Genomic DNA, 72,089 nt, shown 5'->3' with positions numbered 1-72,089 from the left:
AACTACGTCAACAGTATTATTGTATTCAAAACAAAAAGCAAAAGCCCCCCCCCCCCCCCCCCACTTCCCAGCGGAACACCAGCTATTCTAAGCAGCGGTTTCAGATATGAAACCACGGGTGCCGACGAGGATAGCGAACTGAATAATTTTTTTTTTCTCCTGTGACATATTTGTATCAGCAGCCGTTTCGATAACAGCTAAAAATACGGAACAGCTAAAAGAGCGGCACTTTTAACCGCCGCCCGTATTAATAAAGGCTAGCATACAATGAAAATGTCAGATGAATGCTACAAAAGAGGTAGTGAAATAAAAGTCATCTTTGATAAGACGGGTGAACTAACCCCCGAATGCAGAAATGTAACTTGGCTCGCGCTTCGACTCAACTTCGGCAAGTCGAGTCGAAGCACCAAGGCGGCTTCAGAACGGCCAAGTTGGGTTTCGTGTTTCATAGATGCTCTACCGGACTTGCTTCGTCAAGTTAGCGCGTGCTTGAAAGCGAGGGCGCATTGCTCGTCTGGGGATGAGAGTATTGAACAATCTATTATAATAATGCCCATTTTGCTCCTATAAAACAACGCATCTCGTTTAGCAGTCATAAACAGGCACTAGGTGTGAGTGACCTGCATAAAATTGCTAACAATAAAAACTACATTTCAGTGCTACCCGCTGCTTCCACTTGATTGACATTTTTGGCTGGCAACGTGCTCCACATTGAGCCAATCCTAATTGAGCCATAGCCAGTTTTTCCCATGCTTTTTCTTTCTTGTGCACGTGTAGCTACTGACAAGTCTTTCCCGCACGCGCTCTGTTCGCCTTAGTTCGATTCGCGGCAGGAAAATGTCTGAGCAATCATCCCAAGAAGACTCCTGCTCCCAGCGGAGACCAGCGCCTCGGTTCACTTTCGAGGAAAAGGAATTGTTATTGGGTTTGGTTAACGCACGTCGGCATATATTAGAGTGCAAAAAAACCGATGTGTCGTCGCTGGCAAAAAAAAAAACGCCACTTGGAAGGAAATTGCCGGGATGTTTAACAGCAATCACTGGGTGACCCGACGGGACCCCAATCAGCTCAAGAAATGCTGGGCCAACCTAAACAAAAGTTGAAGGAAGACGACGCGAGGAAAAAGAGAGATCGCCACAAGACAGGTGAGCGCGGCTTGCAGGCCGTTTACAAATGTTTGTTCCTGCATGCTTTGTATGCCATGGATAAGGGCATGATTATTCTACTTCGGTCGGCGTAAGCAACGTGTACTGGAATGCATAGTTTTTTAGGAACAGTGTGATAACACGTAAATGGGCACGTAATAACGTTTCGGTGCAGAGTACTCTGCTTTATTTACAAACGCAGATAAATGCAACCTGCGTTAATAGTGTAAATAATGCCCAAGCAGCCTCCTGTACAGCCTCCGTAATTTTTAAAAACTACAGATAATGTTTGCTACATTCAAGTCAGTACGAAGACATGCGATTTCTGCTGCATAGAAGACTATGATGAGCGGGCAGTGCAGTGGGACGGAGGGCTCGCGCCAGGCCAGCAGCGAACTGACAATGGACGATTTTGCTCGGAGTTGGTACCATTCGCACACTATCGCGCCGCGAAGCCAAATTGGGTGCACCGTAGACCAGACGGTGTCTACACTGGCGACCTTCATGTTCATGAGGAAACTTGCCGCGCTATTGACAGTTGCTTGGCACTATTGAAAATCCGGAAGGCTGTACATACAGCTACCTACCTTTACTCATTCCTGGCACTGCTGGGACGGGTGGTACAAAAACGTAGCGAAAACAACACACAGTTGCATGCATTTGTGTGCCTTTGGTTGCTTTTGTGTGGCACTTCATGAACAAAATATTTTAATGGCGCATAGTCTATAAATTAAGAGTAGCTTCACTGTGTGCGGTGTCTTTTTTCTTTTCAGGAGGAGGGTCAGCTCAATGCACTGTGAGCGCTCAAAGTGAGAAAGTCATTGCTGTTGCCAGCCACATAATGACCAGGGTAGGCAACCAGACTGACTCTGATGGAGGCATCGACCTGCCACCAGTGGCAAGTTTGCCTGTTATAAGGTTGTTGCAGCCAATGGTGGATGGAGCAGGCAATGAAGAATCCATTATGCAGGTAAAGAAAGCACTTTGCATGTTGTAGAAAAACAACACTCCTCTCTTTATATTCCTTTGATGACAACGGCAGCGTGGACTGTCAATTGACGCTGTTTCAATGTTTTTTATTGCCTTGAACCTGCTATGAGGACTGTACAGTTCATGTAAACAAATTATAAAAATCTCATTTAATACAACACTGTGGAAACTGCTCTACATGTGGTTGGCTGAATGTTTGTGCAGATAAAGGCTGCATTGGTTGACAGTGCGAAAGGATGACCTGCTCCAAGCTGCATGTTGTTGGACAGCACTCTGAAGGCATTTTGTCTTGACGGCTTACATTCATGTGAGTGGTATCCTGTGTTCCTTTAGCTGAAAGCGAGGAGTTGGTTAACCGTCGGACACCGAGGGAGCAAGCATTCAGTGCTGCAACCTGAACTGCATTCATTATGACATTCTCTCCTGATGATGTTTTTGAGTCTTGTTTGCCATCCCTGCCTCACTTTAAACGAATGCCAACTTTAATGCAGTTTCATTATGCATGCACTCCATCACATAAATTTTCATATTTCTGTGTACTTGTACATGATGGTGCTCCAGGGATAAGGTAACAACATTCTTGTTGTGAATAATGGTGCAGCTTGCCTATGTGTAATGCTCAAAGCCTTTTCGAATTTGGCTGCTAGTTTCAAGGAAATTGTTAGTTTTGCAATGCAGAGGTTTCACTCGAAGCGCATGTTTTCTGTAGCCCTCAGGCTCAGGCTGCAGTATTTGTCACCTTTCTTGTATGCCTCACCTTGGCATTGGTGTCGCATATATGCGGCGAAGCAAGCAGGCAGGCATTACAAGGAAACCTTTGCAAAGAAAATGAAAGTGGATTAGCTCAGCTACTCCAGGATATACAAAGTGAAAGCTGTCGGCGTTCATTGGCATTGACAAAGTTCTAGACGCTGATTATTTTGAGGAAAGGAAGGGCGTATATCTGGCTCCCTGGGCCAGAGGACACGCATGAGTACAAACTAGCAAATATACTAAAATTAAAAAGAAACCCATTGAAAGAGCAAAAAAGCTGCAGGTGCAGAGTTGGAGGATAACCACATGTGTAAAACTCGGGGCCTGCGTGACTATCACTACTGTATCGGCAGAAAAAAATAAAGTGAGGTCATCAGGCAAAATTCAGAGTGAAAGGTGAGGAATATGGCAGAACAAAACAGAATGGCTAAACTGGGGCCCCCAGAAACAACGGCAGCTATTTGGCGCCGAGAAGGGCAAATGGTGCCTTATATAAGAACATTATAAAGCTTTCGTTATAATGTCTCTTCACCAATTGACGCAACAATCTGAGCTATTGAGGCAGACAGCTAATGTGTTGTAAGCTTAGATTTGTCCAACTAATTTTTACCTTTTCTTTTTTACAGAAGACGACTGGGAACCTCCGCTCGTGGATGAGGCGCAGTCACCAGCGGCTGCTGTTGGTAAGAGTGGGGCAACTCCAGAAGCAATTGAGCAGCAGAGCAATCTCTTTTTGCCTGCTGTGCAACCTGCTGATGCTTCCAGCACAGCTGCAGCAGGCAGCAGCAGTGCTACAGCTGCTTCTGGAGCTGCCGCTGGTCCTACTACTGCTGAAGCAGTGGCCACCGGTGATGCTGGCAGGGCTCAAAGAGGGCGGATGGCCCTTTTAGAAAGGTCTCTGGCAGATGAGAACGACTATAGAGCGGCCTTACTGTGCGAAGAGCATGGACTGCGTCTGCAGCTGATGCGAGAGGACCACAACAGTATTCTGCAAGAGCGGCAGGAGAAAAAACTCCTTGATATCCAGAAAAAAAAATTGGAATTGGAAATCTTAGAAATTGAAAAACAAATCAAACTTGAACAGCTGTGTAGGCTGCGAGAGGCACCAGAATAAACGGTGCCTATGACTGAATGAAACTGGAATGCTGTGTGAATGCTTGCACAAATATTATGTGGAAAATCCACATAACTACACTTCATTTGCACATGTACGTTTTAAGCACATGACTCGGTGGGAACAGACATACAGCCCCGTCACCATCTTGCATGCAAGTCTGACAAGCTATCGCATAGCAGGAGGCAGGTAGGATGGTTGCGTGGTACTTCTGCTGCTATGGCTATATTGATCTTTGGATGCAAACAGCAATTTATTCATAGAAATACGTATTGCTGTATGCTACAAATATGGCTGCTCTAGGAAGGAAAAACCTCCCCTGGCATTGCTTGCAAAACCAACCAGTAGGGAAAATTGCAGGCCACATTGTTAAAGTTTCCATGTATAAAAAGTCAACAATATTGACTCACGCAAGTCAACACCACATAAATGCTCAAAGGCCAACACCGCTCTCTACTCCTTCCATTATCTTTGCTGTCTCATCTATCCTAAACCCTCGCAGCTAGTGCCTCCTACTCAAGAACCAAAACCCTTAAGGAACGCGATTCCTCCTTTGCCGTCTACAAGGTGGGTCCATAGCTTGAGTCAATACAATGCCACAGCCTCCCGCTTTGCTGAAGTAATCTATTGCTTCAAAAATATGGCCACCACATTCCTGTGACAACCCGCACTAGGCATGACAAAAAAAGACTATAAAGAAGCATGCATCAAAAAAACACTTGCTCATGGCACCCACGTTCTGCTATTTCGAACCCTGCCAAACCATGTAACAATTTTAAAACATGCCAGTTCTCGATGAGTGGAATCAGTACAGTTCCAAGAAGGCCGGCTCAAATGCGAAGGCAGATTTAAGCTGTGACAGCCAGCCAGTAACTGCAGGTACAAATCAAAAGAACCGCTAGTCCAAGTGATTGCATGTAAAAGATTTCACTACAACACTTGCGAGCTAGAAGTAGCTACCTAGTCATATCACAAACCATTCATTGAATCCGCAAAAAAAAAATGTTGCAAACACTACTGGGGTCATAAATTATCTTTCAGTGGTCCACCATGACTGCGCAAGCAAGGCGTTCCCAAACATCAGTAGTGCCCACACACAATGATCTCGACTAACTGTTGGTGTTGGCTCATGACGACTCACTTTATGATCTAGGGTTTGTATTCAGCCATGCAAAGCAAGGCACCTAACAAACACCAGGTGCATTTGGCTCGAGAACAATGAATATTGAGTGCAACTGCTCGCAGACAGATTGTTTAGCCTTAGCAACCGTTACAGGAGTTCTATGTACGACCATGACCTTTACACTTGGAAATTAAAAATGCTCACAGGTCACACACTGTAGGTTTGTATGTTTCACCATGACACAACAATGCCTGGAATCCTCTCCGCACATATGCAGCAGTGAACTTCGCTTCTTTCTCTGTGCCAGTTACTGCCCGTTATGCAACTTTGTTGTAAGAGATTGAGCTGGACGAGGCATGTGGATCATGTCAGGAAGCCCATTTCAGACCTAAAGAATCGACCTTTTGCACCATACTATGACAACAACCAACTCCCACTTTGGACAGAGACGAGAGAGAGCGACAGTGCACAGCAAACCACTCGAGCATCGTTCCTTGAAAAGAAGGCTCCAGTGTGACAGCTGAAGGTTCGACCGTTCTACACCATCTTGAAAGCAAACCAAATGAAAAGAATACACTCATGTTTATATTTACCTCAATACAGCCAAAAAAAAAGTGAGAAATTTAATAACTGATTCATAACACACCTCTGTTGGCAAACCAGAAAACAAAACTTCGCAGTGATCTGGAATTTCATCATTGTAGGCAACCGGGAACGTCTCGTTTTGTTGTAAAAGGGATATTTGAAATTAATGATTGTGCTATGGGTTTTCCGGGCAGAAAGTACAAAGCGCAGAACTGCGTTCACAGACAGTCAACGGTTCCAGCAGCACCAATCCGAAGCACGCGCTCGCCGAGAGCAGTCCCGCTGCCACATGGGCACTTCTTTGTCATTACAATTGTGACATAAAAACAAATTTATACTCAACACATAGAAGACATGGAAGAGCCCAAGCTTGAAGTGCAAGCCGGGTGAAAGTGTCTCAACTCTTCTGCACAGCGTCTTCACCACAGAAACTTTATGGACTGTCGGATGGTTCGAAGAGAAGTGGAGATACCGGCCTGAGTGAGTTGGTTTGCGGCATACGGAGAATTGAAGGGCACTGTGCTTTCAGGACACGAGGACGTCCAAAAACGGCAGGGAGTTATCTTGTTCCACCTCTAGCGTGAACTGAATGTCAGGAACTTTGGTTTCGGGACTGAAACCACAGTATCCTTCAATTTTCTGTTTACCGCAAACCAACTCCCTCAGGCCGGTATCTCCACTTCTCTTCGAACCACCGACAGTCCATAAAGCATCAGTGGTTAAGGCGCTGTTCTGAAGAGTTGAGACATACTGCAGCACAAAACTTGACAGAAAAAAAGAACAACGCACTATATTCAAAGAACTCATCCTGAACGGCTACCCAAGACCTTATTCAGAAAATCGTTCGGCGTCAAAAACACTACATTCGCCAAGAAATCAACGCACAAAGACCAACGCCACCACCAAAATACGTCACTTTACCTCATGTCGGAGGTGTCAGCGAAACCATCGCCTGAATCATGAAAAAAGCGGGTCTCCAGGTTGCGCACAAGCCCAAAAATACTGTTGCGCTTTGCCTACCTGTTCCCAAAGACCGACCGCGGAGCGAAACAGCCCAAGGCATTGTCTACAAAATTCCTTGCGCCGATTGCGACGCAAGCTACATGGGGGAAACTGAAAATTTCACAGAAAGAATTAAGCAACACAAAAACGACATCCGCAAATTCGCAAGACAGCGCAATCCAGTAGCCGAACATTCTGTGTACTCCAACCATAGAATCAACTTCAAAGAAACCCGCATCCTTGGAAGCGAAACAATTTTCCACGAAAGGCTGCTTTTTTTTTAATCCTGGCACATCCAAACCACTCCAAACAACAAAAACCGCACAAAAGGATACCTGCTCCTAGTATATGCCCAGGGACTTCGCTCTTCAACTCAAAGAAAAAAAGTCGCCATTGACCGCCTGCCTGCAGCGCGACAACGTGACTAACAGCCTTAAGCCCCTGCCCCTCCCCCACGCCTTTCGCATCACAGGTGTCGTCCGTTTGAACCCCTCCTCTCCTTCATACTTGAAAGACGCTAGCTACGGCCCTCAGTCACCCCTGATGAATGAGCCGAGTCGGCTTCGAAACGTTGGGTTAAAATTAAAATTTTTGGTTGGAGATGTGCAGTTTATTATAAGTCTTGAAACCCAACCATACAGGCAAATTGTTAAAATGCTTAGTTTTCAATCCATTCATTGCGTTGCACTTGACTGCTGGCTCTCCTTGGTATGTTGGGCCCATACATCTGCTTTGAAAAATATTTTGCCACTGGCCAAGTAGAATGCGTTCGTCAAAAGAGCACTAGACGAAAAAATATTAGGAGTGTTTTGTTCGAGTCAAGTGCCTTCATTCGAAAGAAAATCATGACGGAGTGGATCAGGGTACCATTTCGCAACTCAAACTTTCGTTGAGTGTCAACTGCTTCTCTCGCTTCTATGTGCCCTTGTCCTATCTACTGTGTGTTTTTTTTCTTTTCTTTTTGCAAACTAAAGCGTTTTCTAGTACTGCTTCTAGCGGGAAGAAAATAGCACGATACAGGTGAGTGACACAACAACTTTTAAGCAAGCCTACAGTCTTATCTGGGCCTCCTTGCTGGAGAACCGTTTATCGTGATCCTTCTGGGTATTTAGGATGAGGAGCTGGAAGCAAGATATTGAGAAGCCGCTTTCAATAAAAAGATAGCTGTTAAAGATATATATTGGCGGGCGCCATCCTTATCATGCAAGACCCTTTTATCAAACAAGAAAAGATGAGATCGCAGTTCCTCGCTGAGTACCCTTTTGAGCCCACGGCAAGTGGATGGTTTTTGTAGTTTGAAAGGCAGTGACGCCCGTGAGTGCTAACGAAGCTTGGCGAACGAATCTATGAAGTTTGCGGAGTGCCACAGCCACGTTCTATTCCTTATTATTTCTTTCTTTTGTTCCAGGCGCTACGTCATCCACTCAGGCGTATTGTAAATAAACGTCCGAGAAAATGCGCATATGCCATGTCTGTTGCATTTATGAGTTGCCTTATCTTCACGTCTCTCTGGAGCCTATAAACATGTTGTGACAATATTAAGTAAAGGAAAATTACGGTGCAACACTTCGTTGAGCTAATGTGAGCCATTACCGCGGTCCTCTTATTTGAAAGACGGATTACTTTTGCTTCTAAAAAACAGTTTTGTCTTCACTACGACAGTAAATAAACACTCGCCTGGAAAATAGCTAGGCATTACCATGCGATTATTAATGTGAACCCTATAGCGTAAATTCCAGAGTTCAAATAAAATATCCTCCTTGCGCATAGAACGGGTCACTATGACTAAAAAAAAAAAAACATTACGGATACAGGTGATAAGGCATCCCTCAACAAGCAGACAACAACGCACTGAATTGTTTTTTTGCTCATTTTCGAGGCGAGACAACACCGCTACTTACTACCAGGCGGCGATCGCAGTGTCTGTAACCTGTTTGCCGTGACAAAGAATGTCAGAGGTACGAACATGATCACTTGAAATGTGTGACCAACCTCAGACTTTAATGGGGTCTGAATAATGTCTTGGCAACGTTACCAAAGAGCTAACAATAGCGAACACAGTGTGACTAGAAATTAGGCATGTCGGAGAACGGACAGTTCTAGCTTGTACTAAAAAAAAGAGGTGATCTGGCTATTTACGGCTTACAAGCTAAACGACTTACAGGAGAGATGTTTCCTGTTTGACTCCGACTTTCTCTGTAAAGAACACTTTTTTTTTGGTGCAAAACGAAACTTACAGTAAAAAGAAAAAAATGCAAAGAACAAATTTGTATTAAAATCGATATTTCGGTGGAGTTGTCAGTTCTTCACACGACACGAGGGCTGTTAAACAGTTCCCCCTTTTTTTCGCATTTATGTCTGTTGTTATGCTTTCCTTTCCCTTTCAGGGTTTTTGTTATCTCTTTAAATTTTTTTTCTTGTGGGCTGGTTTTAAATTAGGCTTTCTTTTCTTTGACGCAGTACTTCTTGGCTCACTGGTTGTTATAATCTGTTTAGTTCGCAATTTTTTGGTATTGTGGAGCGCTGTAACGAAATATTCCTTGCGTATGAAAATGGTCAAGTACAGTGAACAAAGAAGACACCTTTAAGCGGGTGACTGATGACTCCAAACAACTTAAATCCTTGTAGCCGCAGGAGATTCGAATTGTATGTCATTTTCCTTTAAGAATAAACAAAGTGGTGAGTGAGCGTACGCTTCTTCTTCTTTAAGTGAATTCAATACTATTCCTTGCGCCCGCCTACATGTTAGAATGGATGCTCAACGACTCGACCAACCTCAACCTCGAAATTCATGGTCTTCCCGAGAAAGATGATGAAAACCTGCTCAATACTGTCAATGAAATTGCCCAGCAGATAAAGGTACCTGAGCTTACCGCAGAATCAATCGGGGCACTGCACCGGCTGCCCGCCAAACAAGGTAAAGCACCTGGAATAATTGTTCGTTTCCTCCGACAGAAAGACCGCGACTATTGGCTTTCACAGAGTAAGGCAGTGAAAAACACAAAAGATTCTGTGTTCATCACAGAAAATCTGACAAAGGGGAACAGAGAACTGTTGTTCAAGACGAAACAATGGGCCAAAGTCTACAACTATAAGTTTGCCTGGCATCACAACGGCAAGATTTTGCTTCGCAAGGCAGAAGGTCTTTCCGCACAGGTCATACGGAGCGTAGACGATCTCTCAGAGCTTGAGTAATTCTTTTCCTCCATTCATAAAGAGTATTTAGAGGACCCTTATGCGTCATGTTTGAGCAATGTTTTAAACCAAATGACTTGTGTTCGCTTATCAAAGGAAGACCTGCATCAACCCTTACCTTCTTGCACCTGAATCTGCAATCAGCCCGAAATAAGAGTGATGAATTTTGTGCATTTCTAGAACAATTTGACTTTGATTTTACAGTCATCATGATGACTGAAACGTGGTACAGTGACACCAGTGATGTGATGCATCTCAGTGGTTACAAGCCATTAGTTATGAACCGTGAATGTAAGCGCGGCGGTGGTGTTTGTCTATATCTTAAATGTGGAAATGGCTATGAAATTATGAGTGACTTATCACTGTCTACTGATCATTATGAAGCTATTTGTGTAAAGAGTGGTAATTTTGTGTTCTCTGTCATGTATAGGCCACCCGAAGGTGACCTAAACAAGTTCTTTAGTTATTTAGATTTGGTGTTTTCCTCTGTAAATCAGTGTAACTACACAATGGTTCTTGGTGGTGACCTTAACATCGACATTCTCTCTTGCACCTGAAACAAAAAGAGTATTTAATGATCCTTGCGTCGCATTCATTTTACAACGTTCTGGAGCCCCTACACGCGTTACTGCAAATAGTGCAACGGCAATTGACTTATTTATTACTAATATTCTTGATAATAATATACTTAGTGGTACTGTAACAGCAGCAATTAAAGATCATTTACCTATATTTCTGGTTGCCGATCAGAAACCTATACCCGCAAAAAATTGCATGCAAAGTTTTATCATTCAGGATGTTACAGAAAATACACTTCAGCTGTTTCGAAACGAAATAGCTATCACACGCTGGCACGACTTGCTATGTTACTCTTCGCCCAATGACGCATATGACCATTTTATTTCACTGTTTTCTTCCATATACAAGAAGCATTTTCCATATAAAGTAGTAAAGAAACCCAAACGTGCACGAAAGCCCTGGATGACTAATAAATTACTAAAAATGATAAAAGTTAAAACAAGGATGTATCACAATTTTCTTGAGAGTCGGGACCCTGAATTTCTAGAAGATTTTAGAAAATACCGGAACTTGTTAAATAAGTGTTTGAAGCGTGCGAAACGCGACTATTATGCACATCTATTTGACGGAATTACGGATTCTAGACAAGCATGGAAGAAATTGAGTTCAATTCTACCTTCCAGGAATCAGACAAGAACTTTGGAATTAAAAATAGATGGCCAACAGTACGAGGGAAAAGCACTAGCAGAAAAATTCAATGATTATTTTCTCTCATTAGTCGAGAGTACTTACAACACCGACGCCCAGCGATATCTATCTGCCCCATTAGAACATTTCGTTTTTTTGAATCCTACTGACGAGTGTGAAGTCCTGAATTTATTCCATGCTTTGAAGAGAAGCAAATGCGAGGATATAGATGGAATAAAAATGCAGCCGGTTAGCTTTGTCATTGACCTTATTGCCCCATACCTAACCCATATTTACAACCTAGTTTTGTATACCGGTGTATTTCCAGAGAAACTTAAGACTAATAAAGTGACAGTAGTGTACAAAAGTGGAGAAAAAGATAACTTAGGGAATTATAGGCCAATATCAATATTACCAATATTTTCAAAACCACTCGTGAAAATCATCTTTATAAGACTCACTGGTTTCTTTGATGCTAACTCTGTTATTACATCATCGCAATATGGCTTCCGGACAGGTAGATCTACTGAGACAGCTCTATTTCACCAAAAAGAATTCATTTTAGATAATATTGAAAGGAAGCTACTAACACTAGGACTATTTGTGGATTTCTCCAAGGCTTTTGACAGAATCAATCATAATATCCTACTAGACAAACTGTCTTGTTATGGTGTTCATGGTATTTCTTTTAATTTGGTTCAAAGTTACTTGACAAATCGACATCAAGCAATATGTATAGGAAATGAAATGTCCTCATTACAAAAAAATAAGCATGGCGTACCTCAGGGGAGTATTCTCGGCCCACTGTTTTTCAATGCTTACATCAATGACCTTGTATCTCTAGATAGCACCATAAATTATGTTATATACGCCGACGACACCAGTACATTTTTTACAGGAAGCAATGCAAATGACCTTGTCAAATCCACCAACCTATTCTTGGACAAACTATGTAAATGGTCAAGCGCTAATAACCTAAATATAAACTGTTCCAAAACAAAAGCAGTTCTCTTTCAAGCTAAACAAACAAATGTTCGCATTAATCCACTGAAGTTCGATAATACTGAAATAGAATTTTGTTCATCAGCAAAATCCCTGGGTGTCGTTTTTGATGAAAACATGCTATGGGATTTTCACGCCGAAAACATACAAACTAAACTGTGCAAAGCATTAGGTATAATGAGAAAAGTACATTTTTTACCTGTCCCCCAAAAACTAATGCTTTATAACACGCTTTTTGCACCTCATCTATTATATTGTCATCTTGTTTGGGGTACTGGCACCAGGAAATTACTAAATAGATTGGTTACATTACAAAAAAATGCAGTTAGAGCCATTTCAAACTATCCATATAATGCCCACACTTCCGACCTATTCCTTAAATACAAGATTACTAAAATTTCCACGCTTTATGAGCGCCAATTGCTGGCATCTTTGAAATCTGAAATCCATAAAAATATAACAACATTACGAGCCGTTGCAAACTTGCAGATTAACATATCATCTCGCTCCACCCGCCACCATGAACATTGGCACGTTCCGCGATCACGTACTAACTACGGTCTCCAGATGCTTCGAAACAGGCTGCCTAGTACACTTAACAAATATAAGCTAACGGAAGAGCAGCTGCGGGTTCTAACCAAGAAAAAATTATTCGATATTATTAACTAACCTGTACTGTTAGATTTGAATGTATTTTTTAACTTATGCACTCATTCACTGTTTTTTCACTTACCTTGTTCGCATATTTTTTTCCATTTGTTCCTTGTTATTCTTCCCATCATATATATTTTATGTCCTTCTAAACTGTCGTGCTTGCTGCAATGTGGTTCGGGGAGACGGGGCCAGTCAAGCTGCCCTTGACGCAGCTTTTATCCCGTCACCCTCCCCACACATCGTACATGCCCTGTACTTGTTGTGGGAAATAAACTGAAACTGAAACTGAAACATATTCCACTCTCGCAGTCACCATCTATGCACACATTCACTCACAGCAGAACACAGTCCACTCAAGAAGTCACCACCTATGCACATATTCAGTCACAATAGAACATAGCCCGTCCTTTGCAACAACACATGGTCGTCGGTTTCTTACGCGGCCTTTTTTAAGGCACGCAGCTGTTTTCAGGCTCAGTGGAAACAGCCGGCACAACCTAAAGGCAGACCTTTGTGGCAGGCATTATTTACAGGTGGCGCCAAGCCTAGTCTGGTTACATCTGGAGATTCATGCATGTGAACCTCAGCTGGGCCCAGCTGCGGCGGCAAATGATCTACAGACCAAAAGGAAACAGGAAGGTGACGCGGGATTTTTTATATTTTATTTGTTGATTGTGCCCACACGAATAAATGAAATCATATGGAAGCCAAATTGTAAGAAAAGCACAAATAGTAGTTGTACGTTAGGCTTCATAAGGAAGCGGTTTGTTTTGTTCTTTGTAGTTGCTCTTTCTAAAACATCCAGATATCTGCTTGAACTAGAATTGGGTTTTGATATATGAGGATCTGATATCGAGTTTGTCAGAAACATCACGACGTGACAGGTCTGGACCGATATGCTTTCTAATAGAACAGAAAAAATGTTTAGCTTAAGGATTTTCACTCGAAGTTTATATGGTTTAAATTTATTAATTTCCTATCATATGATGAAGGGTCGGTTTGCGTATTCATTCAAGTTAAATCTAACTGGTGTAACATTTTTCGTTTCAAAATATTTTTGGTTATGTTTAGTACACGGGTATAGCAAGATGCTTGCATATTAGAGTTGAGGCCTCATGGTGCAATATTTACAATGTAGACTTATGCAAAAAGTGGTAATTTACAGTCACTATAAAAAAGAAAACTTACGAAATAAAACCACTTTTACACGCAGGTTCCGCAATAGATGCTTTGCTGTATCTGCACCTAAGAATTTGCAGATTTGGCAGTTTTGAGAATTCTTCAAGAGGTAACAAGCCCAAATTATATTTCTAATTATCCGAAATTTCTTGAATGTTTTCGGAAGATATGCACAGTTGTTAGATTTAAAAACCATGCACCATTTTTTGCACGATCTAAACATAATGTAGAATCCATTTTTCAAGTTATTCTCACGACATCATCTTCGTTATTTGTATCTTCTCTTATTCTTCAGCGAATGACTGGATAAGCACAAATGGGCTAACTACTTCAACAGTATTATTATATTCAAAACAAAAACCAAAACCCCACCCACTTCCCAGGGGAACACCAGCTATTCTAAGCAGCGGTTTCAGGTATGAAACCACGGGTGCCGACGAGGATAGCGAACTGAATAATTTTTTTTTCTCCTGTGACATATTTGTATCAGCAGGCGTTTCGATAACAGCTAAAAATACGGAACAGCTAAAAGAGCGGCACCTTTAACCGCTGCCCGTATTAATAAAGGCTAGCATACAATGACAATGTCAGATGAATGCTACAAAATAGGTAGTGAAATAAAAGTCATCTTTGATATAACGGGTGAACTTAGTCTACGGGGGTTTAACGTCCCAAAGCGACTCAGGCTATGAGAGACGCCGTAGTATAGGGCCCCAGAAATTTCGACCACCTGAGGTTCTTTAACCTGCGTTAACATCGCACAGAACACGGGTCTCTAGCATCTTGCCCCCATTGAAATTGGACCGCCGCAGCCGGGTTCGAACCCGCGTTTTTCGGGCCAGCAGCTGAGTGCCATAACCACTCAGCCACCGCGGCGGCCACGGGTGAAATTTGTTAAATATAATCGAAATTATATATTTCGTTAATTTTAAAAGATGTTTAAATGTTGTAACAGCGTAGAAGTTTTTTAATGATTTTATAATACGACATGAAGTAAAACTGTCCATTGTTGAGCTAGACGATGCATCGTCGAACGAGGAAAAGGAACAGCTTAGAGGCATCGCAAGAAATTCAGTTAGAGATGTGCTAAGGAGGAGATCTGGGTAAGTTCGCACATACTTAGAAGCGGTTTTGCGCAGCGGAACACACAAGATAAAACAGAACTTACACCACAAGTGAGTTATTTCTTGTTTTGTGTGTTGCGCTGTGTAAAACCGCTTCTAATTATGTACCAACTTGCCCACATCTCCACATTAACCTATTTATTTCTAGATGTTTGGGGCCTTTTGTACACTTCGTTTTCCAAAATCCTTCTTCATGTGCAAACCTAAAAAAAAAACAACGCTCACGGTGCCAATTCTTTCTATTCCTGTGTGTTGCGCTCTGTAAAAACTACAGGGACACACTGTGGGCTTAAAGTGTGCATGGCGAAAGCCTTCCTTAACCCTGATTACTGTGTCACCTTGACAGCCTGTTGCTAACTGTTGATACACGCAACCGTGCGTGCGCCGCGGCACCAGCTGCCACTGGGGAGACTGGCGCGACTGACGTCACTGTTGCTATGCGCACATGCGCATGCTCCGCCTGCTGCTGGGGATGCGAGGAGGATGCGTGCCGGTGAGGGAGGGTAGGAGCTGGCACTGCGCCAAGGTAAGTCGGACGGACACCGTCACCGCGAGTATGAGCGCTTAAAGGCTTTCTTCTTAAAACCGCTTCGAAGTTAGAGACAACTCTGTGTCTGTTGCCTTGTTCTCTTGCCAATCAAGTTGCGGCGCTTCCTTCGCCGGTGGACGTTTGACCGTGCATCTGTCAGTCGCACTCCGGAAAAAGTTCGTATATAATTCGCTGTGGCGGGCATGCTACCCTGGCTTTCATGGCTCTTTATTCCAGAATTCAGCTCATCTCAAAATTGCGGAGCCTTATTTTAGCCCTTTTTCTGTCGCCGAGCATTATTAACATGCTTAGTATGAACGAGAGACGCCTTTTTTTCCCGATATGCTCGAGGTTTAACCGAAGAAGCCTTCACATGTATAAACACTTGGCTACAAGATAGCTACGAAAATGTAAGGAAGCATTTGAAACTGGACGAATGAGGGCCTTTTTTGTCAGCCAAGATATGCCAGAAGTGTTTGGAAGGGGGGGGTGGGGGGGGGGGAGGACGATCAGAAGAGAAAATAAAGAAGGTAAAAGAGCCTTTGGACGTGCCAAATTACACAGTTTTATTGTCGCGTTTCGTTGTAACAGTGCGCTTTGGAAAGTTGAACTCGGAGTTCCAAGACCATGCAGAAACTGAAAACGGCAACCTGCAGCTCACAACTGCTAGCTAAAAAGCGAGTCAATTCTTGCACTTAAATACCATGTACAACAACTCAAGTAGCCATTGAATATACGCAGTTGGTTCCGTGCTCAAACTTTCCTTCCTATGAAGATATCGATGAAAATGACAGTATAGTCCACGGGCGATACTAACTCTTGCCCCGACGGGAGCGCAGCTGCTGCAGGATAAACTCGCCGCCGCGCGAGCTCCAACGGCTGCAATTCGATCGCGGCGGCTAGTCCTGCTGCATTCTTAGTTTGCTATGACTACCGATGTAAAACAAAAACCTTTGAGTGGTCGCACCACTGTCTATTGCGCAGGCTTGCACGAAGTCGGTCTGACAGCTCCATTCGCTTAATCGCGCTTGTCTCGCGGCAAACGTCGCATCACACATAGCGCATGTCGGTTGCCGGAGTGAAGATATGAATGCAGATTGCATGCAACGTTAATTTATATTGGCTCCGTACGTGTCACTCCAGAATATGTTGCAACATCTTCGTTGACGGCGCGAAACCAGATGAGACCAACCCGGTTCACTACCGCTCGCACTGTCGTGAACGCGACACTCTGCCCTCCGTCTAGGCGATCGCTATAACAGTGCTAATTTTTGTGGGAGAAAAAAATTACTTCCCGAACTAATTTGTTCTGAGCACAAATTCTCGTAGCTTTGTTGAACCCCCTCCCATTTCGATTACCAACCTATGATGATTTCAGAAAATAACGCCACACGTTGAAGGCTCTCCTGCTACAGAACCTGTTTCTACATAAAGCATGCTAGCCAGCCCGCAGTCAGTAATACTAGTCCGGAACACGACGACAAATGCGCTCACTTCATCTTTATTTCAGGTCGCCGAGCATCTCCTTATATACCGTCAAAACAAACGCCCAACTGGGAGAAGAAATTTAACACGTGGCGGTAAGGAGTGACACGGCAAAGGACAAAATAAAACAAAAAATTCTAAGATAACTCCGGGATTGTACACTGGATCAAACCCCAACAGAAGCTCACTTATCATTACAAAACAGACAGGGAGAGGAACAAGAAATGGATGATAAGGACATAGCAAACGCTTATTTACAACAGCCAACAGCTGCCACGGCAGAAGGATTTGACAAAAAATTCTTTCATAAAAAAACCGACATGTTAAAGCTAAATAAAAACACACAGGCCAAAGATACACGAATAATTCAAGAACGTCTATGTTCAGCTTGCTAGAGCAAAAATTTTCAAATTTAGAAAATCGCTACACTAGACAGCTATTACTCCAAAGCCCATTTGAGCGCTGCAAATCATAGAAATGGCACCACTTAGAAGGCTACCAAAAATTCGCTTGAAAAAAAAAGGGGGGGGGGGGCAGATGGGTGGCGAGAACCAAGCGGGACCTTAAAGGTACAAAATTGTCGGCTCCAGATTAGCCACAAATAGCGCGAGATAGGGTTAATCGCCGCCGCCTTCGTTACTTATCATGAGAAGCTACGAAAGTACGGATCTGAACTGACATATCTCCTGCGTTTTCCGGGGGCACTAAGTGCAGCTGAAGGCGAAGCTAGAACGACGGATGAGTAGTATTGTCCAGAAGCAATGCAAATTATAAGCAGACAAGCATGGGAAGATGAGACTGCGAACGTCCAGCACATACACATGAGTCAGAAGACAGACGTCTGGTAGCTAGTGTCGAGTCAATTTTTACTGGTATCCGTTCAAACAGGTGGACGACTAACGTTCAGTATACAATCAAAAATCGTTTGACGGAGATTTATTGTATGACCTACTTTTTTTTTGCAACGCGGACTACCGGTGCTCCTTTTCCTATTGCGTTTGAACACCATGTAACGTCATGAATGGTATGCCGTGCTCAGTGTGCGCTTATTCCGTTTGGTTATATTTCGCAGCAAACAAACGGTGATAGGATGTGTTCAAGTTGCCTGGGCAAGAACATATATTTCGATCGGATACCAAAAATTATTTTAATAACAATCACGAGAAGAATGTCATCGTTTCTGATGGAGCTGTTTCCAATTTCAAGAGTTACCAAATGTGCTGGGTAATTCTTTAATATTGAATGGCCAGATTATTCCCATCTAGGGGTTGTTCTCACAATTCGTGTCCCTTCACTGCGTTATAATAAATTGCACATCTCCAAACAAAAACTTTAATTTTTAATTTTAACCCAACGTTTCGAAGCCGTCTCGGCTCCTTCATCCGGGGTGAATGAGGGAAGTAGCTAGCGTCTTTGAGGGAGGAGAGGGGGCTAAAGGAACGACAGATGAGATGCGAAAGGCGTGGTGGAGGGGGAGAGGGGTAAGGCTGTTAGTCGCGTTGTCGCACTGCAGGGAGGCGGTCAATAGAGACTTTTTTTCGTTGAGTTGAAGCGGGAAGTCCCTGGGCATATACTAGAGGCAGGTATCCTTTTGTACGGTTTTTGTTGTTTGGAGTGGTTTCGATGTGCCAGGATTACAAAAGCAGCCTCTCGTGGAAATTTGTTTCGCTTCCAAGGATGTGGGTTTCTTCGAAGTTGATTCTATGGTCGGAGTCCTCGGAATGTTCGGCTACTGGATTGCGCTCTCTTGCAAATTTGCGGACGTCGTTTTTGTGTTGCCGAGTTGTTTCTTTGAAATTTTTGGTTTTCCCTATGTAGCTTGCGTCGCAGTCGGTGCATGGAATTTTGTTGACAATGCTTTGGGCTCTTTCGCACCGCGGCCGGTCTTTGGGAACAGGTAGGCAAAGCGCAACAGTGTTTGTGGTCTTGTGCGCAACCTGGAGACCCGCTTTTTTCAGGATTCGGGCGATGGTTTCGCTGACACCTCCGACATAAGGTAAAGTGACGTAATTTGGTGGTGGGGTTGGTCTTTGTGCGTTGCTTTCTTGGCGAATGTCGTGTTTTTGACGTCGAATGGTTTTCTGAATAAGGGCTTGGGTAGCCGTTCATGATTAGTTCTTTGAATATCGTGCGTTGTTCTTTTTTTATGTCAAGTTCTGTGCTGCAATGTGTCTGAACTCTTCTGCACAGCGTCTTCACCACAGAAACTTTATGGACTGTCGGGTGGTTCGAAGAGAAGTGGAGATACCGGCCTGAGTGAGTTGGTTTGCGGCATACGGAGAATTGAAGGGCACTGTGCTTTCAGGACACGAGGACGTCCAAAAACGGCAGGGAGTTATCTTGTTCCACCTCTAGCGTGAACTCAATGTCAGGAACTTTGGTTTCGGGACTGAAACCACTGTATCCTTCAATTTTCTGTTTACCGCAAACCAACTCCCTCAGGCCGGTATCTCCACTTCTCTTCGAACCACCGACAGTCCATAAAGCATCAGTGGTTAAGGCGCTGTTCTGAAGAGTTGAGACATACTGCAGCACAAAACTTGACAGAAAAAAAGAACAACGCACTATATTCAAAGAACTCATCCTGAACGGCTACCCAAGACCTTATTCAGAAAATCGTTCGGCGTCAAAAACACTACATTCGCCAAGAAATCAACGCACAAAGACCAACGCCACCACCAAAATACGTCACTTTACCTCATGTCGGAGGTGTCAGCGAAACCATCGCCTGAATCATGAAAAAAGCGGGTCTCCAGGTTGCGCACAAGCCCAAAAATACTGTTGCGCTTTGCCTACCTGTTCCCAAAGACCGACCGCGGAGCGAAACAGCCCAAGGCATTGTCTACAAAATTCCATGCGCCGATTGCGACGCAAGCTACATCGGGGAAACTAAAAATTTCACAGAAAGAATTCAGCAACACAAAAACGACGTCCGCAAATTCGCAAGAGAGCGCAATCCAGTAGCCGAACATTCCGAGTACTCCAACCATAGAATCAACTTCAAAGAAACCCGCATCCTTGGAAGCGAAACAAATTTCCACGAAAGGCTGCTTTTTTTTTTTTAATCCTGGCACATCCAAACCACTCCAAACAACAAAAACCGCACAAAAGGATTCCTGCTCCTAGTATATGCCCAGGGACTTCGCTCTTCAACTCAAAGAAAAAAAGTCGCCATTGACCGCCTGCCTGCAGTGCGACAACGTGACTAACAGCCTTAACCCCCTCCCCCTCCCCCACGCCTTTCGCATGAAAGGTGTCGTTCGTATGAACCCCTCCTCTCTTTCATACTTTAAAGACGCTAGCTACGGCCCTCAGTCACCCCTGATGAAGGAGCCGAGTCGGCTTCGAAACGATGGGTTAAAATTAAAATTTTTGGTTGGAGATGTGCAGTTTATTATAAGTCTTGAAACCCAAACATACAGGCAAATCTGTCAAAATGCTTAGTTTTCAATCCCTTCATTGCTGGCTCTTCTTGGTATGTTGGGCCCATCCATCTGCTTTGAAAAATATTTTGCCACTGGCCAAGTAGAATGCGTTCGTCAAAACAGCACTAGACGAGGAAATATTAGGAGTATTTTGTTCGAGTCCAGTGCCTTCATTCGAAAGAAAATCATGACGGAGTGGATCAGGGTACCATTTCGCCACTCAAACTTTTGTTGAGTGTCAACTGCTTCTCTCGCTTCTATGTGCCCTTGTCCTGTCTACTGTGTGTTTTTTTCTTTTCTCTTTGTAAACTAAGGCCTATTCTAGTACCGCTTCTAGCGGGAAGAAAACAGCACGATACAGGTGAGTGACACAACAACTTTTAAGCAAGCCGACCGTCTTAACTGGGCCGCCTTGCTGGAGAACCGTTTATCGTGATCCTTCTGGGCATTTAGGATGAGGAGCTGGAAGCAAGATATTGAGAAGCCGCTTCCAACAAAAAGATAGCTTTTAAAGATATATAATGGCGGGCGCCATCCTTATCATGCAAGACCCTTTTATCAAACAAGAATAGATGAGATCGCAGTTCCTCGCTGAGTACCCTTTTGAGCCCACGGCAAGTAGATGGTTTTTGTAATTTTAAAGGCAGTGACGCCCGTGAGTACTAACGAAGCTTAGCGAACGAATCTATGAAGTTTGCGGAGCGCCACAGCCACGTTCTATTCCTAATTATTTCTTTGTTCTGTTCCAGGCGCTACGTGATCCACTCAGGCGTATTGTAAATAAACGTCCGAGAAAATGCGCATATGCCATGTCTGCTGCATTTATGAGTTGCCTTATCTTCACGTCTCTCTGGAGCCTGTAAACATGTTGTGACAATATTCAGTAAAGCAAAATTATGGTGCAGAACTTCGTTGAGCTAATGTGAGCCATTACCGCGGTCCTCTTATTTGAAAGACGGATTACTTTTGCTTCTAAAAAGAGTTTTGTCTTCAGTACGACAGTAATTAAACACTCGCCTGGAAAATAGCTAGGCATTACCATGCGATTATTAATGTGAACCCTATAGCGTAAATTCCAGAGTTCAAATAAAAAATCCTCCTTGCGCATAGAACGGATCACTATGACTAAAAAAAAAACATTACGGATACAGGTGATAAGGCATCCCTCAAAAAGCAGACAACGACGCAGTGAATTGTTTTTTTGGCATTTTCGAGGCCAGACGACACCGCTACTTACTACCAGGCGGCGATCGCAGTGTCTGTAACCTGTTTGCCGTGACAAGGAATGTCAGAGGTACGAACATGATCACTTGAAATGTGTCACCAACCTCAGGCTTTAATGAGGTCTGAATAATGTCTTGGCAACGTTACCAAAGAGCTAACAATAGCGAACACAGTGTGACTAGAAATTAGGCATGTCGGAGAACGGACAGTTCTAGCTTGTACTAAAAAAAAGAGGTGATCTGGCTATTTACGGCTTACAAGCTAAACGACTTACAGGAGAGATGTTTCCTGTTTGACTCAGACTTTCTCAGTAAACAACACTTTTTTTGGTGCAAAACGAAACTTACAGTAAAAAGAAAAAAATGCAAAGAACAAATTTGTATTAAAATCGATATTTCGGTGGAGCTGTCAGTTCTTCACGCTACACGAGGGCTGTCAAACAGTTCCCCCTTTTTTTCGCATTTATGTCTGTTGTTATGCTTTCCTTTCCCTTTCAGGGTTTTCGTTATCTCTTTAAATTGTTTTTCTTGTGGGCTGGTTTTAAATTAGGCTTTCTTTTCTTTGACGCAGTACTTCTTGGCTCACTGGTTGTTATAGTCTGTTTAGTTCGCAATTTTTTGGTATTGTGGTGCGCTGTAACGATATATTCCTTACGTATAAAAATGGTCAAGTACAGTGAACAAAGAAGACACTTTTAAGCGGGTGACTGATGACTCCAAACAACTTCCAACCTTGTAGCCGCAGGAGATTCGAATTGTATGTCATTTTCCTTTCAGAATAAACAAAGTGGTGAGTGAGCGTACGCTTCTTCTTCTTTAAGTGAATTCAATACAATTTCTTGCGCCCGCCTACATGTTAGAATGAATGCTCAACGACTCGACCAACATTGCACAAACTTGAGGCAAGAGACGCGTCCTTTCTAGCATTCCACTAGTCTCGTTTGTTCCAAGATTGAAATGATGGCAGTATTGCATTATTTTAGAACGGGAAGCTCTTAAGAGCTGTTCTGACGTATGGACGTCCAGCACCTCTCGGAGCAGTCAGAAGGCCTAATCGGAACCTGCGCTCAAACCACTCGAAGAACCGCTGTTCGCCGGGGCTGGCGCCGCGCACTCCGCAACAGCTGGCGCCACGCAGTGCAGATGGCCTCGCTTGATTCGGAGCCACGGGTTAGCGGCATGGTCTCGGTATACGTGCATCATGCTATAAGCACACGGTGCAGCAAGTGGAGCATGTTACAGAGTGCTTTGCATGGCGGACGGAATACGTTTAGCACTGCAATCCTCATGTGCTGTGATAGGTGCTCGTGACAGGCAGGGAAAATTAAAGGAAGAAAAAAAACAACCTCAACGTGATAGAGTTTATGCCCAACCCGATCATCGACTTCACTTTCAGCTTCAAGCCGACTATTCCGTGTAAAGCCACTATCTTATCTTTCAACCAGCTTACAGTCATAACCGTTGCTATTTATTTTAATATTTCGTACGCCGATTTGCGCCAGCGGATTGAAACAATGCAACAGAGTACGACAGAATTCTGTGAGAGCCAGCACGGTCGCCCGCATAAGTTCGGGTTTTCTCACTGAGCAGTAAGAACCTCTCATTTTTTCGTTTAATTTTCTCTGTGTTGTGCTAGCTGCGGCTACTGTATCGAAGTAAAGTTCTTAAATTGCCTCCCACTAAATGGCTCTCTGGGTGATGCTCCCCGCCTTTTCTATCGATTATTTTCTATTAGACCACCATTCCTCTTTTCTCCACAAGACAACAACATCCCAACTTTAAGCATGATATCTTTTGAGACACATTTCGGGAAATTTTGGCCAACACCACCCACAAAGCGCGGCGAATTTAAGGTCGAACATGAAGCCGAAATTGTCAGAAAACTTTCGAAATTTTGACCAGTAAAGAAAAACATTCCTCCCTAATGAGATTCAATGCACTGCCTGTGTGAAGAAATAAGATTTATTTCCCGATGCTTTAAATATTTTGGCTACCGCCACTGTTTCATTTTTTAACACCTGCTGAGCAACACAAATCTATGCGGTGCACTTAAGTGTACTTATGCGCGCAAATGCAAAAGCTGTGCGCGGTCCGCCATCTGAATATGCTTCTCGGGCATGGCTAAGTGGCCGAGCTAGCGTCCGCTGTGGAACTACGCGCGCGCCATGTGCTGTGCCATCGTTGTACATTGCGAGCGGAGTTTTCACTAGCTGCCACATGAAGGCGCTACGACGCGTCAAGCAAGAATTGACTGGAAACGTACTTTTATACTCGGTGAATTGCGGCATTTATAATTTATCTGCTCATAATTACTTATCTACGCCTCAGTACATATCTCGAAGATACAATCCTGAGACAACTCTGCACTCACTATACGTGCCTTTATTCAGCTGCAAAACTCAAGCCGCCTTCTGGTACACATTACAGTGAACACTTAAGAACTCACATTCTACGGTATCCATTTTTTTACCTGTGGAGAAAAACTGTTTTGTGCCATGTGATCTGCCGGCTACTGATCCGGAGTTCCCGGGTTCAAACCCGACCGCGGCGGCTCCGTTTTTATGGAGGAAAAACGCTAAGGAAATACGATGTCAGTGCACATTAAAGGTCCCCAGGTGGTAGAAATTATTGCAAAGCCCTCCACTACGGCGCCTCTTCCTTTCTTCTTTGACTCCCTCATTTATTCCTTCCCTTACGGCGCGGTTCAGGTGTCCAACGATATATGAGAAAGATAGTGTGCCATTTCCTTTCCCCGCAAAACAAGTTATTATTATTATTATTATTATTATTATTATTATTATTATTATTATTATTATTATTATTATTATTATTATTATTATGTTGATGTGACTATTTAGTCTGTGGAAGAGCCGTATGTTTGCCCGCCTCGCTGAATCACCAAGGTCATCGATATCTTCGTTTCTTTAGCAGTGCGCTTTGGTTCGGGGATTATATGCTGGCCTGCAAGAGCCGCCTAGCTGGATGTCCTGTTTAAATGCATGTGTGTGCCTCCCAAACTTTTGATGTTTGGGTAGGTGGGGATGAGCAGGGCTATGGTGGACTCCTGCTGCTCAGCCTAGCCTTTCGTTGCATCGCCATACAGATATATTCTTTTTCAACTCTGCTTTCATGCAATAGTGAAAAAAAAAAGCACCCGTCGTGGCGCACTGGAAACGTCCCTGTCTTGAATACCGTAGGCCCGGGTATGATTCCCTCCTAGGCCACAATATTTTCTCCTTATTTTTCTTCATTGACACCTAGTGCCTTGTTGGATTCTGGATTGCTTTATAGATTGCATTGCGGATAATAATTTGGCTCTTTGCACTATTAATTGGCTTGCTGTGGATTGGGTTGTGAATTGGCTATGGATTGGAGAAAGCGTGACAGAGTCTGTCCACGCCACTAATCAGGCAAAAAATGCTTTCGCATTAGAAATGAAATCAACCACAAAACACTCGGCTACCGCCACCGCCTCGCGCGCATTGTATTCGAACTGTTCGTCACTTGCGCCACTGCTTCAATTCATAGTCATCTTTCATGCGTTAGTGTCGAGCTTCAGAATATCAATGCCAACGGCGCGCTCTTCATGTGGAAAACAAGTGGGTGACAGCGGCGTTTCTTTGTTCCTCCAAAGTAGAAATGTAGGCCATTCCCTCTAAACATAAACACCACCACCACTACCCGCGATGCATGCTTCTTTGGTCAAATAATAAAAGTGGCCAAAGGCGTCATAGATTGCGATACGCTTTTTATGCAATCCGCTAAACTCTTACACCTTTCCGCTTACGCTCACTTTCGATGGCAAAATTGACTACATATCGCTTATTGCGTATTCTGTTGCAGAGCTTCTGCGAACAATTCCAAAATGCGCTGCAACTTATTCTTGGTATAGTGTTTATATCATGGAAAAATACTGCAGTCCCTACTTCTATGGAGAAATTTGATTTCTGATTTCTTGCACTTTCACACTATTATGCTTTTTCTGTCATGTCCACGTTGCTTGTATCAGTAGGCTATGTGTTTTCTAGAGTGCTATATGCTAATTTGCTGGGTAAATTTAACGACTTTTCTGCGTTACCAATAGCACCATTTTCATCATCTACGGTAGAAAAACTACATCTCACACGCTCGTTGTATTTCATTGTTAGCAGGAAGCCTCAGAAAAATGGCTGTGGTGGATAAGTGGTTATGGCGCTCGGCTGCTTACCCGAAAGACGCGGGTTTGATCCCAGCCGCGGCGGTTGAATAACAATAGAGGCGAGATTCCAGAGGCCCATGCGCTGTGTGATGTCGGTGCACATTGAAAAAATTTCAGGTGGCCGAAAATATCCGCAACCCTCCACTACGGCGCCACTCATAGCCTGTGTCAGTTTGGGACGTTAAATACCATAAACCAAAACATTTGATTGGGCGAAAAGGTTTATAAGAGTTCAGAAGGGTTGTAATGACAAAATAAAGACGCCAAATAAGGAACACTAATGAGCAAAAACGACGCAGTAGGCTACAGTCTTCCGCCTAATTTCGTCTAGTCGTATGTTTATTCTGTTAAAGCCAAACTATTCGGCAACTAAGGATATCCTTGTAGCAGATTCTCGTCGCTTCGCAAGAAAACTTGAGGGTACATTTAAGCTCCGCCTTAAAGCGCTAATGACCGCGTTAATGGGCCGCCGCAGCGGTCTGGGGCCATCCTTCCGTATCACTTCGCAGACATGGATGCTGTTCCTTTTCTGATGATAACATTACGATTCATCTACCCTTAAATGTACAATGCGACAGCATTAAAGGTCTCTCCTGTGCAAGTACTCCTGATCTGCAACATAGGATTCTGCATATCCTCAGAAGCTGACTAAATGAGGAATTTGATAACTTAAAGTTTATATTTTTATATTTTAGACACCGCGGCTACTGTTGATACCAAGCCTGGTGCAGCAGCGCAGTGGTTAACCGATGCGCCACTTCCCCAGCACGTCGGTGTTGCGAACACAAACATTGGTGTGGCTTGTGAGATCTAGATTACTCTCCCGGTGCAACTTTTTGCCTCCCGAACATAATTTAACGCCATGTGCCACGGTGGACACCTTGCTCAGCGCCTGCCCCTGTGTGTCTTCATTCTTGTCTAATTCGCGCTGTTCTTCTTGAAAGTGGCGTACTGACTCGCATAAGCATCAGTACTCACAATGCGGTGGGCAGGTTCCAGCGACATAGAAACGTCCCGTGATATAGGTGACAGGTGGTCTACGTGCTTTTCGGCTCGCGCCGCGAATGACAACGGCACCAACAAAGCCAGGGTTTCAGCACAACGGGACCCTTAAGACTATCGCGTTGAAATCTAAACATTGACAACAAGATTTGAAACATTTAGTACACCGCTAGCTTGCAGAAGAAAAGTTTTAAAAGTACTTTTTGCACAGTAACTTGATTCAGATGCTTCATTTCGCTTATAAGAGTCCTCGGTAATGCGCTGCATATTTTCCGGAGTTCGATAGGCAGACAAATTAGTCACAAAATATCGGGCAGCGAATGGCTTGCTGCGAACTTTTACAGTTCATTTTGCTGAGTCGATAACCATACAGAGGGCACTATTTCCAGGAGACGAAGACATACGAGACAGTGTGTCGCATCAGGCATCACGGAAACGCCAAGGCAGTCTTCAAGGTACAGATTCAGCGAAATTCGGACATACACGAAAGATTTTACAAGGCACTCCTTTCGTCTTTTTCCTAAGCGCCACTAAACATTTAAATATTTTTGGAAGCAGAACCTTATGTTCGGCGTCAAAACAAATGCGAGCTCCTAAGGCGTAAATGGCCTGAAGTAGTCTCTCCAGGCGGCACTAAAAGCACAAGGACCCGCTAGAAATAAAGGCAGCCTATATGGCAATAGTTCACATCTATTGCCCAGGCAGTATTCAAGTTTCCAAAGTCAATGATCGATTTTTATTAGGCTTCGTTTAATTCAGCCCAGGCTCAAGCCTGCCCATCCTTGAATAGACACTGTACATAACAAATAAACTGTACATAAACATAAATCAGAGTAATAAAAGATTGAAATTTTCTCCTTCAGGGCGCACAAGGCCCTTGAATCCTCACATTGTTCAACGGGGACAAGGATAAGGTGTGCATCAAGCTATTTTCTCTTCGAAAGAAAACATGGCACAGGGAAGAGTGTGCTCGCGAGTGAAGATGTAGAGTCCTGACGTGATTCCTGTAGTCTGAGCAAACGGCTATTGGTTCTTCCTTTTAAGTGAACCCGATGAACAGCATTGTCGGCACGCTCACCACCGGAGTGCTTCTGATCGACTTTAGCGATTTCTTTCTCAATCCATGGCACGTAGAATGACACGCGAGTGTAGATGCTCGGTTTTTCTCCTCGAGCGCACCCAACGCCAAAGGAAACGAGCCCGATTTGCACAGTCTTGGCTAATTTGGACCACATGGTTAGTGGGCCACCAGAGTCGCCCTGGAAAAAAAATTAAGGAATCAATTATGAGTAGCTGTGACTACAGCAGCACATGGTTGACTCCAGGAAGAATATTTTTATTTACTAGAAAACCATTTAGGCGCTTTGCAAGTCGGGGGCTGCGTTTTGTGATGGTTCATTTCGCTTTTAATTTTTTTTTGTATGTTTTGTCAATATCGAGGACGACAAGAGATGTTGCGAAAGCGAAGGAATTTATTACATGACGTCATGTTCTAATTCATGTTAGTATCTTTGCGAGGCACGTAAATAAGCCGACATGCTATGTAACTCCTCGGCGTCATTATTGGTGGGCCAGCGTGCGCAAGTACAAAGCTGACCCGGCTGGTGGCTGTCACCCCAACTGCGCAGCACATTTCATTATGAAATTGTAGTACTCATCATCAAAACGGCAAACCCCTCTTATTATCATCATGACTTTAAATGAAGCAACATAGGTGAGATTTCTGCAAACAAACGGCAGTGCAGGTGGATTCCACGCAAGGAAGGTGAAGCATAGGCGGAGGCTGTGCAAATAAATAGTAGCATAGCCGTGCTTCTGGCTCGGCCAGCCTGAGGTAATGCAGCGTGGTCTAGGTCGCCAGGAAGTCAGGGCTAAGTATGGAGGTCCAAATTAAAAGAAGATGTGATAAAAGGTGTATAATACGGCACCTAGTTTCAATGAAATCCGTATTGTCGCTTGTAAGTTACGCTTTGCGACTCAGCATACAACGTAGAAAAATAAAAAAATCGTTTTCCAAACCTATAAACGGAAGGCCTACTCTCGAAGCGCCAGCCACGTCGGGTATATTTTAAAGCGAAGTTTCTAGGCTTGTCATGGGAGCCGAACTGGTACCCTCGCACGCTAGGCCAGTAATTAAACTTGTTTGTTTTCAACACACGGAATTCAATTGCACACGTTTTGCTTAGTATGGAATATTGCCGTTTTCTTCTCTGCGCACCAATAATCGCTGTGATTTGGAATAATCTGCTTTTGTTAATTTTACTCGTTGCATTATCTCGTGACCTAGCATTTCCTACAGCACTAGCAGTTTTGCCGCCAACATTTCTTTCGCAATGCCTTGCGATATCAGTGCGCATATATTTTTATGTTTATCTTGTGTTTTCAGTAGACCACCGCTAGGTGTACAGCTATTTTATGGTTGAAATAAAAATTGTAGGAATCTTTTCAAAACAACTCATTGCAATAAATGATGCAGCTTATTTTCCGGTCGCATTATATCATTAAAGAGACAAATGATGGCCGAAGTAAATACTTTGACGAAAGGATTTCGAGCAGGCACAAGAAAAGAAAGAACTCACTTGACAGCTGTCCTTGCCTCTAGCAGAGGTGCAGATCACCATAGAAGTGTTGAAAGCGACTGCCTGCTCCTTGGTGACGAACCCAAATTTGCACATATCGTAGGGCAGAACTAGCCGGCTTATGAAGAGAAGGTTTTGAGACGGATCTCCCTCTAGATACAACAACAGTGACAAGAGAAAGGTTGGAGGAAGTGAGCAAAGCGTAAATATGAGGTGCTTTACGTTAGTTTGGATAATGCTAGGGCGGAACAAAGAGAAATTGTTGTTGAAAGCTCAATAAGAACGTGTAGCCGAAACGGGGAGGGGGGGGGGGGTGTATATTTAGTAAAGCGGAAGCAAATGAAGCGAGACCAGCAAACGTAAAAACAAACCTTCCGTCCATTTTTTTTCTAAATAGGCGACGGCATCCTTACACTGATAAGGCCTTTTTGGTAGCAAATCTGAAGCTTTTGTGTGTCTGTGAGAATCAACGGACGCCTACGGAATCCACTGACTCGGAATGTTCTATGTCAGGTAACTAACTGTTAAAACAACTTAACCGATAGAATATGAAATAAGTTGAGGTAATAAAGTCTAGTGTAGAGGATCGCAATGGCTATGAGAGCGCAAATTCACTATCTCAGAGGCCTTATGAGTGGAATAAAAATATTAGTTTAAAATCACCAGCGCACAGTGAAAAAAAAAATCTTAAGGTTTAGATCCCAGACAAAGCATCAGCATTTTCCAACATGCATTTCCGCTCTTTCATACATCTGGAATGTTCCAACGTCACGCTTGCCGAATTTAATGCAGTCATCTAAAATGAGCTGAAAGGATCCGGCTTCACAAGTGACAAAAAGCCATCTAATTTAATAGTGACGGAAAACACAGTAAAAATACACCACACAAATACGTGCGGTAAAAATTAGACGTATAAGTCTATTGCTTTCTAAAACGTGGCATGCGTTAGTGGACGTAGTGGACGCTGGTGCCCTTTCTCGTTGATAAACAATGTTTCTTTACATCGGATAGGAAAAGCGTGATTGCACTTCGAACGGAATTGTGTGTTTCGTTCATATTTTTATGTCTGCATCTGCGCATCGCAAACCCGGCGGTATTGCCAGTGATATATTGGTTCCAGATTTATACCCTCCCTATTGATGTTATCATGAAAACAGCTTTGAAGCCTTTGATCACTAAACTTGTGGATGCTATTTCTGGTTAAGCTAACCACCCTCTTGCCACGTGCGGCATATGTAGTTGCCAATAATGGCATTGCACTCACCTTCTGACACTCTTCCCCATCCAGCAACAATTGCATGCCGATGGATCAATGACAGCGGGTGCTTGGGCAAACAAACTGGTCGGACGCTCCTATCGAAAGCAATTGGTGACCTAAGCTAAATAATAGAAAAATAGACAAAAACTGTTATTGTTGGATTTTTCACATTCCATAAAATACAATTGTAATTGAGGATTAATTGTAATCCGCCTAATTCACCAGAATGTTCAAAGAGTGCTTATCAGTAACACACGTTCTAGGGCTAGTTGGTGCATTGTGTTACGAAAGTAAACCAGCCGAAAATGGCGTTCAGTTTTCCGGTGCGCGTAGTTTTGGCTGATTTATTTTCTTGAACCGCAGATTGAAACTTGCAACAGGTATGTTTTACAAATGTCAAAAAAAGTCTGAGCCAAAAATGTAATGTTACTGAGCTCTCATTATCTGAGTCAGTCGGTTCAAGAACTGAAAAAAATGAGTTGTAAGCGCAAAAAAGTAATATTCTGGCCTGCATGGTCGGCTCTCAGTGAGAGAAAATATTTTCTCAAGGATATGTACGATATGGCAGACGAAACCGCCCTTATGCTTTGTATCTACTACAAAATTGTTCCCTGCGTCGGCACTACCATTCAAGCAACGTTACGGCTAAGACAGATCTATTCCGAATGGCTTTTAATCAGCCGTGTTTTATGCCGGCCACGTTCACCACAGTCAAGTAAAAGAGGTAACAGTGGCTCAGCAAATTATAAAAAACTGAAGTGGTTCTTCGCGAGCATCATTAAACGAAGCAATTATCGTCTAGTATTCGCTTGCCTGTTTTGAAGTATTCAATTCACTTGAGGGAGGTGATTGGGTTTGGGGTTTAACGTCTCCAAGAGACAGAGGATATAAGGGAGGGCGTAGTAGACGCTTCTGACAATTTCGACAACCCGGGTTTCTTTAACGTGCTCTGACTTCGCACAGTACACGGTCCTCTAGAATTCGCCTTCATTGGAATTTTACCGCCGCAGCCGCGACTGCACCCGCGTGTTACGTGTCAGCAGATGAATTCTCTCTTGCAAACGGTGGTTAGAGAACCGCGCTGTACCTACAATTCCACAGCATTCCAGACATGTTCTTGATGAAAAACCACCGCTGTTGCATAGAATACATCTATGCGAAAGCTTTCGTCACTGATTTATATTTTCGTTGGGGATAAATTCTCTGAAGCACTTACTCAAATAAATACCCGGCGAATTCCAGTGCCTGGCAGTCATCCCCATGCAACAAAAAGAGAAGGTATCAGAAAGCTAGCAACTGTCAGAAAATTGGGACAAAGGGGACGGCAAACCCACCTCTCGGACGAGCCTGCTCGACTGCCATACGACACATAATCTCCGTATGAATCCCCTTCCCTCCGCCCCTGACCCTACTGAGATAAAAATGAACATAGCAGAAGCTGCAACGAGCAAGAAACACCAAGAGAAGGCTATGAAAAATGCGCCACATACCTTACGAGGCCACTAAATACCGTGCGGGTGTAGTATCTTCACTTCAGCATTGGCAGACAAAGCTCAGGAGCCAGCGCTATACTGCTACAAACCTTGCCAAGTATGGTTTCCCATGCAAAATTTGTCACGCCCTAAGAATTGTACTCGACACCAAGGATGCGAGTGCTCAGAATGTGCGTGATGAGTGTATGACCGCTGAGGTGCGCATTATTCCGGCCCCGAACGTCTTGGAATAGTCAAGTCAAGAATAGTCAAGAACTTCTTGGAATAGTCAAGGGCAGCGCCAGGCACCTCGATGTAGAAATCGAGAAGCCGAATATACCGGGTAAGACTGTGAAGGGTGTTGTCATCCGCAAAAACCTTTACCCTGACGGCACCACTGCATTGGAAAGTAGAACGTTCTTGCGGGCTAGTTGATTCATTGCAGAAGAATGGTTAGTACTACGAGAATTAGACACGACAGGAGAACAGGAGGCGTTATCGTGCTTGTTCCTGTTCTCCTGTGGTGCCTAATTCGCACAGTACTAACCTTTTCTGCATTAGAGAGGAAGGCCACGAGCATGAGGGTGTCTGATTGTGAATCTTACGATAAGTCTTGATGTTCAGTGCAAAGATTAATGGCTAGAGGAGACAACCCTTTTTATCCCCACGAATGACTTGAAAGAGGAAACTTTCCCAGCTGTTCTAGCCACTGTACGACAGATACCCAAGTATGCCTTACGATAAGCCTATTGAGGCCTGCCAGATACCTGAAAGCCTCTTAGCGCGCCCGAAATGCATCCATGTTTGAGATGGTTAAACGCCTTTTCCTGGTCCAAAGAGACCAAGAGACCGCTTGCCGAGCGCCCCTGAATATAAGCGGTAATATCAAAAGTGACGAATAAGAGGCCGTGAATCTCGCTGCCAGGAACCATGCAGGACAAATGGTTACCAATGAGTGTGACCCTAATACCGCCCAAACGCCGGACCCCAACAGCTGCGAAAGCATTCTTGTCTACACAGAGAAGCGTTATTTGCCTTCACTCTTCCAGCCGGTGCGATCCTGGTAGAACAATTCGTGTACTGTGGAAACTTCCTGAGAAATCGGAGCCCTGAAAACACAGGCGCAGAACTAAGGTTAGACACGCCAGGTAAAATTCGTCTGGCATACCATCCGCGCCAGGCTCTGGTTCCCGTTTCATCGCGTTTAGGACAGCCTTCACCTCCTCCGAAGACGGAAGGGCGGAAAGTGTGTCATGTTCTTTAAGGGCCACTTACAGCTACGTGGTCAACACTGGATGCTCTGCAGTAGCAACTCCATCTACAGAAATGACTGCTTGCGCCATAGCCTCCAAATGCGCCCCAGAAACAGTGCACAATCGTTACGCCGCGAAGGCACTGCGGGTATCTGGTGTGCTTTATACATAGCTTGACCTTGAATACCGCAACACTGCGTATGTGCGCAACGTCGGTGCCTCCATCTCAAAGCTACACCGGAGGGACGAAGAAGCAGCAACGCGTTGGTACCACTCCAGCAGCTCAGCATACGATGCCTGTATAAGAGACGTCTGAAGGTCAATCCTCTGGACAATTATAAGTGTCACAGCTCGTGGAGCAATACAAGCGTCTTGTATTCTTGAGCACATCCCACGTGTCGTGGCTACTGTCGACAAACGGAGCACTCAAAGCACCCAACAGTCTTGAACGCGAACGAAAGTCTTGCAGCGCGCGCATTACTAGACGCCGCAGTTGACTTGCTCCAGCGCCCGGAAGAGAGATCACGTGCCGTAATGGTGGATGATAGGAACGCGCACCGGCGTCGATGGCAAATCAACAAAATTTGTCCGCGACACGTACGCAGGAAATGCTCATGGGTTACCAGTGCTGTCCAGCATGCTAACCGATGCGTCGCCGCGCTACATCTGAGAAAAGTGCGTCCCGTTTAGTAGCTCGTGCGCATCAACCAGCAAAAACTAGTAGACAAGCACCGCGACTCACAAGCTTCCCAACTCGACGGTCCAAAGCCTGGGACTTGCATATCAGCAGAGAGGTCTGCCTGGTTGCTAAGCTAGCATGCTACTCCCGCTAAACGCACAAGATGCGCAATCTGAGAGTTAAAAACACAGGTCATGGCTGAAACGCGGCCAAACATGTCATATATTACGGGATTGTCTTCTAGATGAACTCTTTTAAAAACTATCTCAACCCGAATTCTTGGTTTCAAATCAGAAGACATTTCATATGGGAACGGCGTTGAAACGCTGTTCCATAACAGAGAGAGGTATAAATTTGTTTGTTGAAGGCAAATGAAGTAGCAGCAAACCATTCGTGCCAAATGATTAACCTCGTTTACCTTACGGATACTACGGACAGCATATATATTTAATGTAAGAAATTTGAATTCTGCCGCGAAGCTAAAGGTTGATTTAGAGATATTTAGGAGGATGTGTGGTCCTGGACGCCACCTGTAGAGCACCGTGCACTTATATTACACTTAATCCTCCGGCTCTCCAGAGGACGACCAGAGCCTCTTGGGAGTTTGTTCTTGCTGGGTTCTTCCTTGTGCTGCATCCGAACCCGATGCCCCGTTTTGACCACGTTTTACCTCAAGCAAAATTGTCGATTGAACTTAATACGCACTGAGATCACATGAGAAGTCCAGACAACATCCACACTGAGGGCTAAAGGTGTCACTGTATTAGTCTATGTCGCTATCGGGTAGCGTAGTACTAAATACCAACTGCGCCGCAGCGAGGAGTCGCGTTCAACGGCATCTGACACCTTCCAACCCTACGGAAGCGCCAGCAGCTTCTTGAACAAGGCAGTTTGCCTAGCCAGTGGCTACGGCAGCTTCGGAAGGGCCCACCGTCGTCCCAGGAGCACCAACTGCTGCATCAGTGGCAGACGTGCTGGCAGCAACAAGATGCGCCGTTTTCATCCCCAGCAGGCACAACCACCGCAGCCGCGGTCTCAGTTGCCGCAGCCTCGCGAGGCCGCACAGCCATGTCCGCATAATTAGGCGATTCCTTCCCGGCCTGAGCAGGGGCCAAACTCTGAGCCTCAATAGACGATGGAACCTCCCCGATAATTTATGTATTTCGTGACGATTTTCTTCCGCTTTTTCTGGATTGGAAGAGGAGGCCGTGACTGTAGCCGCCGACGGAGCCGGCAGAGGGAAGACTAGTTGTCACGCCTGTGTATGAGCAGCGCATATGCCTCGCCATTGCTTAGTAGACATCACTACAACACTGACAGGGTCGAACATATTCATCACTACAGTGGCCTTGGCCGCCACATCACCCACAGGAAGGCGCCCTGCACTGCTTCCTGAAGTTCCCCGACGAGCCACGTTGACAAATGGCACGCTGCATGCCCCGGTAGTCGAAGGAGATTTGGTAGCGTGCAAGCGTTGGTAATCCAGGACAGGATTTGAGGTATTCATATCCATGCGGACGAACCATGTGGCAGCCAGGACCCCAAGGGGCGATCCCATCTGGCCCACAGTGATGGAAATGGCCTTCTCGTACTAGCTCATAACATGAACGAGTGCCTCTTTGGGAAAGAACGTGGGCAGGAAAAGGCAGGCACTTGTGGGCCTATTAGAACGTCGGTAACTCACTTAAAACTGATAACCCGCAGCCTGCATGGAGAAGCAGTGCATGGAGGCCTAGTCCTTGACAGTTACTTGGAAGAACGGAGCACCCATGTGCAGGACGCATCAGACCACCGACAATCCAACTATTCAGGCCGTCGCGTAGACCAAGGTCTCCGAACTAGTCCCCGTAGGGACGGTTACTTTGAAGTCTACAGCCTTCGAAGGACTCCACGGCGCCTACGGAGCCATAGATACTGAAGCGGACACCCCTCGCGTAAATCACGCGAGGATGCCACAGATACAGGACCAACACTTTCACGAACAGCACAGCGAGAAGCAATCATAGGTAACTTGATACATAGGCAAGATGTTGATTCAACAAGCTACAGCATAGTTGCTTGCAGTTTACTCTTAGTGTTCGCGTTATACCGTACTACCTGTATTAGCTGCGCTGAAGTTTAATTTGTTCCTTGTAATAACGGCATTGCGAAGCAGGGTGTCGCAGTTCTGACAATATCGGCCAAGAGCAGCTATGAAACGTCCAAATATGTGGCAGAATAAGGAGGGTCACGGTGCACTCAAAAGTTATGCAAATGGCGATGACCGGTCGAAGCAAGCAAGGTCAGTTGGCATAGGTCGCGAATAAGGAGAGCGAAATCGGCTGAGAACCAAGCGGTAGCGATATCAGCACGGCTCCGCAGCCGAATCACAGAAATGAAGTTTGCTCACAAACACTAATAACAGAAAATATATGTTACGTATTTGTTGTTTATAAGCATTTAAAATGATTTCAATTAGTGACCTAATATATTGTTGTTATGCAGATTTGGTTGGAAAGAAAAAACACTTTTTTATTAAACATATATATTTGTGTTCGCGTACCCTAAGAGGAGTAGGAAGCGGCTCATATGCTTTCGATTTTCACTTCACTTTTCTACGGCTTTCTTGCCGCTATCTTCCGGACCTGGCCAGCGTGTCTCATCATCTCGTTTCTGTGGTGCACGTGGCTGCTCGCCTTTCATCAGCGGTTTTTCAGATGGTTAGTTACTTATTCTCCTCGCGCTATGTTCTCCTCGGCTACGTGGCTGTGACGTTACGCCATTCTTTTATGTCATGACGCCATTTTTCATCTGCCTGCGCACTTCTATGAAAAAGGCGCTGGCTCTGCATTACAAGCTGCCATGTATTGAACGTACCTACTTCCCTCTATGCAAGCATCTACCTTGGAGCGAGTGCGAGGCCGACGTGTAAGGCTCTTGCATAAGCCACGTGTATAAAACGCGCAGCACGACCCGGCGACATCCGATTATAGGCAAGGGCGATGAATGGACGACACGCATGAAGCAGAGGGAGTGACAAGGTAAATAACCGGGCGTATCTGGCTTAGCGCTTGGTGTGCTGGTCATACATCCTTATGAAGCAGCGACGCGCAGAATGCACCGAGACGCTTCTGACACGGAGCGCACCTGTGGCAGCGCAGAAGTCAAGATGGACCCCTAACACAACACGATGGTCGACACATGCTAATATTTAATTATGGTACACTGTTTTCTCGTGTTACGAAGAAAAGAGGGTGAGCATGAACAATAAACTATACAACTTCCTTCTTTAAAACTCGTTGAACTATTATGTAATAGCTAAAATGACACGATGCTTTCGCTTCGATGTGGAAATCGCTTAACTCAGCGATAGCTGCTTGCCATGTATTGCTATAAATGTAATATCGCGATCAAATTTTAAACGACAAATACCACCGCACTCCACGATGCTTTCGCTGATATTTTCCATTAGCGCAGGATAGTGTAAACACTGTAGAAATTTTTCAGACAATATTCTTCCTCATTCTGATCGTGAAGTAGGCTCGCCGTCCTGAACGTGCCAGTTCCTGCTAATGAAACGCCGCAGTAGCTCAGAGGTTATAATGGTCGATTGCTGACTGGAAAGACACACTTTTCATTTTGCTTTCAAGTGTCCGGTGCTTAATGTTGACGCTAGAACCGTGTTAAGCTCCATGAGCAAACGTTGATTCAACGGCCACTTGGGTAGATGTAACATTTTCTGCATGATAACGCAATTCTGTTGACCGTATGGCTCGTCTACTTAATCTAAATGAACGTCAAAGAACCCCAGATGATGGAAATTATCAGTAATCTTTGGCATCCCTTATAGCCTGGCATTGTTTGGGACGTTAAACCTAAAAAAAATAACCGAAAGAAACAATTTATGCTAATGAAAAAGTTATTCTCTAATTTTTTTGCCAAGGTGAAGTGAAATGGAAAAAGCAATATAGGTGTCAAAGGCTTACCAATCCACTGTCTTCGCCATTATATTAAGAGGTCACTTCTAAGCTCAAACTCTTTTAACGCCTTTACTGGCGAAATTAGTAACAACTTCATAAATATGTCCGCACCTGCTGTTGGTACGCCCTCGTATGAATCCAAGAAACCATCATGATTCTTTTCGAAACGCACAATACAAGTATGAACGCCGAATAGTGCTCCGTAATATGTTGGCCGCATCTGTACATAAGCGTGAGGTGAAAAATGTTGCTAGTTTTTTACATGTGGGGAAGAAACAATGTGCCAAGTGCCTGCTTATACTCCCTCTTTCTTTTGCTGACTGAGTGCCATTTTCCGCGCTTTTCCAGATGTTAGTCTTACCTTAAGCAGTGCTATATCATTTGCCAGTGTGTCCCAAGTGAAGTCGGGGTGAACGACATACTTGTCCACTGCCTCGCTAGGACCTTGCAGCATTTCGGAGGTGTTGTAGTATACCCGAGTCCAGAATGGCCTTTTTCCGCTGCAGACAGAGTACGCATCATCTGTAATTAGTGAGTGGGGAGATGGCGATCCACGTCTTGACATCTCAGCCTATGGTACACCAGGCTGTACAAAGTACGTCGGCTGCTCTGGACTTCCGCATTTACCTCTGCACACAGCTACGAGAATACGTGTACCGCTCACGTCGCATGGTTGCAGCTACTTCTCTTAGCCCATCAGGTTCTCTTACACAGGTTATGAGTTTGGTTTCTCGGAGCTATTCAGCACTTTTAGAACAACGGGACCCTGTCGATTAAGTGGACAGTGGAATATCGGGACGGCCGCTATACAAGCGCAGAACAGTAACGCCGCTCGTTTTATTGGAGAGTTATAGTATAATGCGAGCGGGGTAACGGTGGTAAACGAATTTACGTTAGCGTGGCGTAAGCAACTTGCCCGCAATGAGAGTTTTGGTGTCGCGTTAAGAAAATGTTAAACACGATCTAGATTACCACAGGCAGCAGGCGCTTTTAAAATAGTCGCAACACCAAGAAAATAAATGAATTCACCAAAAAATTAATAAATAAGGGAGTTTTTCTGCAGATTACTAATATAGTAATGCCGTTGTTCGCCTTCTAAAGTGCCAATGAAATGCTTGGCGAATCGAAATATGTGAAATAAGAAACGCAAGCGCTGCGGCACCATGTAGTTAAGGAAATACTGTAAATACTAACCGCTCGTGCAAGAATATTTTTCATTACACTACATGCAATGCACGAAATGCCTAATAAATAGCATAATATCTACGTTGTTAAATACTGAAGTCCTATTATAACGTGGCAAAGCAAGAAGCCTATTTCTGTTGTTTTCCGAGCAGTTGCAGATTGTTGCAACGCAGCCGGAATCCTGATAAGGCTTTAGCGCGCCAGAAGGAAAGTTTATTTAACAACAAAACTTGGATGAATTGCAGCTTAAACTTTCACCTCGAAGCAAAATCAGTCATACGTAAATGCAACCGCACCAGTAGCTGCCGGTAAACGTGCGACCAGGATGCAGCAAATGCTTATTCGGCAGAAGCGGGCTGCCCGCGCTTGGTAAGGCATAGCCATGTATTTCCACTAAGTGATCCAAAGCCGCAACCTCCCGAAGGCTATTTTCAGGAAAGCGCGTTCGTAAGGTTACGCTATTTCTTCGTTGCGCACTGTGGACCCGCTATTATGATAAGCGCGTAAGCACACAAACCTGCTAAACTAAAACTTTTTATTGTCCTTGACATGCGCTATGGAGCGCCCCATATTTCCCTATCGTTCTAATGGTGTAGGTGTTTGCAGCGCACACGAAACACGGACGGACAGAAAAGGGAACGAAACACAGCGAAACACGGACGAACAGAAAAGGGAACGAAACACAGCGCTGTGTTTCGTTCCCTTTTCTGTCCGTCCGTGTTTCGTGTGCGCTGCAAACACCTACACCATGAAAAACGAACTAGCCCAAGAAAAGACGATTCCGTTCTAATGGATAGGTTACCCCTATAATAAATAGCGCCGGTAAGCGCAAATAATATTGTTTTGCCATCGATATGTCCAATACAAACATTCCCCACATCCGCGCCGTTGATGTAGAGCGCTGAGCGAGGCGCATAAAAGGGGATGCGAGGGGTATCTGAGTAGGAAGAAGAGGAGAGGAGGACGAGCTAGGGGAACGGAAAGAGGAGGTACGGAAGAGCACCTAGTGGTGCCTGTTATCGTCTCACGACGGTATGGACAGGGAAGCAGCTCACTGTAGTGACGCAGCCCGGAGGGCGAAGGCTGAAGTAGTTTGAGCTGGGCGCGGTGATACTGAGAGCAGATAATTCGGTGCAGCGCGGAGCAGGTTTGGATGAGGCATTGCGCCACGATGCAGGAGAGCGCTGCGGTAGTGGCACGCTCCGAAAGCGAATGTTTCGCATCAAGCATTGGGTGAGCTACCACGTGGTTCTTGCTTAGGCAGCGTAGCGTGAATATTTGTAATTTTGTTTTTGTCTCCCACTGTTCCATAGCCCACTAATACACCTAAGTTTTAATACCCGTGCTTCAGAGGGCCTGTGTATAGTATGGCGAATTCTTCAAACTCCCTTTTGAAACTTGCCTCATTAGCAGGGATCTAGGACTCTTTATTATAAATACTGAACATCATGTGGCACGAACACCGCTGCCTTGGACTGTGAAGCGAAGAGCGCCTATGCGACCATCCCGTAAACAGCTTATGAGGAACACCAATCTTAGATCGAAAATTTTAATTTTTGAAACTTGAAAGAAACTCACTTAGTAAGCTTCAGATAGAAAGCACCGCGAAGGAGGAAGGAGAAAAACTCAACTAGTTCCAAAGATATGAAAGAAAAACGGAACATTAGCTTGAGCTCGAAGCTAGGTGATAAGAAGCATTGCTTCGAGAGGAAAAATTGAAGAAAGCTTAGTGCTAAGGTAGACTAAGGCTTGTGTCCAGGTTTCAGTTCACGCACTTAAAAGATATTTTTAATTTTGTAGTCAGTGACATTCATTAATATACAGTTAGCACTGAAGTTCTTCATTGTGAGTGGGCGCACAATAGTATTAGATTTTCGGAGATCTAGACAGGTAATTTTTTTATATTTGTAATGCAGTCTGCCACCCAGTATTTCATAAAAATGTAAGAAAATGGCCTTTTCTTCAAAAAGACACGACAGAAACCCGGCGGCGGTAATTTCATGATTTAAAGTTAGGTATATGAATTTTGTTCTAAAGCGCCTTGATATTTTCAAAAATATTGCGGGCAATTTTTCTACTAAATTTGCGGACGCAGATATATCAAAAATTTATTCATGACACAATGAAAAGTTGCAAAAATGATCAGCTTAGTCACGTGCTGGTACATTATAAAAACTTACTCTATATCAACGCAGTGCGCTGCTGTGAGAACGTAGATTTCCGATATGATGCTTCCACCACACATGGCTTCTGTTATATTATTTGGCGCCCACTTGTTTGCTATCTGCACATAGACCTGCGGAAAAAAAAAACTTCATAACACCAAAAAGCCTGTGTGCAATAAGTTTTTTTTATGCGTCAACAATCATAAAGTAAAAAGACTACTACAGTTTAATCTCGTTATAACAAAGTTGATGGGGCCCGCAGATTACTTCGTTATAGCCGTAGCTTCGTGATAGCCACGGTATAGCCCAAGGGGAATCGCCATTACTTTGCTATATCAATTGTGTCGTTATAAACCGTTCTCTTGTAACGATTTTCACTGTATATTACCCTGTAGTTCCGCCGCTCAGAAAATTTTTGTGTCCACCTTATTTTGCGCCCACGTGCCAACAACGATGGTGCACAAAAATTTTTTGATGACTACATTTCCTCGAAACACAACATTTAACTAATAAAATATTTCGTACCAACCACAGTGGTATCACAAGCTCAAGCAATATCCGCCTTGTGTGGGTCTCAGCAGTGATTTCAGGATTATCGAAGCTCGAATTTGTAATTTCTTTGAAGTTTCCACAGCTGTACGCGTCACCTGGTGGAACATTTCGGTCTCTGGTCATGCATTGAAGGCTAGACACAGTTTGTTCATGAACCCTCGAAAAAGATAGGCTTTGCACTTTTTTGTTTCCCAACGTCGAAACAATCTATGCTAGTCCTACGTAACCTAATCCTGTCCCGATGTTATTGTTACGGCGTAAGGTAGCGGTTCTTTTCTTGGGTTCGTAATAAATCTCTTCGTAATGCTAACTTCGCGACTGAATGACCAGATCGGCAGATCCTAGATTTGTTGAATATTATATTGCATGCTGCCACTGTAGTAGATACTTTCACGTCAAGAGACACCATTTGCTTCTTTGGAGCCTTCTCGACTCTGTCACCCTCTTTTTTTCAGCGCTTCGGCGATTGTGCATTCCTGATAGCTACTGTCTCGCTAGCTTCTACATGCAAGCTGCGAGTACACTTATCTTATATAATATGCAGCCCACCAGGAACGACACAGCAGACACAAAATGTGAATAGAACGAGACATGGTCCGCGCACTTCCCGTTTCTATAACCTGCAACTATTAGCTTTCAATATGCTCAATCAATTATTAGTTTAAAACTCTGAACTCTTTCGCACCAAACTGATCAATTCTTTGTGAAATGCCATGAGTGAAATGCACTGTGAAATGCCACGAGTTCTTTCCAAATGAGTACAGCTCTTCAGACTGTGTTAGTGGCTATGAAGAGCCAGCGGTCTCGTACAAACGAGAAATACCTCACATCAGTATTTTAAATCATCGGCACTTTTACTGCTCAATGGCGCTCATTGCTTCGATAATGCTGGGACGTAAAAGTTGTTTACTTACAATCCAAGGCACCTGAAACTTCGTTATCGCTCTGCCGTTGACGATTCGACTTATAGGTTGTCCCCGCCCGCAGTCTGTGAAAAGTTAGGGCACAAGCAAAATAAATTAACGATATCGAAAGCGCTGACAAGAAAAGCCAAAGAAGAGACCTACAGATTGGTCCTAAGAGACCTACAGATTGGTCTTAGTAAACAAACTACAAATACTGCAAAGAAACCGACCCTGACCATGTACAACAGTGCCTTCGATTTCGGCAGTGCGTGATTTTGTTTGTGAGTGCGGAGACAACCACAGGCGTGTGGCCGTACGTGCGTAATGCCCATGCAGTTCCCGCACAGAACAGTGGCCAGAAAAACTACCAGGTATTTCTTTATATGACCGCCGCAGGTGAAAAAAAAACATTATATAGATTGTTGAATAGCTGCACATAATATGGTAATATTTTAATCGAGCGAAGAAGTGCATTACGATTACTAGCGGGGCATAATTAAAAGTCGGGCAACCTGCGCGTTTGCGGAACAGGGAAGTATCTCGTAATGCTTAAACGATGTTGTGTGGTGGTAGTCAATTATGAAATAGAAGGAAAAGAAGGAAACAGAAGCTCCGAAGCATTACTTATCAGTCACAATGAACCCAGAAAGAAACATCGTGTTGCCTCCTTTTCAATTCTTCCATGAGCTGTGAGTGCTTCGTAAGGCCTCGAGATGTGGCTGACTTAATTTCGACGTTCAATTTCGGGTTTTTTCAGCAAGAAGGTTTCTATGATGTCACCACAGAGCTCAGAGAACGCAGAGGTCATGAAAATTATAACAAATAAGATGTGATGGATTTTTGGTCACTTTTTATCATTCCTACTAACGGAGAGGCTGGATTAAAGGATTTCGACCATTAAAACGAGGGACCAGAAATTATATCGCAGTTTTGGTTTGCATTACTAGACATTAAAGTTGCATTACGTGTTCTGTGAGGTCAATTACAAGGTTGTGGTTTTGAAATTAATTCCGACACATTATGTGGTGAAATACGTTGAATTAAGATTACTATGCAGGCTTTGCCGCAGTTCTAGAACTCGGGCAAGTATAACAGAGTATGCCACATTATTTCAAAAAAGCAAAAAAAACAGGCGGGAAACCAAATTTATCGCGCCCGTACTTCTAAGAGTGAACTTTCGTTGTGTAAGCTTTATTGCGAGCGATGCAAAGGCTTGCGAGCACTGTGCGCCACACTGGTAACGATGTGGAAAATATTAATGAGCGGCTGAAGTCAGAACGAAAAATTCTAGCTTCGAAGAAAGAACAGAAATGATGACTGGTCACAACGTCCGCTGGAAATATAAAGTAAAAATCTTCCATGCTTCTCTGAGCTTCTTTTTGTGGCATTGTTTGTGAATATTGCCATATAGTGGTGACGGCAGTCGAAGCAGCGATGAAGACGGACAAAGGTCTTCTAAAAGAAAACTGTTTATTGGACTGACTTGCAACCAAAATGGACTGAATCACTCGGCGGCGGCGATGCGACAAGAGTGATCGGCAGTCGTCGAACAGAATGCCCACCGCTGTCTGCCGTGCTCAATTTAAAGTTGATAGCGAACTTTCGAAATAAAGCGTGCAAGCTTACAAGAACATTCCGGAACAACGTAGAATCAGCTCTGCCTGGCTGCCATCAATCGAGATAAATCTAGTCGCGCCATGCGTCGCAAACAAAGCGATAAAGTGTTGTGGCGGCAGAGTTGAAAAACGAACAAACACTGCAATTATTCGCGGCATTACTCCCCTCTCAAAGAAGCATCGACTTGATGCATTAAAACGAATAATGCGACTATCAAAGGAAAAAAACGGATCTTGCGAAAATAGAGTTTGGAAATGCGAATGTTTGCAGTGTTTGTTCGTTTTTCAAATCTGCCGCCACAACACTTTATCGCTTTCTTTGCGACGCAAGACGCGACTAGATACATCTCGATTGGTCACAGCCAGGCAGAGCTGATTATACGTTGTTCCGGAATGTTCTAGTAAGTTTCCACACTTTATCTCGAAAGTTCGCTATCATTATTAAATTGGGCACAGACGACAGCGGCAGGCATTCTGCTCGAAGACCGCCGAGCACACTTGTCACTTCGCCGGCGTCGAGTGATTCAGTCCATTTTGGGCGCAAGTCAGACCAATAAACAGTTTTCTTTTAGAAGACATTTGTCCGTCTTCATGGCTGCTTCGACTGCCGTCACCACAACGGGACATCTGCTAAAGGTGCGGGGTGACCTTCCGTGTTCCGGACGCCCCCTTCATGTCGTGAAGCCAGCCCTCAGCGCTTCGCACCCGAGGACGAGCCAGCAGCTCAGCGAGCCAGCCGACGTCTCCAGAAAGAGAAGCCCGAGTTCGGGAAGCTGCCGGACCGCACCAGACAGCGAAAAGACGCTGCTACGAGCACCACAACCTCGCCGAAGATGTCGAACCGATCACACTGCAGCAGCCGCGGGTGCCGCCAACTTTCATTGGATCCCTGGGCGAGGACGCTGAAGAATGGTTGGACCAATTTGAGCGCGTGGCGTCATTCAACAAGTGGGATGATGCGACAAAAATTGAACACGTGTTTTTCTCATTGGATGGCTCCGCACGCACGTGGTACGAAAACTACGAGTCGTCCCTTACGACATGGGAGTTATTTCAAGAGAGAACTATTGAAGGTATTCATCAGTGTCGTGAGGAAAGAAGGAGCCGAACGACTCCTCGAGATGGCATTTTTCTGGGCCAGTTGGTATGAATCCATGATTTGGGCCAGCATGAACTTTGGGACACAAACGTAGAGAGACACGTGTGTGTTCCGAAGAGACACAGCAGTGTGTTCCGTGTTCCACATGTCTCTCTTCGTTTGTGTCCCAAAGTTCATGCTGGCCCAAATCATTGACTCCTCGAGTCCAGGATCCAGCTTCCGAATGAGCCTGTCCGCGGTTACGTCGAGGAGATGAAGCGCCTATTTCGCCGCGCCAACCCCGAAATGACCGAGGAAAAGAAAGTTCAATTTTTAATGCGCGGCGTAAAAGAACAACTCTTTGGCAGCCTCGTCCGCAAGCCGCCAAGAACAGTCGAGGAATTCATGCAAGAAGCCTGCACGATTGACAAGACCCTCGGCGTCCGAGCTCGTCAGTACAATCGCCCTTCCTCTGCCTGTGCAATCCATTCGGACACGACGGCCACCACCAGCGACAGCTTGCGGGAAGTTATCTGCGAAATCGTCCGAGAGGAGCAACGCCGATTACTGCCATCCTCCCCACCGCCACAAGCAGTGACTCTGATGGATGTGGTACGGGAAGAAGTGCAACAGGTACTTGGCACCCCGACGGCCTCAGGACCCCAGGCGATGACCTACGCCGCTGCAGTAAGGGCTGCTCAGCCCCAACGAAAACCCCTACGTCCTCCCAGAGATGATCCACTTGTTCCACAACGCCGCCTCCCAGCCCCCGCATTCCCTGAGGCCGGCCATATTCTTCGTCACTGCCCGTACCGACGTATCGGTCTTCGAGGATTTGCCGTTAACGCCCCACGACCACGCTTCGCTCAACGTCCGCAAGAAATCGACGAGTACCTGCGTCGAGAGGAGTACACGCCGAACCGCTTTTCGCGCTCGCCATCGCCGTGAATCTCGCGCTTTGCGTCGCCACGCCGCAGCTACGCAGCCGCGGAACGATGAAAGTCTTCCAGCCCCCGTATTGGAAACTAAAGGCAGCAACCTCTGGAGGTGAGGTTGCTGAGGAGCGAAACGCTGAAGATCCTCCGCCGACCACGCCCCATGAAGACGCTGCACCCGCGACGCCGCATGAAGAACCTACTCTCGCTGCATCGACGCCGCACAAAATGACAACCCGATCACGACGCAAACTGCCTTCAAAACGATGACGCCACCCAGTAAAATTTTGATTACACGCCCCACCCGCGACTCGCTTTCTCGCTGCATCGACGCCGCACAAAATGACAACCCGATTACGACGCAAACTGCCTTCAATACGATGACGCCACCCAGTAAAACTTCGATTACACGCCCCACCCGCGACTCGCTTACGCGACGAAGCCGTGACCGGAAGCCGAGAGCGACATGCAATGCAACGGCCAGGACCTCCGACTTAGAAGTGACTATCGAGGGCCGGAAAGTTGCCACTCTAGTCGACACAGGAGCCGATTACTGGGTGATGAATGGAAAATTCTCTGCGCACCTGAGGAAAGTCACAACAGCTTGGGACGGCCCACAAATTCGCACCGCAGGGGGCCACCTCATTACGCCATCAGGACGATGCACAGGGCTAGTGACTGTTCAAGGACATACCTATCCTGCGAACTTTGTTGTGCTACCGCAATGCTCTCGCGAAGTGACCTTGGGTATGAATTTTCTTGATGAGCATCAGGCGATCATCAACCTGCTATTCAAGCTGATCCCGCTTTCGACGGACGAAACCATCGCTTCGATGAAAACTCAAAATCACGTTGCCCTGAGTGTCCTGGAGGAAGAAGTGAGCGTCCCACCCCGTTCAAGCGTTATCGTCAACGTAGGCGCCACAGAAGCCATTAACGCATGAAGCCATCATCGAGGGCAACATGCAGTTGCTTCTAGACGGAGGAATTAGCATCACAAGAGGTATCACACATTTCCGCAGTGGCCAGGCCGAAGTACTGCTGACCACCTTCAGCGAAGAATACCGGCACATTGACAGAGGAACGACGATTGCTTTCTTCGACGAAACATCCAACGTACGAGACTCCTTCGCCCTCTCCGACCCCTCCGCAGACGATTCGCCTGACCAATAGAACTGGCCCACCTTCGACATCAACCCAGCCCTGCACCGGAACAGACAAGACCAGATCCACAATCTGCTTCAAAGCTGCAGTGACTGTTTTCCGACATCGCCGAAGGTGGAACAAATGCCATTTACTAAGCATCGCATTATAACGGACGAACATGTCCGACGTCTTTATCAAAGCCCCTACCGTGTGTCACCGCGGGAACGACAAGCCATTCGGGACCAATTCGAAGAAATGCTTCTCGACGACGTCATCCAGCCTTCAAACAGCCCATGGGCGGCACCGGTTGTTCTAGTGAGAAAGAAAGACGGCGCACTTCGATTCTGCGTGGATTGCCGCCGCTTGAACAACATAACCAAAAAATGACGTCTACCCCCTCCCCCGCATCGACGACACACTGGACCGCCTCTGCAACGCCAAATATTTCTCATCGATGAACCTCAAGAGCGGCTACTGCATATTGAGGTCGACGAAAGAGATCGCGAGAAGACCATTCATCACTCCGTATGGGCTGTTTGAGTTCATGGTGATGCGACTTGGTCTCTGCTCCGCACCAGCCACGTTTCAGCTAGTAATGGACACAGTGCTGGCAGGTCTGAAGTGGCAAATTTGTCTGGTATATTTAGATAACGTCGTTTCTTCGCCTCGAACTTTGAAGAGCACCTCAAAAGTATTCGAACAGTACTAGACGCCATCAAGTCGTCTGGCCTAAGCAAAGAAATGCCACTTTACCTACGAAGAGCTACTGTTTCTAGGCCGCATTGTTAGCAAGGAGGGAGTACGCCCAGATCCGTAGTAAACCGCTGCTATTGAACAGTTTCCACCGCCGGCCGTTAAGAAAGCAGTGCACGGATTTCTCGGGCTGTGCGCATATTACCGACGATTTGTGAAAAACCTTTCGCGGCATTATTGTACTCTCACCAGCCACAACTTGCATTACCACTGCTTCTTATCTGCTGAGAGCTTGAGTGTTTTCAATTAAATTTTGTTTGTTGTCAGCGCAGGTCGCGTAAAAAAAAAGACCATGCGTTGATGGAGCCATGAAACGTACCACCATATCTCAGATGTTAGTCGCACCAGACTGCCTAAAACAACCCCACGCCTTCTGTCGGTATGGCTGGTGAGTAAGAATTTCGTAACAAATACTTCAAAAACGCAAATTATGCTCAGGTCGAGTATGCCTGTATCCTTATTTTGCATTTAAACTACGGACAACAATCCCGCCAGGCGTCTGAGCGACTGACTGAACCTAATCCTTCCGCACGTTTCAATGTAGTAATGATTTCTGTTAGTTCTACTTGAATGAATATATCCGGTGGTAGAAAAATTTCACGCCAATATAAGATGTTCTAAATGAAAACAATACCAGCTATGGTGTATTGCTAGCCACGGGTTTGTATATTGGCCTTAAGTGAACATACAGTTGTATGGTGACCATACAGTACAACACACAGAAAACATGGGGCGAAAAGATAGCTTGGTTTCAACCATTATGAATTTGCATATATTCCTCGTGAAGTGCTTGGTTATCTGTTGATTCTATACAAAGTAGATAAAATAGATATCTAAAAAAGAAGAAAATAACTGGACGTCTAGGCACTCTAGGTACACGTGTCTATGCGCTTATCAAGATTTTTTATTGCTTCGGGAAGAGCAGAGATAAGAAGGGTCATCAAGGAATAAACAGAGATTCCAGACTCTTCAGCCTTACAAGTTGGGCGATCATCAATAAAACAATGCCTGTTTTTAAATTGCTTAGGAATGAGGAGCTTCAGCCCTTGGAAAGCAACAAGGCTACATAATACATTTCTGTGCAGGCGCAGTTTATTAGCCTCTCTATCATGCTGTGTGATGAAGAATTTTGTTATTGCTTGCCGAAAACTATTAGATCCTCTCCGTCATTCCTCATTCCAAACTTCGTTATCATCCAAGCCGGTAACAGCAAAACTAATTCGCCGAATTTCGTTCGATATAACCCCACCTTTAAAGAATCATGCAAAAAGCACAAATTCTTTCGCAGGGTCGTTAATAAATCTTAGTCTTCAGGCAATTAAAAGGGAAACAAAGTACCTAACTTGTTTTCTTAAACACTCTCTTCTCCGTAATTTGGGAAAGTTTCGCTTCTTTTGATGAGCTTCTTCATAAATACAGCGCTTGGTACACTCTTAGAGGGTACTTAGTAGGCATTTGTGCAATATAATAAGAGGATAAAACTTTATCTTTGGGACATAAGCGCTGCATGAAGTTATATCAGACACAGTTATTCATTCGTCCTTTCAATCTTTATTTCGCACAAAAAAAACCGTAAACGCTTTAGATTAGTGCAAGATTGCATGACTACAAAGGATGAAATTAGCATGTCATGTTCAAAAAATGACAATATAGTGTAGTGCGATAATAACCTAAGTTAGCAGCACTCTTTTATGATGTCATCTTTGACTTGCACAGAATGGATGGGCAAGCCTTTTAGGCGCTTGTATAGAGCAAATACATCATAAAGACATGTAAATGATCGCGCAATACATGGCCAGGTGTTCTAGAAAATCAGGGACATCAATTCTACCATGAACAATCTTATACAAAAATTTAGCGTGGGACAATGCGCACGCGTAATTAATATCGCCATCTTTTATTCACTAATAGCGCCTCTAATTTTGAGCGTTGTATTACAAATGTGCGACTCACCTTTGTGATTTATGGTGTCGGTGAGCACCTGAGAAATAAGAGTAAACAAATTCAATGAATATTCGATCAACAGAACGTTTTTGATTGGGTGACCTTAAAGCCTAATTTATTTTTTTATACCTAACTTCAACTTTGTCCTACGGTTGCCTACTATGTAACCTGATCTTTTTTCACAATGTTTAAGTTTCAGAACAGTAGCTTTTTGTGACTTATATTACACTTTACCTATTATATCCTTGGATGTCAACATTACATGCTATACGCAGACCTACAAAAAATAATTCGTTTCTTAGTGCGTAGGCAAAGGATCTTGACTGCATGGTTTCTGTGCAAGCCCCTGCTTCTGCGGGAATTGGCACCCAGAGCGATAGCTGCGCCTCGTCAGGAGATTTTGCTCATATCTCCACCCGTATGACTTCTTTAAGTGCTTCATAAAAAGAGATTGATTTTTTCAAGTCTGAAGAGCATGTTGTGAAGGCGTTTAAATAATTCCTTGCAGGCATGCCAACAACTCACAGGGATCCAATATCTAGCGTACATGCCAAATCAGACGAACGCCGCCACTCGGGATATCTCCACATATGTGTGATTGACCTTTTACCACCGTTTACAAGATGGTTTCAAACTGTCGACTCATATCTCAGCGATTATTAGGCTTGCAAGAAACAGGGAAGACAGTAGTTTAATTAAAACAACAGTATATTTCATTAGAAACTAAATGAACGCTAACGGTCGCACTCTTCAAGCGGACCTGAAGAGAGGGGTGTCGGCTAGAATATGGTAAAATGGTACGGACGATACATTTTTAGGATTCCAAAGGGAAGCCTGTCATATAACCCCCCGCTTCGTATTTTTCGTCGTAAAACTACAAAACGTGTTATGGTTGCTAAGAGTAGAAAGAATGAAAGAGATTTATTCTGAATGCTACAGTTAATGCGGCACTGACTTTTTTTTAGTTCCGCTTGAAACGCTCGATTATCTCAATCACATCTTAATGTCGAATTTCATGGGTGGGGTAAAATATAGACCCATAAGTTATAGTTTTGTTATATTGTGAATGTGAAAGCCGAAATCGTCGCTGTCCAACGTGGCGAGGCTTCTTCTAGGGAAATTACTTTTTAGCGGAACAGATGTGGCAGCTTGAATAAATGCTAAAAAGCGAAAGCATCATGATTTTCGATGGTTGCATATGTTACTCAATATAAAATTGTCGGCTGGCACTTGTGCCATTTGCTCATTTTTCTTGTGTAGCGGTGTTCGCCAATATTTGTCACGAAATTTAAACTTACATGTCACCCGTGTGCTGTGCGATGTCAGTGCACGTTAAAGATCTCCAGGTGGTCGAAATTATTCCGGTGCCCTCCACTATGGCACCTTTTTCTTCTTTTCTCCTTTCACTCCCTCCTTTATTCTTTCCCTTACGGCGCGGCTCAGGTGTCCAACAATATGTGAAATAGATACTGCGCCATTTCCCGACCCCCAAAACCAATTATTATTATTATTATTATTATTATTATTATTATTATTATTATTATTATTATTATTATTATTATTATTATTATTATTATTATTATTATTATTATTATTATTATTATTATTATTATTATTTCACCAAGCCAGCCCTTCCAGCCACAGAACCTGCAAAAAGTTTTCACTAGCAGGTGTCGTGGGTTGAAAGGGCAGGAATTCTAAAGCACGTCGTTTTAGCTGTCGATGAAAACATGTACCGGAAGAGAAAGATTGCGGCAAAGCGAATAAAGAAGAGGAATCATCAAAACGGTAAGGAAACAGAATCGTGAAGGAAAATAAATATTTGTCAAACTGTACATTCACAAATTACCCCAATGCAAAAGAAAGAATAGATCTCACTCAAATGCTGAAGTCGTATTGTAGGCCACCACAAAACTGCGAAGACTGCAGAAAAAGCTCCCAATAAAAGAGGAGATTACAAGATGCACAATAAAACATGAAAATAGGTATGTAAACTGCAGCCAGGGCGGAGTATCTGGGGCTATTGTCCTCTGAGAAAAGCTGTAGCTACCGAATCATCAGATGCTTCGCTTAGTGTCATGATGAACAATGCCGCAAGTTAGAACAAGCCAATCAAGGAAGCATGGCAGAGAGTTGGAATCCGTGCGAAAGGTGCTGTGTTGACTTTGATGGTTGCCTGACGCTGTGCTTTCAGAAGAGTTGGCTAAATCTGGAAGTTTTGACGCGAGAAAAGTCTTTAGATATTGCCCTGCCTGCGTGAGTGCTCCGCAAGTAGGTTTAGTTGATAAAAAATAGGCGCTTTTTGGGAGGCCAAATGATCAGAGGCGCGGATTGACGGCGCGTCTACGATTGCAGTTGTTTTTATCATTTTTTTAATGATAATCCTGGTTGTAAGAGGATATATATAATGTGGTACCACGTTCTAACGAAACAATTTATAACCAACTAATGAACATAATCAAGGGATGACATTTCTCCTTAGAGGCTCGGTAAACACGCGTTATAACAAAGTTAATGCTGTAACGAAGTAATTACCGGGTCCCTTCAGTTTTTTTATGACGTGGATCAACTGTGTCGCACGAACTCGCATTTACATTCAGTTGATCTTCGCACCTGAGTGTCCTCCTTTTCATTTACTCTCTGTTATGTGTGTTAAAAGTACAAATTCGTGCAGACCTAACTCAAGGAGAACGTAACGAATAAGCTGACCCCCCAACCCCGCACAAATATAACGCTTAGGGGCGCTGTGTGCGCTCTGATAACTGAAGTCTATCCGAATAGAAGCTAACCTGGATTGGCAATGCGACGACCAAAATGAACAATTGCGCCGCGCAGCTCAGAGAACACGAAGCAATTAAGAATAAACATCGGCAGAAGTTCAGAAAAATACTGCACACGGCGCAATCGGTGATACATTAGTGGAGGGCCATGACTTTGCTGAGCCTTATTCTGTTATCCAAAGCCCGCCTGTGATCTTTTCTTGACGTAGCTTAAGGCTTTCTATAGATTTTTTGCTTCAGTGACATTGTTTCTCAATTGTTCTTTCACCAGTGCAGTGTCACTGCATCCTAAATTAGCCGAGTACCACACGGTGACATCGATGTTTATCTAGATATGCTGTACCTTCTCGTAGCTCTATGCGGACACGGCACCTTTTTCGCTGTGGCTACGATATTTAAGATGCGCTATGTGCTTTCCTTAGTACTGAGCCAAAGCAATCTGTTTGATCGTAAGTGATCGTAGCAGCAAAAACAGGACCAGTGCTATGCTATACTAGGGAGATAAAGCGCTACAAACTGCTGTATATGCTTATATTTTTTATCCACATATATTTACTGACTGCGCTTCTCAATGGCTTCAGAATTTTGTAATTTTTAAATCCTATATTCTGGCTGTCGCAAGGAATTTCTTATCGAACTTAACAATGTGCTCAGCGCCATTTATAATAGCAGGAGAATGCGAAATATGCTAGACAAACGGAAATCCAATACCCATGGCATTCCCGCGCGGCATCCTTGGCACCTGCGATAGGCGAGCGTTGAAAAGCGAATGACACACTCAACGTTGACTCGTAAACGCCTTCCGCGATAAATGGTATTGCTTCTTTGAAAACACTGGCGAACGACCCGGGGAAGGCATAAAGAGTTCATCCGGAAGCACTCAGTACGTTTCAGAGGGGCAAGTGGGCTTACCTCTACAGCAGCACAATAGACGAGAAGAAAAAAGCAGAGGGCATTCCGCATCTCTTGACAGGAGAAGAGCGCTTGTGAAATGTATCGGCGTCCTCCTTGCACACTGGAAGGCTTTCGCTTACATCGGTCGATGGAGCACAATTCTGGCACTCTTGAGGATGCCGCAGAACATCACAATGAATAAATCCGCGCTGCAAGGACTGTGGTTGTGTGTAACAAGGTTTTCATGCAGTGCTCGGCCCGCTTGTTAGATCCAGATTTTTTCTCTCTACACGCTAGTCCTGAACCGACAGTAGATGCTTGATAGACGTGTCAAGCGGACTTCTTGCGCCTTGTTGCAATTGCAGTGGCGCACTTCGCCACGCAGACCGGCGCGCCTCAGGTGGGGAAAAGCTCTGAACTCTCGTTCTCGCATCGTTGCTGCTTCTTGCGCAAAGAATGACGATGAGCGTGATTTATGAGCCGCGTTCTTTGCGCCAGAATGCTGTGACGGCCGCAAGCGGAGGAGCAGACAGTACAGGGAAGGAGCAAGATTGGAAACTGCTGATGTTTTGCTCCTCTTTAACCAACTGCACACTTGGATACTCAATTAGCGCAACATGTGCGCACAGTGCTGGCTCTCATCACGTGGTGCTTTGGAAGTGGGCTGTACGGAGCATATTGAACCAGCGGAATCGTGATCTCTGCGTTTTATCTTTATGCTATATTTTACGCGGCAAGCGTCAGCCTTAGTTTCTAGAAGGCGGTCATGGGTTGTACTTAAAATACCGGATGCACAGTTCCCCATGATAGCAATCTGACTGAATGAGTTGCGGGTTTTCAGCATGTCGTATGTGGCTCTTTCCTTTTACTCACTAGTTTCGCTGGTCATTCTCTTGACACATATTTAGAGCGACGGCCAAGCACTTATAGAAACTGAGAGACAAGAGGAACCCGAGAAAATAGACAAATGACATCGAAGGTAGTGAAGAATACTTACAATGGGAGCTTGCCGTCAAAACCCGCAAACCCGATTTTATGTGGCAGTGCTTCAAAACAATGTTTACTTGCCAGTACATGATTGTGAGGTTCTTTTTCAAACTATTCCATAATACAATTTAATGTCTATCTGAACTGTTCTGCATCTAAACTTGGTTTCGTTAACGAATTTGTAGCTGAAAAAATGGAAACATAATTTATTGATGTGATGCGACAAGCCATCGTTAGCATTAAAGGTTCTATCCTCACCTTTCGGATCTGATCGCCTTTACAATGTGTCTTTTTTTTATTTCACCTTCGCTTCGTCCTTCCGCTGGCGCGTGGGGTTCGATAGGTGGCTTGGGGTTCTATTAATGCAATACTGCTAATGGAGAAGATATATACAAATGCAGATAAAATTCCTGCAAAAGAATAACTGGGTTGTGTTTTAAATTCTGGATATGAGCTCGTGACTTTATAATTGTTTGCAATAGGGTACTATCGTGGCTAACGAAATCATCAATAACTTCTCAATAATCTGCCGGCTAGGTAAACTCCTTTGATCGCTATTTTTTTCAGACTGCGATTGAAATAAAACCTTAGCTGGTCTTTTAAGAGAAAAGCTAAACTAAAGAATCGGATGCGTTCACTCTTCACGAAATTTAGCGCGTATCGTTTTCGCAATGGATATCACAAAAACCACGGTTGCGCCGTCTCCGAAATGTACATTGCGCGTTGGGATGCGTTATCTGAAACACGTACCGGCGCAAAAAAAAAAAGCATTAACTTCATTCTTCCAGGATCGGTGTGCTGCGAGAATTCTTTTATTCACACTCTGTTCCTTAAGCTGTCTGCCTGAATGGCTAATGGCAGTGATAGGCGGCGTGTAACTTATGTTCGGCAGTGAACATGACAGAAAAATGAATGAAATAACGTTGAAAAACAAAAGTGCCATTTCTATCCTAACCAACGCCGCCATTCTGCTTCCACTTGCATGCTGCATTTCATACAAGAGCTGGCTTGATCTGCTGCAATTATAAACTTTTTTTGTTTTCCGAACACTACCTAAAAAGCACGATTTTTTCGAGACACTCAGCTCCTGCTTCATTCAAGTATTTAGAATCTTAAACGTTGTTGCAAAGCGGTAACAAAAGCCAAATAGTACAAAATCTCTGAAAATTGAAATCCAGCGCCTGCTGTCAGAACTATTGGCTAATGGGATTAGGAGCCCATTTCAGCCAATAATACAGCCAGGTAGTTCTTCTTGTAAACATTAAATACTTGACGTCAGTAACTGTAAGCATGACGAGAGGTAGGTCTTAGTATGGGAGACATCACTCCGTCATTACATGATTTGTCATGTTAGGGTGCATTTAAACTGCATATATGCCGCCTTTGTTTTTGATAATATACATTGTGTAACAAAATTTCTAGCATAAAATCCTAAAAGAACCTGGAAGCCACAAATAACTCTACCTCTATGGTTCTAACCTAAGATTGAGGTGCACTTGACAGTAGTGAATATAGAGCTCAATGATATATACCTCATTTGTGCAGGACCTATCTGTGTTTAAGGAACAAGAGAACCCAACTTCTTGTTGAAAGTACTGGAAGAAATAATCATACCGTTAATACGTTGCAGTCCTCGGTGTTAACTCTCATTCCTGCAAGTAAATTTATTCTTAATAAATGCTCCGGGAAGTTGTGCTTGTTCCTTAATAAATAAATATTAACCTTAATTGCATTGTTCTCCCTCAAAGTAGCTTGAGTAAGCATTATTTCATTTGATGCCTTGAACAATGTAATTGTTGGAGGATATTAATTTAACAAAGTTTGGAGGTATCTAGGCCGAGAATAAATTATTTAACGCTGTTCAGCGTCAGCCGATAACTTTTTATGTGCGCCGTGACTTCGTTGCATTCATTATTCGAATATCCGCAATGTACCACGCAAAAATAAAATGGTCACGAGCGCTTTGCGCCGTGATTTCATACGCAGAATTTTCGGCACTGTATTGTTCTTGTAAGCTTCTGTTAGTCTGTGCAGCCCTAACAGAGGACAGAGGGGCAGTAGGGAGGAAGACATTTTGATCAATTCATTAACGCATTAAGAAAATAAAATAAAATATCCTACCTTCCGCTACTGTAGTGAATTTTTGGGCGAAATGCACACTTTCTCGTAAGAAACTCGAATCTGTGTAGTGCACAAACGTACTTTTTAGTTACAGAAACGTTCACAAAAAATCCGCCTATAATTTCGTCTTTGAGTAAAGTCATCAAAAAACAAACCCTCTTTTAAAGTTGCGTCTATTTCCAGCAGGATAGTAAAATGAATTATGAAGGAAGAATGTCATGGAAAACGTTTTAAAGAAGTTAGTGTACCCAGCAAGAGTTGAATGTTTCTTTATTTTCAGTATTCGTGAAAATGAAATTCAACTTTGGTTTCCAAATTTACACAAAAAATGCAACAAAAATGAACAATAAACTGAAGAACGAATTAAGGCTCAAAATTATAACTTTCGTTGCATGCAGTTTGCTGCGCTTCCTCTGAAACTGTGAAGGGAAGGACTTGAAGTTATAATACATTTATTTACGACACAAAAATTTATCTGTTCAGGTTTTTCGATCACCTTAAACAAACAACTGAAAATTAGATCACCTAGGGCGCGAGAAGAATTTTGATAATCTTGAATCTTTTACACTGACACTGCTGACCACGCTTAAATTGGAGGAACAAATTGTTTAGAAAGATATATATGCTAATTTCTGGTAGAGTGCACGCCCAAACTCGAAGCAGAGGTTACGTGGTGGATTCATATTCAGGCTTCAATCTAAAAAAAAAAAAACACGGAGAGCTTCTATGCCGGTTCTCTTGGCTGTCTTAATCCGCAAATTGTGATTATTTTACCGGTGATAAAGCGCGTTAACCCTACACGGTTTATTAATATCTGCAGAAATCTCAACGTTGTCATTGAAAAAAAATGTACAAAAAAAGCAATTTTCTTGTAACGGATACCAACACTATGTAAGCGGAATACTGGACATGACTAATCTTCTTTAATATGTCAAGCATAAACGTTTAGTTTCATAGTTTGACAAGAATCCAGCGTACAAATTGGACAGAAAGCCTCCCACTCCTCTAATTTATAGAAGCATTGAATCTCATCTGCTGACCCTTTCAAAAAGTAGAGCGTAAAAATTTTGTATTTCAACGCCTTTAGTAGATATCATAAGGATATCTAACCAAAGGTCATTCTTCTGGTCTTCATATGAACATAATTATCTGCGACTCTTTATAACAAGCCGTGACCATCGGGTGTAGAACCATGTATGGATTAATTTTAAATACAAAAACAATCGCTCAGAAATTATGCCTGTGCATTACATAGGTTCTTTGACAAATATGACTAGTACTCTAAGTTTTCTTGATTTATTAGTTGCAGCAAATAAAATATTCGAGTGTTGTCTTCCCCTGCTTGATATTCTATTGTGTCATGGATCCCCAATACAACTGTTCACCTTCGCATGTGCCCTGAACGCAAATGATTTTGTCTAGTTTACACTTTTTGAGAATAGTCCACTTTTTGCAGCGGTTATCAGGGCCAGCCGGCTTTATATACGAAGATGTTTCAAGAGGAATACCAATATATCTCCCCGTTCTTTTTTTCTATTCGGCCTGCAGAAGTACTGAGAGAAAAAAAATGTTATCTCATCGTATTACCATCGCTAAGGGGTGATAATATGCTGCGTGCTCATGCATGCTATAATCCGAGCCTGCGGTACTCTCGCATGGCAACAGCTTCCCTTGAGGACTCATTCATAGACAGTTTTTTTTCAACGTACTCGATTTCCACATCATGGTGCGACAATGAGCGGCTTACAACTTGGCTGTGTTTCCAAAATTTATAAAAGCCGTGATGAAATTTACGACAGACAATTAAGACTACTTGCGTGCTAAGAAGTAGAAAACATTATTTTCAATTTATATTTTCCTTCCTTTCTAGCGCCACACGTCCTCGTTACCATAAGTCGTAAGGCAATGCATACAACAGGTTAACTTTTATTCGTGAAGAAACAACACGGTTTTGTGGCCTATGAATTACGTGCTTGCCTCGGGTTCTAAAACTAATTGTTCCAATTTCCAGCACATTCGCACCGGAAGATTTTTTTCTTTGCTGACCTTGTCATTAGGGGTTTGTAGACCACTTTTTCGGGCGCCGACCACGACGTCGTGTTTAGTTGCCAGTGAACAAAAGAAGGTTTTCTGCTTTCAAAAATTACCCCTTCGCTATAGGAACAGCTTCGTTGGAAATAACTGCAACTAAGACCTATAAATAAAGCTCACTTTTAAACACCAGGAGGATAGGTTCGTGAGGCTATTCGTTTAATTTTTCTCAAGAGTCTTTGTAGCACATGTCATTCGTAGCCGTAAGAGCTAGTGCAGTATGAAAAGTACATTTGCGTCTTTTGTCACTCTTTAAGTATGTTTTAAAGAAGGAACAATCTGTCAAGTTTTCTATTATCATTCTGCTTATATAGTTTAAACACAGGTTACTAGTGTAACACACAATGACGATGATTTAGAAATATCGTCGATGCCACATGTGTCGATTATGCTTTCAAATAACCATTTTAAAATATAATTGTAATGAACTGAATTGAATATTTATTCTATCCAGCGAAATATAGGCAATGGCACTCGAACGAAAAGCTACGAATGTAACTTGACATGCGCCCGAGGCCCAGTATTAAAGCATAAAAATAAAATAAGTCCTTGGAATCGTTTATGACCATATTAGAAGGCCCACATATATAGGTATATAATACACGGCGTCACATAGCAATGAACCACAGAATTCTTGCTCATGGAAGGAGCAAATTAAAAAAAACGACGAAAATAAGTAAGAAATCAAATGCCAGTCTAACAGTATGTAGGAATTCGTGGCTTATACCTTTTTAAAAAACTGGATCACGAAAATGTTCATCTAGGCAAAGAAAACAAATATGCTGCGGAAATTGAGATAAATCCTTTATGGGTGATGTAAAAATGATTGGGTTGCTGAAGTAATGAGGAATTCGCGTATGTCGTGAAGTGAACCAAGGCTATGTTTGCCGTGTAATATTCTCGTTCGTGGTACGTACCTTTCTTGCCTTCTTCTGGTGAAGAAACACCTTTCAATGGGCTTCAGCTCAGCAAGATTTTTCATAGAGTCGGATGCGCATGGCGGGGTAAATCTAAGGCATTGCAGTAAGCAGTACTCCTACGTGGCATCGCTATATTGTGGAAATATAGTACCCGTATCAGCGCTGAAACACGCACCAGCGATAAGTATAAACGCCTTCTTTTGTTAGAGAACTAGTATGATATTGACTTCCTTCTTAAAAGCAGTGCCCCAAACAAGGTAACAGTAAATTATGTGTGACTGAGTAATTTGGAGTTAAGGTGGAAGCTTTCGTTTTTGGATGAACTGATTCCGACATCCAGAAGAACCCTTCGGATTTAAAAAACTTGCTTTTTAGAATGCGTTACATTATGAGGCCATCTCATGCAAGAGTAAAAAATGACCTCTTGCGATTTAAAACCTGTAAAAGAGAGAGAGAGACAGAAAGACAAATGGAAAGGCAGGAAGGTTAACTAGGCAGCGCCCGGTATGCTATCCTACACGTGGGAAGGGGAACGGAGGGAGAGATAGAAAGGGAAGAGATTAAAGGGAGGCGACCACTTTTCCACATTTTCGTTGGCCATTACTTGCAGGGTACACAAGGCACACACTGATAGTTCACAATCTTGCACTCAGTCCTGAGTCCTTCAAGAACTTGAAAACTGCCTTCAAAGCTGTCCTCTGCGATGAAGCTTACTTGAAGGATCCAGAATCTTGGCTCCAGTAAAGGGAGGAGGATCTAAACGGCGGAGTGTTGCAGCCAGCAGTGCTCGCTCACGCTGAAACCGAGGACAGTTAAAAAGAAGGCGTTCTATAGTTTCGTCGCACCCACAGATCTCACACGCAGGAGAGTCTGCCATTGCGATTAAGTGGGAGTAGGCATTTGTGAACGCCACTTCCAGCAAAAAAAGCTGTCAAAACGTTCAATATGGTTATATTCTAGATTTACGTCATTGGTTCACGTAATGTCCTGGCTAAGGCGCCGAAAAAAATAGCTTTCCTCTTACATACCCCACCATAGGCTCAGAATCAATTCTGGAGAAGAAATCACTGTCCGGAGCACAGTACACAAGCGACGCAAGTTGCGCTCACTATCTCACAATACATACGCCAGCGATGAACGTCATCTTTTTAGAAGTTTCTTTTTTTTAAAGATGCCTATTTTAGAATTTGTTTGGAATTGTTCAATATTTCAGGTCAAATTAATAAACAGAAAGCATATGATCCTTCACTCAAAATTTTGAATTAGCGGCTCCTCTGTAAAAGAACTAGTCATATGTGAAATTCTGATCATTTGTGATCCCATAATAATATTAGTAATTGGTTTTGGGAGAAAAGAAATGGCGCACTATCAGTCTCATATATCGGCGGACACCTGAACCACGCCGTAAGGGAAGAAATAAAGGAGAGAGTGAAAGAAAGAAAGAAGACGCGGTAGTCGAAGGCTCTGGAATAATCTCGGCCACCTGGGGTTCTTTAACGTGCACTGACATCGCACAGCACACGGGCGCCTTAGCGTTTTTCCTCTATAAAAACACAGCCGCCGCGGTCGGGTTCGAACCCGGGAATTCCTGATCAGTGGCACTCGGCTACTGGAGTTTGAGTAGGAACTCCGACTTCAACTGGAGTGGGAACTCCACCCTCCATCTTGAAGGTCTGCGGTTCGCCGGAATCACCCTGTGGGAGAAATGCATGGATTTGTATTTCAAATTTCCGTGCTCGAATTAGTAATTTCACCTCACTATTGCTAACACAAAAGGTGGTCTACTAGCTGACACCCAATTTTTGTTTAATTCATAATAACTAGACAAAGTGCATTAGCATATGAAGACTCGTCATGTGTATATTAATATATGCGTTCATAAAAATAAGCTTCTTTCCTTAGTTATGCATTCGTGGGGAAGATCACAAAAAAGGAGTAATCCGCGAGTTGCTGTGCCCACATTTTGTGACACATTTTGTAATACGATGCTACTGGTGCATGTTACACAATAACATAACGCACACAATATAGTTGTACGTACAACAGAAAGTGTAGAGAACAATATATTATGTTGCAGGAAAAATCTGCGAAACCATTTTTTACTCCAAGAAAAAGGAAAGAAAGGTTGGAGACTGACAACTATAGGCGCAGGATAGACAAATATTTGCAATATTAAACAATAAAATTTCGATGAGAGCCTATAGTACTTTTCAGAAGTTCAATACAGCTGCAATAAGCCTGATAGTAGAAAGGGCGGCTAGTAAATGAGCGCTTACAGCGGCAGTGTATCATATAACATTTGTAATCTCCCGATATTTTTTTTCCTTAAGGAAAGGGCAGGTCATACAAAAACATCAGAGGTATAAAGGAAGTAATATATATATATATATAAACCTTGTTTTTCGTACACTTTTGGAATTATGACTTTCTCTGAGAGTACAGGGTTAACATGTACCACGTACTGTATCATTATGGGGTGTCTTTTCTAGAAGGTACTAAATTAAAGAAAAAGAGTTTAGAGGCAATGAGCAGATATTGTTGACATGGTACACAGATGTATACAAGGTATAGGCTCCCTTTCTTAGGCGCAAAAACCTGTAAATAGAGAAAGGGAAAGCAAAGCTTTTTAAACTTTCCTAAGGAAAAAACAAGAATGCTGGTGTCTTCTACAATCAATTGGCGCGCTTGTTCTGTACTATACTGACAGCTTTTCGAAGGAGCTAGAAGTCTAACCCTAGGTTCTTAAAGAGACTAGAAGAGAAAAAAAAACGAAAGAAATGATACCGAGCTTCAGAATGTTGTTCTTGTTCGTTTCCACATATTCAAAGAAGAGAAGGCATGGTCTTGACCTGTGCATAGAAATAGTCGAAAGCTATTGCTAACCATATTTCTTGATGTAGTGGGTCTGCCCGCAAATCTGCGAGAAATAGACAGTTTCGAAAGCCTTCCTTAGATAAACTAGTTGCGGTGCGATGTTGCCTTGACAAGAAAATTTAGATGCCTTCTAGGAGGTGTTTTTTTGCAGCGCATTCTTTCCCATATATAGACAGCCTGAGAACAAAGAAAAAGCTTTCCGCTCAGATATGCCCACAAGTTTTTGCAGATACGCTACTGTTTTCTTCAACAACTGCAAACGTTATGAAAAGCTACGCGATGCTTACCCTATGTAAATTCTGTAAGCGGTCCTTTTTACTAGGGAACTTAAGTTTCCTACAAAATCTGTGAAACTCCTAGGCTGCTGTACATTAGGCGGATATGGCTGGATATATTACTTAGGAGACTATATAAGGAGCTCCGGACGAGTATCTACGAGCAGTTAGTTTAAGAAATGCGACAATGTCTTTGATTTGCTGGCGCTATCAATATATGCCTTTCGCTCGAGAGTCGGCAGTAACTTCAAAAAGGCTATGAAGACTATCGCACAAACAAAACAGGAACACGACTTTGAGAGCACCAAAGTCAGTTTGTTGGTGTGAAATATAGAGCTCCACTTAACTATGTGCATAGTCCAGACAGGGCGTTGTCAGAATGAGATAGCTGAGAGCGCTAAGAGTTCCCTGAGCTGTTAGGGGGGCTTGACTTGTCTTTGCATGGCCTTGGATGCAAACGCACCAACAGTGCAGTCCTTTACGCCGTTCGACTGTTGTTACTGGGTGCGCATCCGATAGGCTGACCAGAGAAATTGCAGTGGCCCTCATGATTAGTAAGACGTACGCTTCCACGAGTAAAGCAACAGTGGCCCTTGTCAAGAAAGAAGGGGAGTTCTTTAGCGCTAATTAATATCCGCTATTCTAGTGCTTCTTTTTTTTCGTATTGCTGATTTTCAGGGTGGAAAAGCTGAGCTTCGTCTGGCGTGACTTCATTTTGTGCTTACCATTAATGCTCTTTTGAAAGCAGGACTAGGCTCGCCAGTTCCCACACGTCTGGCACTGGTAACTCTGTAGAAGCTCTGCTGCTTAATAAGGCGGCGTTTTCTTTTTGAAAACACAGGAGCAAGTTTGCCCTCGTGTGTGTGCGCTTGTTCGTGCCTCAAGTCCTGTTGTTATTTGCGCAAAAGCTTATTGATAATGACAAGGAAAAGATGCGAGAGATATAACAGAATTAGTTCAACGTAGGTCGTTTTCCTCCACGCTGCTTCTATCTTAGAGAATGAGATTTGAAAGATCATAACAAAGTGTAAAATTTTCATGGGAGATCGTGCTTAATGGCACTCTCACAAATTATGCCGATGAACTCGTGGCTATTAATATTTGAGTTACAGGAGTCGGGTAAACAAATATAAGAGTGGAAGGGCAAACACCTTTTGTAATTCGGCACGAATGCGTTGAATGAGTTTTTAAAAAAAAGGAAGCGGCAGAAGTGACTTCGTTTTATTTGGCCGGAGGGTGAATCTCTGAAACCAAACATTCAAACATAGGTGCCTATAGATACAGTTATTTCATGCCAAATCGTTATTACAATAGCGAGCCGCGGCTGGGAAGTTTTATCCCTCTACAAAGAGGGCGACGTATTCTAAAGTAAGGAGATGATCTTCCTTGACTTCTCTAGTTCTTCCCCATTGAGTGATTAGCACGCTATTGATCGTGACATCATTGTTGCTTATTGGTAGGAAAGCTGGCGTCACAAATCAGCCTTTTGAAAACTTGTGCTTCAGCTAGAAAGGACCGTTGCAACGTAATTTTAATTCGCAAGGTTTCCAAATACAGTCATGACTGCACACTCCTCATACATAACTCACTTCAATGAGTCATTAGGTTACAGGAATGCAGAAGTTTGGAAAAGAGAAAAATTAAGTCGGCTATAAAGATTCGGAATAAAGGGGGAGCGGCATGTTGGACGCCTGAACATGTTGTGCTTACTTTTTGGTTATACAAAGTGGTGTTTTCACAGTGGCAGCCAAAGAAATAAACTACTGGGAGCTATAGCATTTCATAACTGAATAGTGAGAAAGGTGTCCGGAGGATGCTTTGCAAAAACAGATCTGTTGATACAGAACAAAGAAAAATTGAATGAGTGCTGTTCCCATAACTGTACGTAGCTACGCGGCTCGTCATGAAAACGCCTTCTTTGCTCTGTCAATAAATAACAAGCAAAAGAATAATCGGTGTGCATTTTGGGCCAGAAAATGGAAACCGCTCGTTTTATGGCGGCTTTCTGCCAAACACAATGCTTTTTGTTAGAGATAAACCAGAATAGCATCATACACGACACGTACCTTAAAAAGACCGAGGTTGTTTGCGACTGCCTTCGCATCGGAGCTTGGAGGCGGCGTTTTATACGTCACGGCAACACTGGGACCTTGCTGAAGGTTTCTGCGGTTGTAGAACACTTGCGCAGCAACAGAACTCTTTCCGCTTGCTTTCAGCGACAGCGAAAAGGTGGAAGCTGCTAGCAGGCTCTGAAGAACGTCGCGAAGTGTGTAAACAATAGCGAACGAAACGACGGTAGCGATGCTCGACGTTTACTACCTTCAGCGACAGAAAATATATCAGCGACGCCATAGCTGCTTCTCTGGAATGCTGCATGTCGTAATTTGGGTGAGCGATGATGCCTATTGAACCATTGAGGGAAGTAAACTTAGAGAGCGCTCCATTAATATACAAGGTGCAGTACAAGAGCTTTCGTTCTGACCAAACTCCAGCTGTCGGTTTTGAGATGAATTGATTTTTAAGCAGCTGTACTGTAAATAATACCAGCGGGAAAAATGCTTCACTTAATAAATACAAATCCAAAATCGATGGACAAAATAAAATATTGCATTGCTTTCTATAGACTATACAAAATACACCCCACTGTAGTACAAGTGTGAATTCTGCATCAATGGAAAGCAATATGTTAAATAAAAACTCTCGGATCTATGCACTTTTAATCCTGGAAAGATTGATTTTTTGTGCTGTTTCTCAACTTTCAGAAGATAGAAGCCGCAGAACATTGTGAGAAAAATGTTTTGGCTGCAATTCCGAGGTACTTAAAAAGAGCTTTGTGTCTAATTAGCCACATGATTGGTCAGCATTGGCAAAGAAAACACACGTTGTTTACTCACTTGTGCAATTTTGCTGTCATAAGTGAGCTGTCATAAGGACATATGTCCAGGAATTTCGGCGACAGCCCTACAAAAGAAAGATTGGTTTTCATTCGGCAACGACGAACAAGATCTTCGCAGTGGCCTGAAAAGGGTGTTCCTCTAAATTTTACTTGAGAAGAGTAATAAATTTTTCCGCAGTGCCCTTTTCACCACCTTACGATTTCTAAATTCGAGGGTTGAAAGAACAAGCACTTCATTAGAAGGTAAAAAAATCTCGCAAATCCTCTAGTTCACATATAAAGTGAACAGACCAGAACAAACGCCGCATCGAACACAACTGTGGAAGAACTCTGCTGCTCAGCCTTTTTGTCTTAAGCATAACTTTAAGCGCGCGGAGTAACAGGAACGCAAGAAATAGGACAAACTGTGTCAACATACTGTAAAGGGTAAATATATATATTTAGAGGAGATTAATGTACAAAAAAAAGAGACGGCCAAGGCACCATAGAAGAAGGGCTAGCGCCCGAATGAACTTCGTCCTCCTTCGCCACCAAACACACAAGCACCAAGCTTCGTCATCTTCTTTGTCAAAGCCTAAGCCTGTAACAATATGTTGTCCGGAGAAAAAGTCATGCTAATAATGTTGAAAATGCTCATTTTCTTTGCATTTACGTTTTTCTCGCAGTTATGCCGACAAAGAAAGGCGCACTGATCAAGCAAAATGCACAGCACTATGGACGTAACGAATTCACAGGCGAGGTCTAGCGGCTGGCCATGCGATTACTTCCACCATTTCAAAGACATCTCGTTATGCCGGATGCAAATATAACCAAAAGCCATTTATGCATTTCCGGCAGTAACGTGCATAGAGTCAAAGCGGAATCATGGGCAAGTTTCTTGGATTTCTTTGAAACAGGTCAGCGCTAAAAAAAGACAAACACGTGGCGATAGAACGACGACACGACCGAGATGAGCGCTTCTAGAAACTGGTTTTATTTTTCGCGCCAGGGTACATATTTAAAGCCTTGTCACATCACATGATGCGCACAACCAGGGGGCGTCAAATTTTTATCATATCAAAAGTTAAGATACATATCTTGAGCATCACGTAACAGCAAGCCAAAAAGAATGAAAAGGAACACCAGTAATCGACGCAATGAATCAGAGAAAGGGAAGAAAAACAAAACGTGCTCAGTTGTTTCTTAAACGCGTCTCAAGAGATACTTGTTCCGCGGAATATAACGTTAATGAAGCATCGCTTACGCACTGCTCTCGTTCTTTACTTATGTGGAACGGCTCCAGCAATATTCTAGAGACTATACTTGCACTTCTGCCTAGAACCTTAGCTTCGTTCAACCGTTGCACACATTTGCACTCTAAAACATGCAAAACTAAGCTCTGAAGCTTGTCTATCACCCTCAAGGAAGGTAAGTTGCCTTTTGGCTGCAGACTTCCCTTGTTCGATCCTAATGGATATTGCTGAAACCCTCCTAAAGAAGATTGGTCATCGACAAAAAGTTTCTGTGATGGAACGCACGAAGATGATGCCTGAAGTGATGCCTTATGTACATAAGGTGTCTCATAACCTCAAAATAGTGGCCAGCGGGCACAACATGCCACTTGTGTTCTCGGCGCCAAATAACCTGGCGAAGCTGTGCCCGCGCATCTGTGGCGGACATGAGCGCGGTTGCAAAACTCAACATGAAGTAGCCTATGTAGGTTGTGCGGTAGGAGTGGTGTGTAAGATCCGCCTTTCCTGCAGAAAGTGCTATATCGGGCAGACGGGGCGTTGCTTTAATGATCGTTTAAGAGAGCATGCAAAAAACTTGAGGGTGAAAGACAAGCTTGCGAACTTAGTTTCGCATGTTCTAGAGTGCAAATGTGTGCCACGGTTGAACGATGCTAAGGTTCTAGGCAGAAGCGCAAGTAGAGTCTCCAGAATCTTTCTGGATGCCTTCCATATATGTAAACAACGAGAGCAGTGCATAAGCGATACTTCATTAACGTTATATTCTGAGGAGCGGGCATTTCATGAGACGCGTTTCAGAAAGAACTGCGCACGTTTTGTTTTTTTTCCGTTTCTCTTTTTTTCTCTGATTCATTGCGCCAATTACTGGTTATTCCTTTTCATTCTTTTTGGCGTGCTCTTACGTGATGCTCAAGATGTGTATCTTAACTTTTGATAGGATAAAATGTTGACGCCCCCTGGTTGTGCGCATGATGCGATGTGACAAGGCTTTAAATATGTACCCTGGAGCGAAAAATATAACCAGTGTTTAGTAGCGCTCATCTCTGTCGTGTCGTCGTTCTCTCGCCGTGTGTTTGTCTCTTTTTAGCGGTGACCTGTTTCAAATCAATGCTTAACCAACTAGCCCAGCATCATGTTTTAGTACAGTTTGTTGGACATTACCTACGCAGTGCAAAACACGAGCTGTGCCCGTGTGCTCTTCTCGCCCTCGTGTTTCGCGCAGCGTCGGTAAAGCAATGCAAAGAGTGTTATGGAATGATGCAAGGAAGCGCACGGCCACCATTCAATGATCCTCTTGGGCTTTTTGCTCGCTTACCACAGTTCAGATGAACACGCGCAAGCCGGAGATCTTCGAAATACCAGTGAGGCTCGTGTTCTCAGGAGCATTGCTATTACTAATGGCCAGCGCCTTCACCTGTGCGTGCTTTCTCTTTGCGCTTCTCTTTCTCACTTCCTCACCGTGCGAACGAAATTTATATGAAAGACGCCCTCACTAAGCAATGGAGGTAGCTGTGACACATGTTCAGTGCGCAGACGCACCTTGCCGCAAGTACAGCTGAGTGTCATCCTGTCTTCTTCTTTTCGCCTCGTGCCCTTGCGCTGCGTCATCAAACGTTTTGCCTGACCAACTCGCCGAGCAGTTCATACCGTGATATGTGCACCTAACTTGACTCTCTTGTGTTCGCCGCATGAACTTCTGTGTCATTATTTGTCTGTGTGGCGACTACGAGCTATGCTTTTGGGTCTTACAGAAGTCTGTCTTGTATAATACAGTTTGTGACGTATCAGGCTGCAGTATCAATATTTATTCTACGGCCTCGTCGGGAGCCGTCTCGCCGGCAGCTTGAATTCGCTTTCGTGAAATGCACGTATTTACGAGCTGAGTGTGTCTAAAAGAAGACTTTCGGTGTCTTCGGACTGAAAGTTGAGGCAATTCTGGATATTGTTCTACCGGGAGAGAGAAAGGAAAGTAAGGAAACATGCAAGTCCTTAAGCAGATGTTTTTTTCACATGAAATTTCGCTTATATTGCAGGGATGCGGAATGTGATCGCGTTTTTGTGGCGCCGAATGGTGTGCTGGTATTACGAAGCATCTTTCGAGCCACATTCTTTAGCGAGACGGTTGAGCGATGGGTTGGCCAGACTAGAATATTGCCTACAAATGCTTGCTGCTTCTCAGTGACAGCTTTCTTAAACATCGCATTTGAAACGAAACCAACCTTTAGTAGGCGCCCCTCTCCTGTCCTTCCGACAATCATTGAAAAGCACGAACACTACGAAAGAAAGACTCAAAAGTTCAACCTTTCTCCTATTAAAAATTATCTATTCAGTATCATGATCAAATACTGAGAGAAATGAGCGAGGCTAGTTATCATCTTTTATTGCCAGAATGAAAATTGTGGCCCAATAGCTGTACATTTCTAACTTTGAAAAGCATGGCTACGATGCTTGAGCTATAGTCAGGAGCTCATCAACTTTATTTCTACAGGTTTTGCTGCTGCCACTCCTGCGAAAGCTGCTGTGGTCGCCTGCGGTGCAGGTTCCTGCTACCCGCGCCGACGGAGTGTGAGTAAGCACTTTATCTTGCTTGGATACCAAACAAACCTGCCGCGTCTTATCTTCGAGTTTACATCTTTGCCCGCCGCCGAATCTGGAGTACTTCACAATGCTCGTCGGGCAACACAGGACGACGCTATCTACTCCGCCTCATCGAAAGCGGGAATTTCGTTAGCGTTCCAGACCACCACGCTGCCACATTGATTCGACGCTCGTCTACTTATTATCAATCTCGCAGTTACCGCAGTAATGATGTTTCCTTTCTGGTGGTGTCGCGGCAACCAATTGGTTTATAATAGATTGGCGTTGCTCGTGTTTTTGTTTTGCGTTTGTTGCTACTCAATGGTGATGTTCAAGCCACCCAAGTGCCCTTGAGGAAGGCTCAACAAGAGAAATTAGAATGTCTCCCAGCAGGTAAAGCGTCTTGAAGCCAGCAACGCAACTCGTATCGAATCAGTAGTGATTTATAAAAATTGACGCCGCGCTCGAAAAAGACCTTGCAAGTTTAACCAAACGTGCTGAAGAACTCAAAACGAAATTTGAATCGCTTTCTTCTGTTAACGCCTCAGCTAGTCTTGAAAATGGAATTTCTAACAAGGTTAGCAAAACTGATAACCAAGAAAATCAGTCACGAAGCTCTAAGGTTCTGTTATATGGAATTACCGACACCGATTCCGGTAACTTCGGCGAATTTTTGAACCTCACAGATGTCAATGAAATATCGATCATGTTATTCTCGGCGTGAATATTGTATGCGCCAAAGAGCAGAGCTGAAAACACTATTTTTCTCACAAAGTAATTTTGGAGATAGCTCCCTGAACTCGCGACTCGCGCTGTCCACGAGAAACTTTTACCGAGAACCGTACCATCGAAGACGTCACAGGTTGTCAAGTAACATGGATCAGACGACGATGACAATGCAGCGACACAACTTGGCATGGTTTGTTAACGAAAAACTGAAGTCGGCGCAGCTCCGAGAAATAGATATGGCTCCGCCTGTAGACTTGCGCTTTGGGCTGATGCTCGGCACAGCCAGGCATGGGGCTGGTGAAAGGGCGCTACTCCAAACTAGCGTGTAACAGCGCAGGCGGACGACGGCCTGCTTGCAAGCAGCATCGTGGGTGCGCCTTTTATCTCCCACTAACCGCACTTAGGTCCCTGGAACAAAGCGTGGCAGCTAGTGCTCTCTTATGGGATACACGAATCACTCAATGTAGAAGACAGTGATTTACCACAAATTTCCCGCTGACAAAGAGGAACGCGACAAATTGATTCATGCTATCCGGCGCCTCAACAAATCACCAAATTCGCGAACGCGTGTGTGCTCGAAACATTTCACGCAGGACTGCAACCAAGTGAAAATGTTTTTCATGAAGGAGCTTGGTCTCGTGAGTAGCAGTCAGGGGTCGAATGCGGTGCCGACATTGTTCCCTCATGCTAAACCACCGGTATGCCAAGGGGCAGCAATGAAGAGGAAGTCAGCAAGATTTAATAGATTACAATGTGTATCCTTTTAGTTAACTTTACCCCACTTCCTTAAAAAACTGCAAGGTGCGAGTTGCATCCATATTAATTGAGGGCACGGTTCAGTTGATATTGACGCTAGAAAGGGAATGTAGACTAGCAGTAACGTTTTGTGCAGTTGTAAAGGAAGCATCATAGTTTGACGAAACATGCCACTTGCTTCAAGTTCTCGAACCTCATAAATTAAGTAATTACTTCGAACTTCTGGTTAATAAGCTACTTGCAGTGGCATTTTAGCTTCCATGGCAGGGCGCATACCTGTTCTCATCGGGGTGTCTCAGGTAACTAGAGATGTAACACGGCAACTGGTGTCGGTCGCTGTCCGCCATCCAGCGGGGAAGGCACAAGATTGGGACTAGAAGGTGGTTACAGAGTCAAGCGATGCCGGACAGCAGATTGTGCACAGCTGCGATCTGGCACAGCACAGTCTTTCGGCTCTTAGCGACGGCTGGCATTCGCCGCATGTTCACCTGTAGGGACAACGTATTATTTAGGATACATTTGTTGAACCATTTAATGATCCGAAATT

The 72,089-nt window shown here is 43.8% G+C and overlaps 1 protein-coding gene across 1 annotated transcript; it reads right to left on the bottom strand.

The window, feature by feature from the left end:
* Nucleotides 1–27,714: 27,714 nt before the first annotated feature.
* Nucleotides 27,715–54,486, bottom strand: LOC144104586 (trypsin-like). The gene is made up of 8 exons (XM_077637688.1): nt 54,106–54,486; nt 50,423–50,450; nt 42,951–43,024; nt 41,500–41,615; nt 38,496–38,634; nt 30,778–30,892; nt 29,514–29,665; nt 27,715–28,193 (listed from the first exon to the last, which is right to left on the bottom strand). Exons 1-8 carry the CDS (start codon nt 54,154–54,156, stop codon nt 27,861–27,863), a joined length of 1,008 nt encoding a protein of 335 aa, XP_077493814.1. The 5' UTR covers nt 54,157–54,486; the 3' UTR covers nt 27,715–27,860.
* Nucleotides 54,487–72,089: the final 17,603 nt, after the last annotated feature.

This window comes from Amblyomma americanum, chromosome 9 (genome assembly GCF_052857255.1).
Source record: "Amblyomma americanum isolate KBUSLIRL-KWMA chromosome 9, ASM5285725v1, whole genome shotgun sequence".
NCBI classification, from domain to species: Eukaryota; Metazoa; Arthropoda; class Arachnida; order Ixodida; family Ixodidae; genus Amblyomma; species Amblyomma americanum.
This window is presented reverse-complemented; position numbering and strand designations above follow the sequence as displayed.

What these genes read in the sequence shown, in the direction of transcription:
- LOC144104586 (XM_077637688.1), bottom strand. Translation starts at nt 54,156, where the DNA reads ATGCGGAATGCCCTCTGCTTTTTTCTTCTCGTCTATTGTGCTGCTGTA. An exon ending in TCTATTGTGCTGCTGTAGAG is followed by an intron (nt 50,451 to 54,105) that starts GTAAGCCCACTT and finishes CTTATTTCTCAG; the next exon opens with GTGCTCACCGACACCATAAA. An exon ending in CGACACCATAAATCACAAAG is followed by an intron (nt 43,025 to 50,422) that starts GTGAGTCGCACA and finishes AACTTTTCACAG; the next exon opens with ACTGCGGGCGGGGACAACCT.